This window comes from Anopheles bellator, chromosome X (genome assembly GCF_943735745.2).
Source record: "Anopheles bellator chromosome X, idAnoBellAS_SP24_06.2, whole genome shotgun sequence".
In the NCBI taxonomy this organism is placed as follows: Eukaryota; Metazoa; Arthropoda; class Insecta; order Diptera; family Culicidae; genus Anopheles; species Anopheles bellator.
The window spans coordinates 395,665-467,470 of NC_071287.1; the positions used below are offsets into that span (position 1 = coordinate 395,665).

A 71,806-nucleotide genomic window follows, 5' to 3' on the forward strand; every position below is an offset into this window, starting at 1 on the left:
AAATTTATATCCGTCACTTCAACAATGAGCTACAATATTTAAATCTTATATTAATAATGTTACAGTTTTTTTTTCTTGTTTTATAACTTCTTCGACGCCAGCCATGACGAGATAGATATTTTTTGATTTAAACAAAATATAATTTCGAAACATATTACGTCTGCGCTTCTTTTTTGCGACCTTATGATATACTTTGGCGTGAGCAGCGCAGGTGAGAGCTACTTTCACAACGCTGTCGGTTCATTTACAGCATGTTATACTGCACGACACTAAGCGCTTACAACAAATAATGAGAAAAGTTGTAGCGTATTTTCTTTCGTTTCTTATCATGGTTTGTAACAACTTATATGTACATACATAGCATAAATATTGATTGGTATATTGTTCATCATCACTGATCCAAATCTCATGGTTCCTATGATACGTTTTATCGATCAAGCAACGCTTGAAGTTTAGTTCACTCCGTTCGGAGCTACTCACTCTGCTGCGAGTGAGGTGCTGTGAGCTGAAGGTGCGAGCATATTCAGCCCCGCGGGAGGGGATGCTTGACAGTGTAAATAGACAATCGCACTGCTTCGTGTGTTTCCCCGCTGGGGTGTAGTGGTAAGTCGCGTACACTATAGCCAGCAGTAGTGACAGCACCGTTGCCAGCACTACCGTCTAAACCTCTTTCTCACTCACTTTTGCCCATTTAGTCGCTCATCAGCCATCGTGGCAGAGGGTTGTTGTACGTGTTGTACCGTGTTGCGTCCGACGATGCAAAGATGCTCTAATCTCGACGTGCGTGCGTTTTCTATAAATTACGTTCGTTTGCTTTCCTGTTACTCTATCGCCTCAAAAGAGGACGTTTGTTGCACATCTAGTCATGATACGAAAACCATTTTCCCTTTTGAGTTTTCGGTGGGTGCTCAGTGGTGGGAAATGGAGAAGGCAGTCAATATGAACACACGTAAAGTTGTTGCGTATGTCTGTATGCAGCTGAAACGTGTGAAACTCGATGAAAGTGACAATAAAAAGTTAAAACGGAAGAAGCATGCAACGGTGGAAATAGTGCGAGGAAAACGCAAACCGACGATGCATGCGGGGTTTTGGAAAAAGGTGCTTCCATTTCACAGAAGTGAAGGAAAATTAACTACCAACACGGTGACACTCAACAGTACTCAGCACCTAAGTAACCTTCAACAACTCGATCGTCCAAAAAGTTTTCAAGAAATTAAGGCGTTCCAAAAAGAGTCAATCGAGTCACCTTCAGGGGAACTAAACTACCCCTTCTCAATCACACCGCACTGTCCCTTTAAACGGTCCATTGTCACTGGTCACCAGGCAATGGAGAACTGTAGTGCGGTGCTAATAGCAAGGGTAGCTGAGCAAGGGAAAATGTTTGCTTTTCCTGCTCCTCGTCTCTCTGCCACCTTGGTACATGCTCAACTCTCACATCTTTGCTTGGAATTATAATGTGTCGGCAGTGAGCAGTGTAATGGTGTTGCTGTTTGCGCGATTATACCCACGGCTACTTCAAGTTTTCGAAATTCGATTTGAAAATCGTTTTTTTCGAGATTTGTACCGATAAAAGATTTGTAAGATCTTGTTAAAAACTTACTGAGAGTAAATCGAAGTCGAAAGAAGAAAAGAAAAATTCTCGTAAAGGGCATTGTCTTGCACTTTAGGAATGTCGCAAGTAATGATTTTTGTACGAGAAATTAGGTTGGGAAAGCGATCAAATAAGTTCCCAAGCCAGCAACACAACACGCGCCAACAGTCGACGGCAAATGGCAACACCACCACAATCAACGAAAATTCAACATTGAACACAGTATCTTTCGCTTCGTCTAAAGTAACGACACAGCACTCAACACCACCACGATCGTGGTTTAGATAATGTATGAAGAAAATGCTCAGTTTTCGCGAATTTTCGGACAAAACAACACACCAATGATGCCAAAACCAGCGTATTCCCCAGATCTGACCGCCTGTAACTTTTTCGTGTGTTTTCCAAAATTCAAATTACCTCTTGGTGATCAATTACTTCTGGAGTAGACAAAAATAGCCATTGAGTCGAGTTGACATTGACAACCGTCGAGTAGTGTTGGCCTGTAACAGAGACAATGTTGATCTCTGTTGCTTGTTGTAACGTTGTGTTTTTACGGGCGGGTTTATTGGCCCCACACAAACAAATATATGATATATTATACACAATGCCAAAGAAAGAAAGTGATATAATTACACACTATATCTGTATATAATAACATATATACACGCTCACACTGATGCATACGGCCTATGTTTCTATCCACGTTTTCTCGGACACATGAATAGCATGTTTTCCCTCAATGTTCCGTCCACTTCACTCCATATATCTCACTCACCCTCTTTCGTGATCTTCATAAAACGCTGTTGCTATAGCCGTTGTTTCTTCAGCGATGCTCCTTTCTAGCTCTTCCGCGTTTTTCCATTTGCACACATTTTTCCATTTTGTGTTTCATTTTCTGTTCTTCTCTTGTCTGTTGAATTTTTTCTCTTTTGCACACTGCAAAGAGACTTTCGTTTTTTGTCGGTTTTATATTTTCTTTCGTATCTATTGTTTCGTTGCACACGTCATGCTACATTGTTCAAGGGCGGTTTTGGCCAACATCTACTTCAGACGATATTGAAAGGTTTCTCTTATGCCTGCCAATCTTACAATGAATCTGCGATTTACGCCCATCAAGAGATAACGATTGTTTGAAGCAAACCCCGTAATGATCATCATAACTGAGTATCAGTCACCTATTTATAGTATTTTATTCTATATTGTCATCTACACCGATTCACGACCGTCCAGGCACCACTCACCTTGTTGCGAAATGATTTATAGCACTCGACAATTTTTACATCAATGAGCTGTATTTCCTCTTGTAGCGAAACCGAATAGTACCACGGCTAAGGTTACTAAGGGACGACGAAGTAAATTTGGCGACCTGAACTGTGGATTTGGTATTTGGCGAAAGACTTAACTGTAGATAAGCGACGAGCCTTTCAAAAACCAGGGCTCAATTCTGACGCTGTTTGGTCATGTACACTGTGTGCTCAGCACTCATTGTACTGACCTCTCAACCCCTTAAACACATTACATTACATGTGTTACATTAGTCCTTAAACCCAGTCCGCGAGGACTCATGAACGATCCAATTTCGAAAGATGTGTGCTGAATAACAAATGCGAATGATTTGGAGAAGTGCGTTAGTATTATGTTGTGAACCCGCGGTCTAAACTAAAACGTGTAGGTTGAGACAGATTCAGCCCAACGCCGATTGTGTGGGTGTAGTGAACAATGAAGAAGAAAAACGCTGCCTTGTTCGTGTTACCACCTAAGTGCCCAGCACTAGCTGATAAGATCAGTGGTATCTTCGGTTGGCGGCACACTTATCAGGTGCACCAGCGCCAGAAGGGAATACCTCATGGCAATCAGTACCTATGCAAGAGCTACTCGCTTAATCTGCCCCGGAAGGTTGGGGTCAGTGCTGATGGCGGTGGTAGGCAGATGTCAGAGATGACGGTTTTTGCCACATTACCTTCAGGTATGGTAAGAAGCAGCAGCAGCGACCGAAGGCAGATATACACAAAATCGGACCCATCTACTTCAGAAAGAGTAAGCGTCACTTTTCTACGCCTTTAGGAAAAGAGCCTCCCTCTCTAAATTAGCATCTTTTAGGATTGTCTTTTTCAACTGAGTTTATCTTTACTGTCGGTTGTCTAAAGATGTCTCGTTCTTGTTTGCTTGTCATCTTATCTAGGGGATGGGATATACTATACGTTCCCGAAGACTTCGGCATGAAAGTTGATAAATCTATGAAAATAATTACTTATAATTGCTTGCTTTGAGCGCACACTGTTGTTTATTGAAGTTTAATATTAAATGAATTAAATGAAATTAAGTATTAAATGAATGTGATTGCGAAGATGATATAGTTTATTCCCATATAGTATGATTAATAGTTTAACGTCTCTAACTTGGTACAAGCAACTATTCTATTGGTTGCTAGCTCTGTTGGTATAAGATGTTACTGAGTTAAGCCAAAGTCATGAGAATGAAAAGGCAGGCGATATGTGAAATTATGAATGAGCAACGAACGTGCATTTTTTTTAAATATATTTTTTTTAGAATCCAGACTCATGGGTTGTGGTGCACCATTTGCAGTCACAGTCGGGAATCCTGGACCCAGAAGACTATATCAGAGACGTGGCGGATGATCGTGAGGAAATCATTGCCAGCTATGAGGACGCCGCTGGTCCCGACCCTGGCGTGCAACAAGGAGGTGGCGATGGAGCTAGTGGTAGCTCTGTTGGCACAGGAAGTCCAGACATTTTTCAAGTCGGTGGTGGAAGCGGCGACCCAATTATTGCTGTAGGAGGATCTGGAGTAACAGGAGTTGGTGAAGGAGTGGATAGAGGAGGAAGACTGGCGGTATGCAATAGTAGTGTGGGAGGAACGAATGGTGTTGGTGGTGCAGAAAAGCAAGCCGTCAATGTGACTGATGCGTCTCAATCAAATTGCGCTACCAGTGTTGGTTTGGCGGTGACCTCAAGCTCATCTGGAACGCACATTTCCACGATCAACTGCTCGTCTGGTGTTTCCTCGAGTGCTTGTGGTGGTGCTGGATCATGCATCGAGGTATCTGCCAATGAGACCACTCTCTTGGGGCTCGGTTTGCAGGTTCGGCGGGGTAGTGAACCATCATTACACCAGATTAGTGTCACCGATCAGCGAAGTCCGCTGTACAACTTGAACTCCAACGGGCACGATCAAGAAACCACCAAGCGGTGGTCAGCGGCTCCTGTGTGTCGCAGTGACGATGCGTCATCCCACCTGTCAGCCACCGTTGGGTCGTATTTAGTGTCTCCTGAGTGGAACGTGCCTGAGGAAGATCCATCAAACTCTTCGCCACCACCACCACAACCATCTTTCAATCGATCTGGCCGACTGTCGATGCAGTTTCTCGGGACGGAGGCAACCGCCAGTGGCTACCGGTGGATAGAGGCGGCCGAAAAAGCGGCAAACAATCACTACCAGCATCACCAGCTTCAGTCATCTCCATCCCATCATTATCAGCAAACGCAGCAACATTATCATCATCAGCACCAACAATCCTACAATCATCCAACGCTTGACAATTGCAATGGTGGCAGCAGTGTGAATAACTGTTTTAGTTCCAAATCGTTGCCACGCGAGTCAACGCGGAAGGAGCCGCTTGGGCAAGCGAAAGCATCCGTCTACGATTCAATGCGAGAAAAGGAAAGGTGAGTGGAAAACACAGGAAAAAGAGAAAAATAGAATAAAAACTAATAATGTTGGAACTTCGACTGTCTATTTTCTTTCGATAGTGAAATGCTACTGGTAGTGAATGAAGCGGGTGGCCCGCTTGGTTTGACGGCGATTCCGGACACGGAGCGCGGAGGACTACTGGTACAGAGTGTGGAGCCAGGTAGCCGGGCAGAACGCGGACGGTTGCGACGCGGAGATCGCATACTGGAAATCAATAGTACCAAACTTGTCGGGCTTCCCGAAGGTTCTGTGCAAGAGCATCTTCGAAAGAGCCTTGCCTCGACTGAGCTACGCTTGCGGGTGGTGCGAAACCAGATCGGCAAAGGAGAAGGATCTGATAGAAGTGGTGGTGGTGAAATTGGTTCGTTTGGAACATTTGGCCGGCTGGTGACCGGTAGCAGTGGATCACGGTATCAACGACGAATGAATAGCAGCAGCGAGAAAGAGGCTGCTAAATCACAAATGATCGACGCAACTGACGAGCCAGTGGCAACAAAGGTAGCAACAGTATCGCCAAACAGAAAAACACCGGGTAGTGGACAGTCCACTGCTACAGTTAGCTTACTACAAGCCGCGAATACCCGCAAGCTTGGCAAACGTATCGAAATTACGCTTACCAAGGGGGACCACGGGCTGGGTTTCTCGGTAACAACACGTGATAATCCGGCCGGTGGTCACTGTCCGATCTATATCAAAAACATCCTGCCAAAGGGGGCGGCCGTTGAGGATGGACGCCTCAAACCCGGCGATCGCCTGCTCGAGGTTGAAGGCGTCCCGATGACGGGCAAATCTCAGACGGAAGTCGTATCGATACTTCGTGGCATACCGCACGGAGCCACTCTTACGTTCGTTGTATCTCGCCAACAAGAGTTGGCAGTTGATTGTAAGGAGCGTGAAATAGTAAGTTTTTTCATTTGATTTTTTGTGGTTCATTTTGTATAAATGCTTTTCTATTTTTCGTTTTTACTTGATTCCAGGGCTTCAGCATTGAAACTGAACCAAAGAATTCACCACCAAAACCGCCAGCGCCGGTGATGCCGAAATCGTCGCTCAAACAACATTCAACCTCTGTGGCACGAGTTGCAGAAGTAAACGGTGCTAGTAGAGGCAGTACCAACAGCGTCTCCAACTCTTTCGACGCTACCGCAGAGCGAAGCACTCGAGGAGGCAATTATCGATCGCTACCGAAGCTTGGCGCCGGAGCTAGTGCAGCGTCTTCTACGGCGTCACCAAAAACACCGACCGTACAGAAAAGACCATTGGCCTCTATTCTCAAATCGGCCTCCACCAATCAGGTAGCCGAGCTACTACAGCAACAACAAGAATCGCTACTTGGCGATAATGGAGATAATGGAAACGCCAGTGGTAAAGGAAATATGACAGCCTGCCCTACCAGTAATGGGTATTTTGGCAATGGGTCATTGGTTGGAGCGGCGTGGAAAAACCGTGAAATTCTAACGCTTCATATCCCTGTGCACGACACAGAGAAAGCGGGACTAGGTGTGAGCGTTAAAGGCAAGACAGGCTCGTCTGGAAGTGGCAGCGTGGGTAACAGCAGTAACAGCAATAGTTCAACAACGAACGGCAGCAACCGAACAGACGGTGATCTTGGAATCTTTGTAAAGAGTGTCCTGCACGGGGGAGCTGCCAGCCGAGATGGTCGTCTCAAGATGAACGATCAGTTGATGAGCGTGAATGGTGTTTCTCTTCTTGGCCAATCAAACGCCGAAGCAATGGATACGCTTCGGCGTGCAATGCTGCAATCAGGTATGCATTCGATACCTTGAAGTGTTAACAATGCTCATTTGTTTGATGTATTTTTCTGTTATTGTTCATTTTCCATAGATCAATTATATTAAATAAGAATAATCGCTTATTTTTTATTTAAACATTTATTAAAGACATTAAGCCAAAATAGTAACTATTTTTCATGGTTGTTTAATACTATTCGGTTCTATTTTTGTATTTCTTATGCCTGCCTTGGTATAGGTGGTAGCTATCCAGGAAAGATTATTTTGACTGTAGCGCGACGCATCGGGCGTCCAGTAAGCACTGGTGAACTTCTCGATGCGATGGAGTTTCGAACGATGGTCGGCAACAACGAGCAACTAGAATCTGGCAATGGGGGTACTACAGTTATCTACCTTAGCCAGGACAAGCAGCATCAGCCTCAAAAGAACTCGTCTGATGAGAAGCAACAAGCAAAACGCTACAGTAATCCAGTGCTCGATAGGTTGACGGGCGGTGTTGGCTCTGGAGTTGGCGTAGGAGTCGACAGCACCAACCAAAGTTTGATGCATAAACAGAACTATCAAGCGTTGCATTCGGGCAGCTTAAATAGTGTCAATGGTAGTCACAATACTCCGTATCATCATTCTTCGCTGAACCAAAGAGTGCTGCCACATAGAGGTGCAAGCGCAGGCGCAGGAGCACTTCGAAACGAAAGCTACTACATGGCGACCAACGACCATTGGAGTACAACCTCTTCTGCTACCAGTCTCAATGGAAGTAACGCAGTGGTACTTATTGAAGAAGACCCGGAACCCAATTCGCCGTAAGCTAATAGAAAAGTGTAGAGAAAAACGAAATTGCAGGATTTGTTTTGACTTTTGCTATCCTGTTTCTTTCTTAAATTTCGTAGCACCTTCCAATTGATGACCGGTCGGGCAAATGTGGAAGCTGGTGGAAAAGCTCCTGCTGGCGACGGAAGTACTTCCACACCAATCGGTAGTAATGCTGGAACGAGGGGAGATGCAACTTATGCCAGCCAATTATCTCTTGAGACAAACCCGCCGACGTCCGATGCTTTTAGTCGCGATGCGATTGGCCGTCGTTCAATGTCGGAGAAGCATCACGCGGCGATGGATGCACGCGAAACTGGAACCTATCAACGTAATAAGAAATTACGAGAGGAGCGTGAAAGAGACAGCCAGTTGCTCCTGATCGGCAACGGTACCGGTGGAAGTGGATCGATGGAATCAATCTCTCATGTGGCACGTTTGAAATATGGTGGCAACGGTGGAGGAACAGTCGGTTTGAATTCGGTACTTGCGACTTTAACATCCGGTGCACATCAACAACAACAGCATCAGGCCCTATATGCCGAGGCGCAGGATCGGCTAGGTGATCTTGGTCCATCGCTCGGTATGAAGAAATCCTCTAGTCTCGAGTCCCTGCAGACCATGGTGCAGGAGATACAGATGGCAGACGAACCACGAGGACCAAATGCGTTGCGTACACCGCGAGGCCGTGGACGCGAGGAGATTTTACGGGCTGTAGTCGAGCAACCCCCCGAAACGCGTGAGTTTTGTTTTGTTCTATTTGTGCTGCAATTGGTGATCGAGAAAAGCTGACACCAACGATCATTGTTATATGTAACAGAATCTTAATCTTTTATTTCTTTTATGGGGTATCTTTTGTTTCTCAGAAGCCAAGAAGCACTGGCTACTGGAAGACGCACCGGTGGCCATTTCCACCGTCGGTGTCGAGCATCCAGACGGTGGGTTTGCGGTTACGCGCAACAGTCCCTTCCAATCGTCGTTGAACGATGGCAAAGGGGCGAAACTGCGAACGAAAAAGGGTGGTGGTTTGCTCCGCGGTATCGGCCACATGTTCCGCTTTGGCAAACATCGCAAGGATGGCATCGTGCCCAGCAGCACTACCAACGGTGTAATTGTGGTCGATTACACAGGCTCCACGTCTAAGTCGACATCAGCTGCTTGGATGAACGAGAATGGAGCAGGAAAAAGTGGATGTGCTGCAAGTAACAACATTCCCATTAATGTAGCGGATGTGGGTAGCAATGGTGGATCAAAGGGAACAAACGGTGCGAATGTCGGAAATAATGGAAGCAACAATGGTACGGATACCGGAAACTCCAGTACTGCGCCAGTTGCTGTTACTTCCCGGTACATTGTGTACGAGCCAAATTCGGTGGAACGGTCTGCTTCCTCCGGAATCATGTATGGTCATCAGCCACCACACTACCAACCTCCTCCCCCGCCACCCGTAGGGACCACAACTTCTATCCATCACACGGACGTATTTAATCATCGCTATTCGCACTACGTAAATTATGAGGAACTTCAACAACAGATCAGGTAGTGTTACATGTTTTAATACCGGATGTAATAATTGACATGACACCATTCCTGTCCAAGACCGCATTCCTTTTACTAACAGCGGTTTTGGAATTACTTCTTTGGAGAAAAAGTGCTTTTGGGATATAATCATATTACACAAACAATTGTGCTTTTATCGTTATGGCTTAGCCTCGTTGTATATACTACCTGCCCAAAATATATTTCTCCCTCTCTCATCTATTTTCATATATGCGTAATGGATGCACGGAATGGACGGTTTGGTGATAAAGTTTCCACGTTAATAAGACACTTGCCCCGCTAAATTTTTAACCTATTCTCTTGCTTTGCGATGGGTTAAGTGGTAATGCACAGTAAAACGTAAGCAAACTGTATTACATGTGCTGCTGTATTACAAATACAACAACACGTGCTTTCTCATGCACAACATGCTATCCCATACGCGAAAATGCTATAAATTTTGTATCTATATATTATGTTTTTATGAAGTATGTTTTATAATCTATAATTCAGCTATTTTATTTGTGTTTCTTAGATTGAAGTAGGACCCATATAGTCTTTTTTTGCTTTTAAAGTTTTTATAACTAATCATATTTCATAGTAACTGTGGTGTAGTGAGGGTGGAAAATGCTTTGTGTAATATTGTCATGTAATTATTCCGAAACAGTCACATGCATAGACTTAAGTTATGGTGGTTTGCTAGGTTTAGTTTTGTGTTTGACAAATAGTTATAGTGTGGTAGTGAATAAAAGCTGCGTATAAAATGGATAACTATAGTTTCCGTGTTCCTCTTCTCATAATTCATGACAATTTTCGTTTGGATAGTCGACGACATCATCACTACCACTCGCAGCGTTCGGCTCGCAACAACCCGCTTTTTGATGACCAACAACTGCAATCTCTTCATCATCACCATGTCGCCAACGTTGCCAGCGCACCGCAGAACCAGAGCCTACCACAACAAAAGTATAAGAATACCCGTCCCGTTTCGAGCTACTACGATGGTCTTGGTGGCGGCTATGAAACAATTCCTCACAGTGGTTCTTTAGCTAACTCTAATGGCACCAACAATAATAGTTGCAGCTCACATCGTAAAGGAGGATCGTCTACCAGTAACAATGCTGCACTCACAGTATCGTCTACCAGTAATGGCGGTAAACAACAAGAAGGGACAACAAGTAACAATAACCACCGTCAGCACCACCACCAAAAACAGCATCATACTAGCGACTGGCGTCCTGGGGCGTCTGTAGCTTCAACGGCCACTGCTGCACCTGGTGGTACCGGTGGTGGATCCATGCGCAATCCACGTGGACCATTCGTGACACAGGTGCAAATACAGAACCAGATATCTTACGAATAAAGAAGAGTCATCCGAAAACAACTCCTAGACTACCTGAGCTAACGACAAAAACAAAACTCTCAGGCATGTTCTTCATACGATTATTTTCGGCGCGGCTACTTTTCGATTCGGACAACGTGTTTACGAGCAAAGGAAGCATTTTCGGTGTATGATTCGTATTTTAAAACTAGCTAACAAAAAAGAGCTCAATTATAAGAAATGTAATAAGGTTAATCCGAAACATTTTTAAACTTCAAAATCAAATTGTTTTCTTCTATACTTCAACATGCCCATTGACGGGAGCATTATATCATTCTTCTGTGAATTTAGTACTTTATTGATATTTCCAAGTTTATCAGAACATGTCTCACTATTTTAGTGCAGTTAAATGCATTAGTTAGAAAAAAATACATAGCCCGTGGAGTTGCTGTTAAAGCCTCATTTCGAATATATATGTCAAAATACATACGGTATTGTTAAGATGTAAAAAACTGTACTTAACATCTTGTATCTTGTAACAACTTGTAATGAAGCAAATAATATAGCGAAATACGACAAATAGTGTCGAAGCAAGCAAGATTGCCCAATGTGTTATTCGGAAAATGCCACTTTTACGTATTGTTCCGAGTATGAACAAATTTACAATATACATTCATAAATCATAAATTCATAAATTTTCGAACAATTTTTCAACCAGATTAAGCCGTCTGTTGAGAAAGACGTAAATATAACTGCACCTTCGTTATTTCCGTTTCATTAACGATCAAACGCAGTTAATTTTTTTTGGCAGGTCTTGTTTATGCTAGCGATTGTATTATTAATTTCTAATACGAGTAATTTTGAAAAAAAAAATGTCACGATAATATCAGATCGGGCGTTTTCGACAAAGTGTACAGAGATGTAACGCATCAATAGAACTCTGATATTGATCCGTAAAACGTATTCAACGTCCCAGTAGCTGGTAAATATATGGGAGGATTCCGAAGAAGAACGTCTACCACTGATCTGATGTTTACCATGCGGCAGATTCGTAAAAAGATGATTAAGTATCGTAACAGCACGTACCTCATCTTCATCGATTTCAAGGCCGCAAATGATAGTATAGCTAGAGTAAAATTGTTTGAGACCATGGCTACTTTCGGAATAGCATCCAAACTTACCAAGGTAATATGCCACTTTGCTTTGTTTTCACCGATAAACAGCTGTAGTTGTATACTGTTGAAAATGGCAAACTACCCAATATGACTATAAAGGTCATAATTAATAACAGCCAATATGTTCTTGATTAAAGTTGATTTCGACAAATAAAGTTCCAAAAAGTACATAATACTTTGATACTTTTTTAGTCAGCAAGCACTCCCTCGATCGTAGTTTTTTATAATAAAAATTGAAGGACGATGGGACTGCAACTATTTTATAAAAAGACATCTGTTCGTCAAAGACAGCCAACTAGAGCCCAGCGTAGTTAACAAACAATTCGCGTTAACAGCCTGCTCCATTACGAACAAACTGCATGTCGATGGCTGTCAATAATAACTTTACACAAAAAAGACATCACGCAAAATAACAGCGTTTTCATATTTTCTTGTGCATATGACGGTATTTATCATCAGTAACCTGAACAAAAAAACGAACGATGAATAAAATCTTTCTCATTCTCATTTCTCATTTCGAATATATAACTGGAAACGCAGAATGTGGCCAGGTAAAAGTTCGGACAATTCCTGCAAAGTGGGAGATCCTGTAGTTTGTACCATACAACTTATAACACCATACATACGGCACGGTCAATTCTAGATTTAAGAAAATCTTATAACACCACTTCGTTGTGACTACATGTTGAAATCCAATTCAAGAAAGTGAAACGCTCCCGTATATTTTTAAATATCAGTTGTTTTAATACTGTAAATTTAACTTTATTATTCGTTTTATTTCGCAACCTCGTAACGTACTTTCGGCAAATTGCAATCTGTCTGTCCAGTAGTATTTTAGTTATCCGAACTATCACATCGATGTCCTCCTTCTCTTATACGCTTTGAGAATACGATGAGAGAAAGAGAATCGAAAATGAAAGTAGGGAAGACCTAAAGAAGAAAGACAAGCAACGATGTTTATTTTGAGAACACTCGTTATGTGAGATGAGCAGTTTGCGAACTGTTTCTATAGTGGTAGTTTAATTCCTTTTTCTTCATGAGTTGCCGATGGTAGCACATTGGTCAATTAGAAGTTTAAAAGTTGACAACACTTTGATTGTCACCTCGTCGTCTAGTTTTCGCATTTGTTCTTCCATAACGGTTCCAATACAAACTGCGTTGCGTAATTATACATTCTTATAAAACAAAACGTATTGTAACTGCATGAACAAGTCATTCAAATTCGTTGCATTATTCGTATCGCTGTAACGATGCAAGTATATGAATCACATTTCACTACCGTGTTGGTTAAGAATTGAGAATGTTGCCATCGTGACTATGGCTAAAAGTTTAGCGAAAGATGCAAGAGCCGGTTTCAACAGTCATACTTACCGTTGAGTTTCTATAATGATTTATAATGATTATAATGATTTTCGAATTGGCCCGCTTGTGGTAAAGTGCTTTTTAATTGTGGTAGAAGTACACAGAGTGGATCAGAAAGTGTAAATTGTAAAAAGTGTAATTTTGGAAGTGGCTGAAAATTGTTCGTTACTTGAATTTGGAAATAACAACATTAAGAATGGATTTGTATGTTTTTGTTATAAAATTTAAATTGACAAATTTTTAGATTTAGCGAAAAAGGCAGAGAATTTGTATATTATTATGCTGTTTTTCACACAGTAACTAGTTAAGCGGTTTGTGACTCGTCCATAGATCATCCGTCTGCGCTGCACCAATTCATCGATTTCTATGCGAAAGACTTAAGTTTGAATTCTGACAGTGCATCAACTCTAGTGTAAAATTTTAAGTTGGTGCTTTATACGGCTCTGTCCGTTCTATAACAATAATAAAAAAATAATAATTAGATAAGCAAGAAGATGATTTCAGTTTTTGTTCTATTTGTTGTCCCAGAGCGTTGGTACTTGTTGATTTTGCTAATATAATTTGTGCCCGTACAGTTCGTAGTCTCCCCGTTTTCCCGTGGAGGTTCCGTTTCCATTTTGAAGTTTATTGGCCGTGGATGAACGCTAATGTAACACAGAATTGGTTTATACTGTGGCTAGTGGTGTAGCAGCTGTAGGAAGCTCTACTAGAAAATGTCGCTTGTATCCGACAGACCTGCTGAAATCGAGAAACAGACACACACAGCAAAAACAACATAGCGAAGGATACGGAAGGGGTTGTTTAAAAACCAAAGATAGGACAATATTACATATCCAAGGTTTATTGGATGTTATAAGCGGAATAGAATGGAAGGGAGGGGGGTGGGTGGGTTGGGTGTAATGGAGTGGGCCGGGGGAGTATCGGGAATAAATAACAAATAGGAAAAAAAACAATATCACAACACCGCATTAACAAAACCGTTCGACTCAAGAAACAAGTTACAAATGTGTAAAGAATGTGCCAAGTATATCATACATAGTAGAATGAGATACGAGAGGAGCGAAATGCATTGAATGGTTTGAGACAAACGTATTATGGAAAAGAGCAAAGAGCAAGATTGAAAAAGAGCGAAACGAAATCGAGAAGAAAGAGAAAAGAGGAAGTCTTAGTAGAAAGATAATTTGTTATTTTTGAAATCGCAGTTGCAATACTTTTTAAAATCCGGGAACAGTTGATAAAAGCAGAACAACATAATAGAATGTCCAAATATAAGTCTCGATACTCGGTTGAACAGTAATACATTTAAAAATGTTACAAAACTCGATGCAGTTCATTCGTATCAGGGTGCAAGTAGTAGTAGTGATACAGTCGGCGTGTGCATTGGAGGAGCGTGATGATAATATCTCGGCAGAAGATCGATCAAACAGTCGATCCTTTGAACACGACAGTATTCTTCTAAAAAAATATGTGTTTTGATCCGTGCACAGAATTGCCATCGACTAGAAGTGGAAAAAGCGGAAACGAAAAGGACATCCGTTTCACACACATACCCACAGGCACACGCATACAAGCTGCAACTACTTTGTTTTTCAATTGTCAACATTATCTTGAGTTAGTTTTTAGACACTGATATGTGGCCTACTATTTGTTTTATTCGTTTTCCGTTGTTAGCAACATTTATTGGTAGTAATATAACATACATACATATTCAGCTTCGTCATACTTCTTGTACTTTTTTATTTTGTGCCCTGTTGCGCACTAGGACGTTATTTTCTTTATCTCTTGTCGACCACTACATTAAGACTTCACTGGTCAGTAAGTGTTTGTTGATGGTCCAACAAGGTCAAGTGTGGCAAGGCGGCACACTCCCCTACTTTTCTTAGAGGGGCAAATCTTTAATTAAGCGAGACAATGGGGATAAGTACACCAAGGGCCTTGAATGAAGGCTTTACCTTGACGTTAAGAGTAACCCATAATTCCTGATATGAACTGGTGGCGTTTTTATTTGTTTGATTTCAATTTTCTTTTCTGTTCGAGACAAAATACGCGAAAATATTCTACCGAATTCTCCATCGATCAGAACTAAGTAGTTTGACAGCTGTTATGATTCGTCGGCTTTGCGAGTCGGCAATACCACGTTTGTATTGCGAGGCCAAATGTAGCAAAACCAATACCCACAACCAACATATGCGAGTATCAGAGTTCGATATGAACAAAAACCTCTCATGAAGGAGCTTCAACAACGGCATAATAGTAATATATCGCCCACATTTTTTAATATAAAAAACGGCGATCTACATGAGTGATTACTTCCGAGATATGGTAATTTAATAAATTCTTCCTTCGGTTTCTAGCTTTAAGTCTTTCATGCACCAACAAATCTTCGCGTAAGCTCCTTTTCCTATTTGATTACATTGTTGGATGTTGTTTGCGCATTGTTGGAACCTTATCGTGGCACAGGAAGGACCATACTGTTTAGTTTAATTGATGCTTATAATTAACGTCGTACGAAATTGATCGATTCATACCGCCCTGAGTGGTGGGGCTTTCTGAAGAATAAGTTGTCATTACAGTTCAGATCGGTGGCCTCACACTTAGTCATCTCGTGGGCGAACAAGATGAGCAAATTTGGCGGATAATATAGCTTCAGTAGAATTTACTAAATGGGAACTATTTGTTCTCTAGTATTCTGCTTTCAGTAACGCAAGGAGTAGTAAGTAGTTCACCTTACCAATATCAAAACAGATGAACATTTTCAGCAACCCCCAAAAAACTCCTTCAAAAAAGCATTTAGCCTTCTAGTATAGCATGTTTACTGTTTTCAGGACAAACAGGAATTGTTCTGCACACTCACAAAGTGATTAAATGCACCAAATCATATTCCACTGCGATTGATAAGGGAATGGTTAGTATGCGCACGATTGTGCGTATTATCTTTCCCCAGGATTTCAAAGAACACTTTTCCACTTTGTTAAACAGGTCAAAGCTAGACCTATTCACTTGTTTCCACTTAACTTTAGTTTTTGCCTTATGATTTGGCGTAGTCCCGCACCTCCAAAGCAACAAAAGCGAGAAAGGTAGTTATAGCTTATAGATAGATTATAAAATCTTTCCCTTTCTCACTGCTTGAATTCTTAATAGAAACGAGGCAATTTAACGAAACCTTCTAACCGAACCGAAACCGAAACCGTGCTAATACATGTAGCAATCGATCCAAGAAAGCGGCTAGTAACAATAGTTATATTGTTTTATGCTTTTATTGTGTCAACGTCAATTGTTGATCAACGTTTTCCCGTTCCTAGATTAAGGTGTTTTGATTTTTATCTATTGCGTATTGTTGTATTTAAATAGTTACCTAATATAGCACTGGCTACCGTCTATACTCTGCTCGATTCTCACTCGATTTAGGTTGCGGCGAAGTTGCTGTATAAGATTGCAACATTAACCAGCTTCCGTTATATCCGCCATGCATACGATGTACCCGTACACCGTACATAATGCTCAATAAAGTGTTGTTTTCTATTTTGTTAATTTTCTTACTCTTGCATCATGTATATTACTAATGCCGACGCCTTTTTAAATACCTTTATTTGTTGTTTTGCGGTTACCTAACATGTGACATAATGGTGATGTGTCTTTTTGGGTTGCAACAATGTCCACGATAAAACAGCTCCCCTTTCATTTCACTCGCTTTTGTTGAACGTCATTTCATGTTCTCATGAATGGAAATGTTGGTTTTATGTGTGTCTGTGATATTAGTTTTCGATATTTTGTATTTTCTGTTATTTTATTTCTGCTTCTCCAAGCTCAATGGTTCTGAGTAGCTCAACAATTACGGCCAACTTTATTTGTGATTGGTGTAGCCGGTGTTGCGAGTACATTATTTTGAGTTGCTTTGCGCGTGGTCGCTGCGAGTTTACGAATATTCTTTCTTTGGATTCAAGCCAAGCGTTCATAAAGCAAAGCATGTTGAACCTGTCAATTGTACAACATTTCAACAACAATACGAAGAAGAGCAATCAATGTTAAAAACCTTTTGGGCGCTCTTTCATCTTTATTAGTGTTCGAAAATCATGTCATTGTTGTAACCATTGTGTTCAGGGTTGGTATTATTTCCAATGCAAACTAATAATTCACTTTCGCCACAAACCGGTAGTTTTCTTATTGTACAACAACAAAAGTGAAAGAAAGCAGCTATGTATAATCTGCGGCACGGCGTTTTCAGCACGAAAACGCCATCCTGCTCCTTATCACATTTAAAGGTAAATTGTAAGTTCAACGGGGTTTGTTTCTTTTCATTTACATTCTTTTTTCTTTTTCATTTTATTGTTATCGAAGTATCCATTGTCATTAAAATTGTGACTATCGGACACATGTTTTTGCATAACCATATTGATCCTTTCACCATTTTTCAATATGTTCGCCTGTCTGTTTATTTTACAACTTCTTCTATGCAAACATGATTCTTTTTTTCAGCCGATGCTCAAGTAGAAAATAAGGAAAAACGATGAAAAATAATCACGTCGGACGTCCGAAAAGGAACTTTCACATCGCCCTTTTTTATATGGAACACATATTTGTTATTAAAAAATGATAATAGGTATTGTTGTTGGTGATGCAAGCAAATGCAGAGTACAGCAAAGTTGCTGTGATAAGAGCATAGGACACCGGACCGTTATATGCGGTTCAAGAAAAAACAGAAAAATATATTTCCCAAAAAATGGTAGCTGTAATCAATAAGTCGAACTGTTAACAGTATGGTGCATCTCCATGTAAAACATGTCTCTCTCTCCACTCTTCCACACACGGCCTGTTACATTTTATCCAACCTTTAAAAATCTACAATTCATCAGCACATGGGGAAACCCTATCCTATGAAAGCGAGGGGGGAAGTGGGAGCGGAGACAAAGCAAGGCACATCTCGCAAAAACGGAGCCATTACAAAACCGGGACAAGTTTCACCATTTTCACAGCCAGAACGAGCGAATGAGTGATAGAGAAAGGAAGAGTTAGAGAAGCTTTAAAGTAGATGCTTGAAGGTTAAGCTTGGGAAAAAGTTGAAGCAAGGATCCCCCAATGTGGTCAGCGTACTTAGCCATGGTACACTGTCCACCAAAAAATCTTTCATTCAAATCCGCTTGATAGTGTTTCCGGTGAAGAAGATCGACATCCGGCGGCTGAATGTCATAGGCTCGTCATCGCCTTCGTCATCGTCGTCGGCATCACAGGCATCCGGACGAGTACCTCGATTCGCAATGGTGCCGTTACTAAGGGTGGACGAACCGCAACCCAGCGGGTGGCTTCTTCCTTCTCCCCCCCGACCGCCCACGAGGTAACGCTGTGGACTGTAGTGATGGTGCGGTGGAGTGTGAGGCATAGGCGGAGAGAGCGGCTGCTGACCCTGGTCGTCCGAGTCACAGAAGCCCGGATTCAGGATGATGTTCGGCACCAGCTCCAGGCTGTCCAATTCTTCCTCTTTGTCTGCCACTGCAAACAAACGCACACCCGGACATACCAACACACATAACGAGTCCATCCGTATCCCAAGTCCCCGGCCCGAACCGCCCCATCAACCACACCCAGCCAGCAGCACCGTGGATAACATTTTGGGTCCGTTTTAGGTTGATTTCGTTGTATCGTGTTGACGGTTGGGATTGTTGTAACAGTTGATGTTGTAAGTCGTCGAAGCGTAGCGCCAGAGGAAAATGGGTGAGAGCGAAAGGAAAAACCATGTTAGACAGCGACAGAGTGAAAGAGGTAGAAGGATAAAGAGAGATAGAGAGTGAGAAATACGAGAAACAAAGAGAAGAAGAGAGCACACCGATTTTAAAGTCTGGAGCGAGAGTCAAATAGGATGATCCACATACGGAGTAGTTGTAAGCTGCCGTGAACTATTCAAGGAATTTAATTCGTAATAATGGTGATGGTAACATAGCAATGGTGCTGAAGTATTTGCAGAAGGAACGAATAAGATATGTAATGCGCATGTTTTTAACACTTTAACACAGTTCTATAAACGAACGCCGACGTGGACCACAGTACGGAGCAATCGTTAAATGAAACGTATGATCTGCTCCCATAAACGTGTTTGGTTGTATTTTGGGCATCCTACGTCATCAAATGCTTTTTGCAGACAGTGGCTGATATATTAGTCTTTCATCTTTCACTTTCGTGCTCTCTCTCCCTCTCTCTCTCCCTTCCTCTTACACATATGCACACACAGACACACACACACGGTTTTTTTTCTCTATTTTTTGTCACATAGAATCATAGGGAAAAAGAACAACACCGGATGTAAGTTAGTGAGCCAAACTACACGGTAGGCCGCCTGGCGTCTTGTTCTACAAGAACTTTTCTGCGTAAAGTAACGCACCAAATAATACATTGTCCTGTCTTCGATATAGATTTTCGTGGGGTTTGATCTACGCCCCGGACCAAACAAAAATTATTTATAGAAGATGGGGAAGGTAGACAGGGAGTAACGACGGGGGGACGTTCTAGGTTCCGCGAAACAACACAAAAACTGATTCCTAGATTTCAATTAACGATTAAATACAGGTTTTTACATATTATGCACACATACAATACAACTGCTACTTTGAAGCAAGCATCACGAATATCGAAATGGTATAAAAAGATGGTAATAAGAGAAGCGAAAATAATTTAATGGTTATTTTTATACATATTAATGGTGTTTATGTATAAAAGAGCATGTTTTTGAATGTGTTTCGTTTGCTCAATATTAGACGAAAAGACAGAACTATTGATCATAATCGCAATGAAAGCGGATTACTGCAGTTTGGTGTACACGACAGGCACTTTTCAGTCTTTCTTCGTTGCTAAGCTCTACAATGATTCAATTCTAAAGGTACAAGGTTTCAATTCCAAAGCAAAGCATCTGAACAGTAGCCAAGAAACAATCAAATGTATACGAAGTCCAGAACCTGAAAAGGAGCGTGAGTAGATAATCAAATTAAAAATAATGATACAGAGTGCAACAGTGGATGAAAACCTTGAAACCAACCTAATCTATAATCAAGGCAAAGCATTTGAAAAAGTAGAAGCAAAATGAAAATAAAACCGCGAAATTAGAAAACAACGCACCAAACAATACAGAAACACATAAAAACAAATGGTAGGTAACAAAAAAACATAGTTTATCTATTTTTCTAACAGCGGTGTGAAAGATCGTTTATATTACTACCGGCTGGCTCGTGGCACTCCTTGTACAGCACAATGCAGGTCCCGAGTGACAAGATAAAGAGCGTGCCCATCACGATGCCAACCGCGGCTATCCAAACACGAGTATCAAAATTCTTGGCGTCGATCATAATACGCCGGACGAGATCTGCAGTTGATATGAGAAGAGAATTTCTATCAAAGTGTATCCTCAGGCCAGCAAGAAAGCTGTTTCCATTAGCGATCTGTTACCTTTTTCTTCCATGCGCGGTTGTGTCGTAGCCAAGATAGTGACAACCTCGCCGGCTCCAAGCTGATTATTACCCCAGATACGAAATTCATACGTCGTGTTGGGTATCAGATGATAGATTTCTAGCTGACGCTGTAAGACACAGTGTTCAGAGTGAAGGTGAATTTAATATAAAAAAAACAAGACTGAAAATGTGGGACACGCCACATGTTTAGTTATAATTTTTTTTTTAAATGATATTTGATAATGGTGATGCTGCCGAAGTTCATGCGTCACCCCCGCTGATAGAGCAGTCGGTAACGCAGGTCGCTGTCACGCAGTGGACCATGGTTTCGATTCCCGATACCGGCGTGACTGACAAAGGAGAGTTGGCGCGAGGTCAACAACCCCGATCGCAAAAGGAAACCGTTACCGTTACAGAGAGCAATTTTTAAAGACTAACATTGTCTCTGGTGTAGGCTAAGATCGCTCAGCGGTTGTCGCCGACTAAGAAGAAGATGATGCTGGATAGCAAACATTAACTCTGCCATGGTATTTCTTCTTACGATTAAAAAATCTTTCCGAGAACCCGAAACCTTGACTCCCAGAACTTTCCGAGAACCCGAAACCGTGACGCCCAAATCTTGTCTTATGAGTTAGTGGGAAGCTAAGAGTGCAGAAGCAACAATTAAAGTGATGCGACCTACCGCGTTCGGACTGATGTGGCGCGGATCGATCGTCTCCCAAGGCAGCTCAGGTATGTCTTCATCTGTGTCCCTAGCATCATCAGCATCGTACATTCGGCGCATCTCGGCGGTGAAGTCACGTATGGCATAGCCTCCCGTCCTGTTCGGCAACACTTCCCACACCAGCACCGCGATGATGGTGGAAGCCCGTACGTAAAAATTTGAAACCGCCAACGGTGGTGTCCGCACTTTTACGTTCACCTTCAACAACTCGACAAAGTTCTCCATCTGGTGAGACGAAGCTTCCCGGTTGCCTTTTAGACGCTCTTCTTCCTGGTGCTTTACCCTATCTACGCCGTTTTCCTCTTCTAGTTGTGTTATCTCGCTGCCAGTTGTGTTTTCGTAGCTGGCGAATGATTCGACACGACTCAATCCGTCCTGAGTAATGGCCTGACTTGTGCTAATATTGGCGTGAGTGGTATTGTCGTCCCTGGAATCCTCGTTCTCGGCGACAGTGGTGAGGGTAGTCACGGCAGCCGCACACGTATACTGCCCACTGTCCTGGGCACTTAAATTTGTCAACACCAGCGACCCGTCCATCTGAAAAATAGTGAAAACAAGAATGAAGGAAGTTAAAACCCAAAGCTAATCTTCTTCTATATATATAAAAAATGATGTTTGTCTGTGTGTCTGTATCACTTTTTCTCCAAAACTACTGAACCAATCCCCCTAAAATCTTGCACAGCGTACTTTTGTGAAACCGGATTGGGAATAGGAAAGTTTGATCGAAACGTAACATAACGTTCAGCATAATTCGTGTTGTTATCGAGTAAATCGAACCAAATTCTGCAAGTGAGAGTTTTGGGGAAGGGGAAATGTTCTGGCGAGTGTTTGAAACACCTCTCCTCTTTACAAAGGAGGGCTCCCATACAAAATCCAGAATAATTTTAGCAAAACTCGCATAGTTTTTAAACGATTTGAGCCAAATTCAGCTGGTACGAGTTTTGACATGTACCCGACGGGAAGCGGGAAAGGAAAGCGATAGCCGTCACGCGGAAAGCCCGATCGTCCGAAGGGGAGGAGCAACGGGAAGCGGGAACAGTAGCCGATCGGATTCGTCACCAGAAAGCCCGATCGTTTGGAACGGAGAAGCAACGGGAAGGGAAAAGGGAAGCCGATCGGATACGTCACCGGGAAGCGGAGGAGTAACGGAAGGCGGGAAGGGAAACTGAACGAATACGTCACCGGGAAGCGTGATCATCTAAAAAGTAAGAGTAATGGGAAATGAGAAGGGAAGCTGATCGGATACGTCACGAAGAAGTCCTCCGAAACGCCCCCAATCGAGAAATAAGAATGAAATGAGGCACCCCCGCTGATGGAGCAGTCGGTAATCCAAGCAGTCTGGGTTAGAATCCAGGGACCGGTTGTCACTAAACCGGCCATGGTTTCGATTCCCAATACCGGCGTGATAGGGGGGTTGGCGCGGGGCTAACAACCCCGCCCGTAAAAACGAACTGTTACGAATAGCACCAGAGATATAAACAATGCCTCTGGTACAGGCCAAGACCGCACAGCGGTTGTAGCGCCATAGAAGAAGAAGAAGAAGAAGAGTGACGCGCACCGTGAATTGCTAGTTAACTATAAAACTAATAAAACAATAAAAGCCCTGCAAAAGGTAAAAGTTAATCATCTAATGTTGGCATAAGGATATTAATAGTGGTCTAGTAGATGAAAGGTTGCAGTAGCATTGAGGAATACCAGGCGTCTCCATCATATGTGTACCAAAATGTCTAAAAACAGCTACTTCCTAAATCTTAAGTGGAACAGCTTAAGTGGAACGCCGATCCACACTCCTTAAGAACGGCAGATGGGATATTATCCGGGCACGGGATGTAAGAACTGATCGCTGCTGATGATAATAGCAGTTATCGCTATACTATTTTTCAACAAGAAGACAGCAACAAGAATACGATACAGTAACGCGTCGGATCGCGGCGATCGCGACTACGACCAGCGTACGCCTCTTACGCTCGCAGTGCAATATTGGGTAGCAGCGTGGACAAGATTTACGAGCAGTTTTTTTAGAAGTGCAGCAACAAAAATGAGTTCACATCTAAAAACCAAACGGTGTGGATAATCCTTTCACAAAGAGTGAGAAAATTGCCTGAATTCCACTTTAAGGAAAAACGCAATTCAATCTTAAACATTTTTCCCAGTTTCCAATGGGATGTATTCCGACGGCTTAACTAGAGTTCTGTTCTGTGTATAGAGAGGAAATTGCCCAGAAAAACAATGGAACCCCAACCGTTGACGTCTCGACGAACTGGCATTAGTGAAACTATGATTTGAGTAGCAGAGTCTAGGCTGAAGCTCCAAATTCTATAACTCTATAATTCTAATCCTAAAATTGCTCAAATTGTAAAATTCTGTTCTTATTCGTTGTTTGATAATATTATGTTATTTAGGTAAGAGTAGCATACGTTGTATGCCATTGTTCCTGCTGAATGCTGAATGACGACCTTACCTGAAGCTGCCTCACGTCTTCTCGTCGCCCTTCGCGAACCCATTTCACCGGATGGCTAGAATCGCAACGAAGCGTCAGGTTGCGTCCCTGGTCCACAACGTATTCTTCGAGGATCACACCAAACGAACGGGTAACGTAGATCACTGTGAATGTTACAATGAAAAAATGCTTATACACAACGGTACAATTCTGGATGAAGGTTGATTAAAGGAAATTGCTTGAATCTTCTTAACCCGGTAACACCCGCTGAGTGGTCTTGGCCTGCAACAGAGACAATGTAAATCTCCTGTTGCTTCCTATGTCACCAACCAAATTGGGTTGTTTGATCAGGCCCTCTCGGGAATCAAAACAAATGGCTAGCTGCGTGACAACGACCGTCACCGACTACTCTATCAACGGGAAGAAATTACTTGAATCATAAGTGATAATCCCTGTGAGAAATGTATGCATGGGATGATAAGTACCGGCCCTAAAGAACGTAAATTCGGTTTTTGTTTGAAATTGGCTTTATTCTTCATCGTTATGTCCATCAGGAGTCACACAATCATTCCAGCGCTGCTTTAACATTTCAATACCACTTTTATAAAACGATTTGTAAATATCCTTTGCCTCAAAACAGGCCTCAGTTTCAGCGATAACATTTTCATTCAAGCGAAATTTCTTACCGATCAGAATTTGTTTGCGATCTGTGAACAGCCAGTAGTGCCAAATCTGGTGAGTACGTGGTGCACGTGGGAGCAATTCGAAGTTCAATTCATGTAGTTTCGACATGTTTGTCTTGATGAAACAGTTTGGTTTTCTTTGCCATTTGCCATTTCTGTTGATGGTATTTTCCCTCTCAAGATAGTCGACGCACATCCCAAAATACCGAGACCATAACCATTCCATCATTGTGCTTTCGGGCACTTTGGACGAGGTTCACTAGTTGCTCTCCACTCAGATGACGATCGTTTTGATTCCTCTTTGACCATGTTTCACCCGTTTTCACATATCGACGAAAACATTCCGGTTTTTTACGTTCAAACATGGCCAAACGCTGCTCAGAATCATTAACACGTTCTTGCGTCAAAATTGTTTTCAATCCATTGTATTGAAAATAACAAAAGTACAATCGCAATAACTCACAAACCTATGAGTGGAATATCATGAAATGTTGACTGCTTTAAGCTTTAACATTATAACCGCAGAATTTTTTCAGAATAGAAAACATGTGCTCAGGTAGTCTGCCCGGCTTCTCCATAGGGTAAATACTATTAGAAACATAAGCCACTAGGACTCTCTATGCAATCTCATATTATTTATTTATTTGTATAAATAATCGCAATCCGCAGGCTTTTGGAATCACAGTGTCCAAGCCAACGCCCACCAACGAGTGAAGTTGTTGTTGGCAGATTAATTAGGTTCAATCAATTCACTTGAGCGCTGTTGAATAACTTGCAACTACCGTGGCCTCGACGTATAAGCCTTGACACGGGATTCTGATTGTTGCTGGTCGTTTTACTTAACATTATCGCCTTCAACTAATCCCCATAAGTCTTTCTCTTTCCATCATACACATCACTCTAAATTTACGGCGCTCCGACGGCCAATACCTCGTCCTTGTGTCGTTGTAGTTGCTATGTTCTTTTCTTTGCCATGCTGATCGATATACAATGCGGGAATGAAGGAAGTTGTAACTTTCCTCATCTTCGGTCATTGTCGTCACTTACTATATGGATAATAGTTCGGATTGTTTGATTGAGCCATAGCGAAACCAGTGGCCTTTTGACGATATCAAATAAAATTTGGATATTTGTTTGTGAAGTAACCGTAATCTCGGTGCTAATGTGTGCGCATGTAAGAAAATTTATTTTACTTCTTTTTTGCCGTTGACTTTTTTGTGTCAGACTTTATATCTCCTTACCACTGCTAAATATGGCAAGCACAGCAAAGTTTTTTTTTCCCCTTTGGAAGGATTGCCAAAGGTATTTGGAAATTTTGCTATGTAATAGTATTTTTTGGTATACAATAGTGACCCATATAATTGCACGCATCAACTGAGCCACGGTCATGGAATATTTTAAAAAATTTAAGAGGTTTTTTCTACTTACGGTACATAAAAATTAAAGTATTATAAAAACGATACAGGATACTCCGTTCGGTGCACATGCTGCCATGCTAGTGTGGCATTGGGCGCGCCGATTGGTGGGAATGTTGGAATTGGCGAGTAGTTGATTGGAGTTGCTGTTGATGATGATGATGCCACGCTGGCATGTACTGTCCAGCACCGGTTGTGTGGTGCTCGGGATTCTCTTTCACGCATACACTGACACACACAAAGGGACAGAATACTTTTCTCTGATTAACGAACAAAGTTGGAGCAAAAGAAGGTATAAGATGAACATAACAACAAAACCATAAACCAACAAGAAGAAAATGTGTGATCACCAAAAACCTAACCGAACAAAATAAAGAGTTAACCGAAGAGAAACGAGCACCACAGTTTCTGTCGTCAGTTCACAGCTTACCGACACTCGTCGACGGACAGTACACGCATTTCTTGTTGCACTTTGCTTATGTTTGTGTGAGTTTTATGTAGCTGGTTTCCTCTATTCAGTTTACTGCTTTATTTTTTGTCGATTGTGCACAGCCATTTTTGTGTTGTTGACGGTGTTGTTGATGTTGATGTGGCACACGTCGCTCGTAGGAGGGAACTAGGAACTTTTTGTGGAATCCACAACTAAATGGAAACTAAGCCACTGTGGCTCGCATGTTTGTGTGAGTATGCCACGTTGCGTAATATCGAACACAATACACTATAGAAAAAGAGCTTTCCGCTTCCAGATTAGGATTTGCATAAAAACCCAAACCGGGTTTCCGTGCTGGGTTGCATTCTCCCGGACTGTGATGAGTTGTAATGTAGTGTATTGTATTTATACTTTTAACTCTTTTCCGTTATTGTCTTGTTGCTGTCAATTTCCTCTCGGGCGTTCCACCTAGCACAAAACTGTGGGTACACGCCACGTCTTACAGCCGCTCCAATTTGTTATCCAGTCGACGGTTCGCTCTGGAGTGATGTGTGGTTGTTTTACGTTTTGACTACTGCCGTGATTATACAACCACGTTTCGTCATCACCGGCGGCTGCGCTTGACTCCTGAGCGCCCCGAGTGGAGTAGAATAAAAGAGAGTAGAGCAAAGATGTTTCCGCCAGACCCCCGACAAAAATGGAAGGCTCCATGTATATTATAGTGCGTTTCGCCTTTCTTGTCCACTAATACCATCATGGCTGCCTGACATTTAATGTTTATGCTGTCGCAATACTCCTATGAAACGTCGTCTTGGGTGTAACATATTTTCGTGTACAAAAGAAACAATTATTTATAAAGGGACACATAGAATGATTATCAAAGTTTATTCTAGAAATGGCAACACACAAATGAGCATTACTACCAAAACAAACGAGTGAATTAAATACATTCTCGGTGAGCCTTACAGCTAATTTAGATAATTTTTTTAAATACTTGCTCCCTCGCATTCATTAAACCTCGAACTATGCGAGTACAAGTATGTTTAAAACATCGTGCGTCTTAACGAATCGTTTGCTTTTTCGTTTCAATTACTTCCGTTTTAGTTCGAATGTTACTTATTGTTTTCATACATGGGCATTGAGACTCCCTCTACAATATTTTAACACAAGGTTAGTCCCAACTCACACATATCGGTTGGAACGGTTTACGCGCACGCCCGAGCGCCAACCTGCCTGACGATGTGAGCGCCAGCAAGTCTTCTCTCTCCTTGGCTCTGCTAGACTTGACATCGCACTTCATTCGTATGACAGTTATCGAGATTTTAGAATGTGTCAGATTCGATTTATCCCATGAAAGGAAAACCACGTAGGTCTTAGTACTCAATTTTAGTACAGAATCTGCATCTTTTGGGCCGTTAACATTTGTTTGAAATTGAGGAAGCAAGTAATAGGATTTTTTCGAGTGTAGCAGACTTTCGCTATCAAACTAGCAATGCATTCATATCGCAACAAGGACACGCGCATCATCATACGAAATTTCGCGTTTATTGCAGCACTGCCGTTCATTCTGAATTGTTAAGCTCTAACTGTTATCTACTTATCAACACCAACAGTTCTAGGCTCTTCCATACCATGCTGCTCTTTCTGGTTCATTCTGTTCGTGGTTTCTGTGAAGTATCTACAATGGTGACTGGCAAATGCATCATCGAGGTATACTGTACACTTCATGCTTAAACATCCAACTTGTCAAAGGTGTACTACAGATATCGAATAAAATAAACCACAGGCGGTAAGGTATGCACTCTAAAAAAACGTATTCATTCGTAATTGTCTTCTTATCCGGCACGGCAAACACGGAGCAGTTTTGGCCTGCGACAGAAGACGATGTTATGTTTATAGTCTATTGCTAACCCCCTCTCACGTCGGTCTCGGGAATCGAATCCAGACCAGCTGCGTGACAACGACGAGTGTTACCGACCACTCCATCAACGGAAGCCATTCGTAATTGTCAATCGGCGTTTCATTGGCTTATCCATTCACTTTTTCATTTCTGCAGAAAAGATTGTGGAATTCTATGCCAATATGGATAACATTGTTCATAAAGTGCCTCTTAAAAGTGCGTTAATTAAAGGGTTAAAACTAACTATTGCAAACTTCAATGGCCCCAGAAAAGTGCAATCTTATGGCCATTTTCAAAAGCTTGAAATTCGCTTCATGGATGCTGACATTGCTGCATGAGCTAAAACTAACTAACTGGCAGGAACTAAAAGCCGTGGCTTATGTTATAACGGTAGCAGCGGTTGTGGGGCAGACACGAAAAGTTACGTTTCTGAAACATTACGCACAAACTTAAAAAAAAACAAATGAAAAATTAATCAATGGGAACAGTCGGTTCTGATCAAATAATTTTCAATGACATTTTTGTATATTTCGGGTGTTACCTCGGCCATAACTTAGCACATGTTACTTTTTAAATGCTCCTAAGTTCAGCAGCTCCAGGCTTGCCAGGATAAATGCGATCTTTTGCGTAGCCGCACAAGAAAAAGTCCAACTGCCACATGGCATGATCTTGGTGGCCAATTGACAATACCAAAACGAGCAATTATACGCCCATCAAAGTTCTTCCGCAGTAGATCGAAAACCGCTCGTGCTGTGTGGCTCGTTGCCCCGCCTTGCTGAAACCATATATCTTCTAAGTCCATATCTTCAATTTCAGGCAAAAACAATTTTATCATCTGGATCCGAATCATCGAGAAATGAAAGTGAAATGAGGCGACGCACTCTGGGAACAGCTAGTTATTAATACATTGTACTCATCTCTATAATATTTTCCAATATCAACATTTCGACAGATATTTATTAACGGCATGTAATGATTGAACAATATTAGAAGAAGGCATTCTTTTTACGAAGAAAGACTAGGTAACTAATGTAAACAAAGTGCAAAGTGGTGTACTACGCAGATTTGACATGCTCAGTATAATTCATTTTCATTCTCATTTGCGTTGCGAGTCGAACACTGTTATAATTACCTCTACTATCTCTTGATTGCTTCCGTTAACATCCTTCTGATCCTTCATTTCCATTCGCTTAGCATTTCTGAAGCATATTCAAATTATTGATTCACTACTCCTCGAGTTTTCCTTCTTTTTCTGTTGTTAGTTCATCTCTTGTTCCACATAAATGTTTTCATACTTTTTTGCTTAACGTTCGCCATTTCGCCACACCCTTGACGTTACTCCAAAAGTGGTCAAAAGAGTCACATGTTTTATTTTGAAATGTTTTCAACTTTTGTTGTCCTAAACTGTAGTTTTTGATTGTTGGTGCATATTCGAATACTCCTATATGAGTTAGCTAGTATTTTTTCTTGATTTTATGATTTTTTGATAACATATTCAGTCTTCTTTGGTAACGGAAAGGAAAGTATCGTCGATCGTTCATTGTCGCGGTACAGCCCCGATACACATACTTGTATTGCTTTTCTCATACATAGTGCGTTCCCACAATGGCTAGCGTCCCATTCTAGTTTGTCCACCTTTCGTCGTCGTTATGCCTTTTTCGCATAATGGTATCTCTCAACATTGTGGTTCAAAAAATAAAATTACGATATGTTTTTTGTTCGTAACTTATATTACAACGTTTCACTATCGCTAAGTTTAGCGGAGAGTCTGTGAATGTGTCCCCTATGTGAGAAAGAGAAAAATTACCCAGGGCACAGTTGAAAGCAAATACGGAGTAAAATAAGATAGCAGTGATAAACTCAAAAGATCTCTTCTTCTCCCTCCTCTCTCTAACCTTTCACCCTGGCGATACATAATTATGCTTTTATCTACCAAACGATATTGAATCAAAATGTTGATGCTAGTAATGAAAGCAATCACCGAGTACCGCAACTGTACGAGTTAGTTCAAATCACACTTGTTACGTTAGTTCTTAAACGTGGTCGGCACAATTGTCCTTCTTCTAGGAGCAGAACTTGCTATTGCTATTGCAAAAAAATACTTATGTCTCAATGTGTGTTGCTGAAGAGGTAAAGTATGTGTAACAGCATTTGTATCAATATATTTCAATATTGTGGCTCGAAAAATAGAACAACAATATGCTTTTTGTTTGTAACTTCTACTAAACCGATTTACTCTACTTACGCTAAGTTAAGCGTCTGCGAATGCGTCCCCTAGGTGAGAAAAGGGGAAAAGTAGCCACGGTAGAGTTGGAAGAAAATATGGAGCAAAATAAAATAGCAGTGCTAAACAATGTAAGCAACTCCGATATGATTTACGGGTCCTCGCGATGTAAACTTCTAAAAGATACATTCACGACACACAGAGTTCATAGTATGAAATAGTTCAAAAGATTTTCCTTTTATCCTGTCCTTTCCAACATTTCTGTTTAACCTGGCGTCAGATAAATTTTCCTCTTGTCGCGTTGGCTAAACAAATTATTTAAACAGATTTTTAACAACAACATTCACAAAGGCGACAACTTGCATATGATGGAGCCAATCCTACTTGTTACCTGGTTCTTGAACGTAGGCCCTTTTATAGGAGTAGACTATTCTTACGCTATTGCAACATTTCTTATGCGCTAATGTGTGTTACTGAAGTGGTAATGCAATGGCATTCTCTCTGTGCAACAGTGGGAATAACAATAGTTGATTCTTTTGTTTAAACTAATGACCATTTTATACATCGTATAGTAAGGGGAGAGTTTACGAATGCGTCCCCTAGGTGGCAAAGGGAAAAAGTGGAGGAAAATACTGAGCAATATAAGATAGCTGTGATTAACGATGTAACGAACCCCTATATATAAGATATATGCCATATCTCAAAAGATCTTCTCTTCCCCCTCGCCACTTCAATCTTTTTGTTCACCATGAAAAAAGATAATTTTTTTATTGTCGCGAACTCTAATCAACAATATTAAGAGAATTTTGATAGAACAAAATGTAGGCAAGAAAAACAATCATCTAGGGTAGACCTTTTCTGCATAGGAAATCTGTCCCAATGTGTGTTGCTGGAGAGATAATATGTATGTGCAACAGTGAGAATAATGATAATCGATGCTTTCTTAAAATTAATGGTAGACTTATTAATCGTTGAAGACTGATGACAATTGCAAAGCTCATCTTTTGCAGTGGTATGAAAAGAGGAAATCCTTAACATCTTCTCCATAGCTTATAACTGAAGGTATTTAACACTGAAATTTACACTAATTTAATTGTACATAGGTATCCTTGTTGATCTTATTCTATATGCTAATGTTGTAATAACATTAATTTGCATTCTCGGGTTGTGTCTGATCCTCTAACTGTTGTGCTTTAATTGTTCTTTTTACCACCAACCTTTTTACCACCACTTTTTCACCATCTTCTAATTTTGCAGGGGATTTCAGGTTTTCCTCTTAATTTTTCATATCATTTTCAATCATTATGCAATGCAGAAAAAAAACGCGAAATCAGTGAAAAGCCGACAGTGACAATTATATTGCATAATTGATAGTTACAACTTTTCACATTTAATTCGGTTGATCATGGGCTGATGGTACGAGAAGGATCATCTTTATGATTCTTGTCCTTATGACAATTTTATGACACTTCGACGCCTGACTAGAGTTCGCTTCCATCGTCTGTAAATTTGGATTATTGTTTCTTATGATCAAACTGATAATGAGATAATGAAACAAACAAAAAAAACATGACCAGCATTCGCGAGGATAGGATTTTCATTTCACATATTTTTACCTAACACGCGAATCGTGCGTGCTGAAATAACATTCGTTTCTTTTTCATCGTGAGTTTTGTTTTCCACCAAACCAAATTTTTCGCCTACCAAATCATACGGCTATCAGCATGATTTAAATTGATTTTATCATACTGATAGGGTATGCTCTTAAACAACGTTGAAAGAAAATAAAAACGGGGTCAAAGGTAATGATCAAGGAAGGGAGCTGTTGCTATTGCTACATGAACAGTATAGCCTATAAGCTATGCCGACAAACAAACTCGTGGAAAGGGTTTTCCTGTGTTCCAGTTCTTGATATTCTTAGATCGTTTTCATCTTCTACGTGGATATGGCCTATTCGGTTCGGTTCTAACATAAACATGTTTGTGATATTAAGGAACGACCTTGGCCGTATTTATTAAATCTATGTTCACAAATTATTGATCAAACTATCTTTTGAAATGTGCATCATGCGAGATGCATGACGCAGAGGCATTTTCTTCACTGCCAGCGTTCATCAGGCTTACTTGTTTGTAGGGTTCTAACATGCTCAACCCTTTGAATAGAAGTTCACAGTGCGACGGTTCCGTTAACCTGGATCGCAAAACCACATAGAGAACACAACAAATTAATTGAATGCCTTTGCAACGACAGTGCTTTTATTCCTTTCCACTGTGCTTATTTTGTTCTTCCATTTCGTCATTTTTATCACTATTTCTCGTTCTTTTGTCTTATATCATTGTTGTTTACTCTATCGATCTATGTATCTATCACGTTTTCTCTAGAAAACGAAAAGCTCGTGTTAAATAAATGCGAATATGCGAAAAATTTGTTTTAGAGTAGCATACATTTCTACAAATACCAAAACATGGATTTCTTTAAATTACCCCTCGCATTAACTTTTAGCACACAAATTCTAACAACGTAGCAGGAATTGATTTGATGGCACCGCAGTGTCCTCGGTATTTACCACGTCACAAAACAGGGGTTAGCATTCCAAAGTTAAGCCATTTTTGGATCATTTTGTGTGTTTTCACTTTCATTCATTTGCGTTCAAAATAAATATTTGTCCTTACGCTATGTTTTATAGGCTAGTTAGTATAGATTAGAAAAAAATCAAGCCTATAAGCTTGCATGTACAGTAAGACCATACCTAGAATATGATATACCTATAATAGGTATACACAAACATGTTGTAAGTATCATTGTTGTAATTAAAAATATACATAAATAGTTCTTCTTTAATACCATTCCACTTCCACTTTTAACCTTCAAAATCTGCTTTCTTGCTCTCTTTCTTTCTCTCGTTCTTTCTTTTTATTTAACTATCCCAAGATAATACCAAAAAACAGGGCCAGTTTGTTTACTTCTCTTAAGGTTCTGCTGCTTTTATGTGTTTTCTTCCGTCTTTACCCTTTTTCAAAATCTTAACCCAACACCACGCAGAGTTAGGTGTGCGAATTTTGAAGGTTGCAAAATGGAAAAATCGCGATACCTTTGTAACAAGGATGGATTTCAACAGCAGATATATCTAACTGGAATTTACTTTTCAAATTATCTTGAATTTATGCTTTTCATTGAAGTACGTTTTACATCTGCCTTTAACCTTTAAGCCGTATCTAAACTAACTGAGTTTTCATTTTAAATATTGGATGCACTGTCTGTGTGATATAGCAGCATATTAAGTGAAAAGGATTGTCACTACATTGAGTTCAGAGAAGGACCTCCCTCACCAAGCGGTAAAACGGGAAACAATATACATTGACAGAGGCAATGGTTACCAATAAACATGCCACGAATTCAAAGCTCGTATCGCGGTTCCACTAATATAGGATATATAAAAATAACAAAAGAAGTAAAGTGACACAGAATGCCACAGAAACATTATGGGAGTGTCTATTCCCTGCAAACTTCTGAATGAAAACTGAAAAAGTTTCTAGAACTCAAGAAATATCTTCTTGGAAACCGTGTGATGAGAAAGAGTTAGCGAATAAGGAAACTTGAGTTTCTTCAACTCCCTTTCCATTGACGATATGTTTCGGAAAATGGATGAATAGCTTCGTATGAATGTTAGAATAGAACAGGTGAAGAGAGTTAACCAGCAAAGAGTGGGGCTCGACGAAAGCTATGGCACAGAAGAGTCCGCCTCTCCATCTTGGACACAAAGTAGATCCGTTCATCTTTCAACAGCCAACAATGAGCTAATGATGTTGCTGCTGTTGCTGTCGTTTCCGCTGATGACGTGCTGGTCGACAAGGACAGCACTCGTCTAATGATTGTTGTTGTTGGCTAAGGCGCTTCGCAAACTGTCGATGACACTTGGCCTGGCTGCACCGTTTACGGTTACAGTTGAGTTTTCCGTCCTGAAACGAAAAATGGTAACTGGTTTGAGCACGCTATAGTCGGGCAACATTAGTTTGCAGCGTTATTACCTTGCAACGGCATTTGATACATTTTTCCTCACCATGAGTAGCCAGTATAGGGTGGTACTCTTGCCCGTTTTCGTAGATGTTTTCGTCGTAGCGACAGCCACCGGCGGCAAGAATGGTTTGCACCGATCGCAGCGTGCCAATCATACTTCCTGCCTCATCCTGCGGCTCATCCTTGTTGCTCTCCCGATTATTCGGTAGGCCCTTTTTCGAAGCCTTTGGCTCCTTCACCTGGAACACAGTATGTAGATTAATTTCAGTCGTGTCTCCCATTCTCGTCGCGTCCCCAATTTCTTTTTGTCCCATTCGCTTTCACTCCGATTGTTTCTATAGGTACCTGGGGGCAAACCTTGCAGCAAGCTTTCTTGTCGGGCCGGTAGGCTACCTTTTCGCTACAAGTGAGCGGTTGGCAGTGAGCCCGAGAACACTTGACTTGCAGCGTGAACAGGTCGCAACTGCAGATGGTGCAGACTTCGAAGCCACTCGGGTGCAGATACGGGTGCCACGTAGAGCCGGCTGTGTGAAACTCGTCGCCGAGGTTGCAACCACGCTCGGTAGCACTCGGTCCTAGAACTACATCCACCGCGGAATCGGTGTTGCTTGGCTGCCCTGCGTATTTAGATGCTGAAAGCAAACAAGGACGGAGCACATCAGAAGACATCGTAGGGAAGTAGCAGAGCAGTGTAAAAACATACTGTTGCATGTCGGGCAGCAGTCGCCGTGTTGCTGCACGATGTCTTCGTTGCGGCATTGTAACGGCGGGCAACGAATTGCTTCGCATTTTACTTGCCGGTGATCGCACGAGCACATAGTGCACGTCTCGAGTGCACTACGCCACGTCACACCTTCATCGTAGAAGCGGTTAGCGTGGAAACATTTGGAGCTTTCAACGCTTACTAGTCCCGTAGGAAGATCGTTTGCGAGAAACGGATAGTGATGCTGCTGAACCTCATTATCCTGGCCGCCAGTGCTCGCAATGGAAACGCCTGTACTGCAGTGATGCGGCACGCGCGTCACCGAGCGGACTTTTGATCGAAGCAATGACTCGCGAGTAGCGTTCGAGCGAACTTCTAGGTAAATTACGCTCGTTTCGAGCTTGGCGAGTTCTCGGGTCGGCAGCTCAAGGGCGAATCCTTCCAGATGGTTACCGCTAAACTCTTGTAGCAATCGTCGGTGGACTGGAGCATTTGGAGCTTCTAGCGGAAGTTCCTCGATGAATAGTGACAATGGATGCATTGAGCTCGGTACGCCCACCAGTGAGAGGTCGTAGTGAAGGTTGCACTCGTTATCCACAGCCAGCCACGCCATGCCAAGCGCATGCCCTCCAAGGCTGGTTGGTTCCGCAGAGATGGCTCCGCTCGGTCGAAGCAACAGTACTGGAGCACCTGCATCCCGTGCATCCGCCACGTGACGTATCACGAATTTACCATGTAACATCGTGAGATTCTGGTCGCTAGCAGCCACGCTGACCGCCAACTCGGCGGCGTACAGCGGCTCGAGCAGCCGTGGTCCCATCCTTTCGACGGTGCCACTGACGATTAATTCCGTGGCAGCCCCTTGTCCCTCAGTGTGGTGCTGGTGCCGATGGTGTACAGTCAGCGTTTCAACTTCCGGCTTGCGCTTCGCACTATCATCAAGAAGTGTGATAATGGGCTCAGCGAAGCTGCCACCGGTAATGGCATGTGTTTGAACCTGGTACACTAGTGTCCCTTCACGGTTTAGGTACATCCAAGCCATTCCGGCGGCGTCGGCTGCGGTTGACTCCACCCCAGCGGGAGTGAGCAGGGTCTGGAAGATTTCACAGGCAACGCGTGCTCGTACCGCGCCGTGCAGACGCAATGCATCGGGGTTGCGCTTTGATTCAACGGTTAGCACCAGTTTGCCACGAGTTAGAAGGCGCAGATCATTTATTGACACTGGTGACGATAACTCGAGCACGTTCAGCTCATGTGATGGCTTCCGGATGCGCTGCACATCCTCCAGGATCAGCTGGCGTCGATCGGCCGTCTCAAGCCGCACCAGTAATGGCACGTCGCTAATTTCATCTGGCGCAAATAACCCATTAAGCACGAGCGTCAAGTGGATCGATGAGGTGACGCCACTGCTCGTCGAAACAATCGCGGTACCACCCGCTCCACCCATTTTCGGGTCACTATTGGGTGCAATATCAGTGGTAGCCGGCTCAAGGAGTGAGCTAAATAGTTCATGCGCAAGGGCAGGATAGCGTGCTATGAGCCCGCCGATCGCCAACTCGGCCTGGTTCTTGCTGCCCCACAGCAAAACCACGCTCACTAACTCATCGCGCAGCAAACGGCGATACTCGCGTGGCACACGGCGCCACACGCCGCACACCTTCCCCGTTGCGTTTTGGTACACGCTGAAACGAGCGGCATCCGTTGCAATCGCTAATGTATGCTCCTCAAGGATGTTTCCGTTGGCGTGCACGAACTGAATCGAGCGAGGACGACTCGCACGTGGCGACACATAGAAGCTGTAGTACAGGTTTTTCTTGTGGAACGAAAAACGACCGGTCGCGATCACGTTCTGAGGATTGGACGTACTATACTGGGCGTCTTCTTCGTCCTGACGTAGAAACGACGACGTGCGACCGGTTAGCAGGGCGGCGAAATCTATGAACCAATAATGTTCGAAATATACGTAAATATCATAAGCAATCTTGAGTCTCTCATTATTACAAAACAAATGTTTGGACCGTTGGACTTACGTTTGCTACGTTCCTCTTCTTCCGGCATCGTCGCCTGGGGAAGATCTTGCGGTATGTCAGGACCTGAATAAAACCACAACGTTCCATCAAGGTGAGCGCCAAGAAAAACAAGAAAAATGATTAGAATCAGAGATAAGAATATGTGGGGTTGTATATGTGTCTCAGATCGTAGCTGCGTACTCCAAGATATGAATTCAAGCATTAGAAGCTGTCTTTAACGGGCGAAAGATAGCCTATGTACAACCGAAATTCTTTATCTGCAGTCGCCCTGATGTTGATGATAATGACAATGGTGATGATGATGATGACGACGACGACGACGACGACGACGTTGGTGATGGTGATGATTATGATGATGTAGAGGGTTCTGATAGTAAGATCGATGGGGATGATGATAATGGCGCCTCCGCGAAGCGGCGCACACACATGGCCCACATGGAACATGTAATCGATTTGCTTAAAAACCTTCCTGCCGTCTTCTACATGCATGGCTACTCAATGAACTTAGTGTAGCGTTAGTGCGTTGGAAGAAGGTGTTGAAGGTAATGTGTGTGTGTGTGTGTGTGTGTGTGTGAGTTTTAAACACAGGAACAACAGTTACAAGATTCGGGCACGCCTGCAAGTGGCATCGCCTCTTATCAGGGTGGAAACAACTAGAAGAAAGGCGCAAAACCCTACAAATGCTTCCTCACAACACGAAAACAATCCACCATATATCTGCCCTGGGGTGAGGTTGGTGTAGACTAGGAGGTGGATAGTGACAACGACAGCGGCGTCTCTGAAAACGCAACTCAACGATCGAGTCAACGAGATAGTGAGAGCAACTAAATAGAGCATACTGCGGGGGTGTTAAGCATAAGCAACCACGAGGAGTGATGTAACGCTGAAGTACAGCTAAAGTCAGGTCGAGACTAGTAAGGGGGCGAAGGGAGGGGAAGCGGGAGAGGCTTAAGGAAGGGATAAAATTTTTATGGATTTGTGCAATTAACATTTGGTTTTCATTATGTTCAAACGGAATAATGTGATGACGGATGTCAGTAAGGACAAATCAAACGATTGAGTTAGTTTGATTTAAATTCATTTCTTTTTAATCCACTTAACAACAAATACATATATCACGTCATCGTGCAAGTTCGACACAACACGAAGCGAGGACAAAATAATTGTGACATGCGTTCCCAAGCAAATAAATTAAACAATTGAACAATACACAAATGGGTACTGGGGAGCACAAAAGTACGCGAAAAAAACGTCAGGTTGTGTTGTTCAGCAGACGACAACGGAACAAACACACGTAGACAGTTGCTACATGAAGATGATTCGCTATAGAGGTGAAAAAAGAAGAAACCCAAAGTTTGACCCAGGAAAAAGAACAGTGTGGAAGTTGAAGTTGGGAGAAGAGTTTTGAAGAGAAGTCACCGTTCTCTATACATTAATTCATTCGTTCTTTCTCTCTATCTCTCTCTATCTCTCACACACACGCACAGACGCACTCTCTCTCTCTCTCTCTTTCTGACACATAAACTCTTCTTGCACCTTGTTTCTCTCTCTCTCTCTCTCCATCACTCGATCTTTCAATCTTAGCAAACCAGAGTCACATAAGAAGATAGAGAGAGCGAGATATGTTCAGCGAAAAACGAGAGAGATGATGGAGCTCTTGGCATGCATTGGAAAATTTGCATAGATCTGTGCGTTCTTTCCCTATTTTTACGCTTTACTTTTCGAATAGCGCCTGCAGAATACTCTGAGCTGAAGTGGGTACCCTATCGTCTGATGTTGAGAAAAGAGCACAACAAAGACAAAACAACACCAGAAAAAAATAACACAAACAATAACACACCGGACCTACATATGCAGCAACAATGGCGAACTTAGCTGATGGATGAGTGGGAGAGTAATTTGTTACGCAACAGTCGGAGCGGTCGAAGTCGAAAGATCTAGGGTAGCGCTAACCAAACAGATGGCTGTGACAGATGCAAACTAATCCTTTACCAAGAACGTGAAGAAATCACGGGCCCTGTAGAATTCGGGGCATACAGTTCAACCGTCATAGCTTGGAGCAATGCAATTTACACGTCTTATTTGCAAACCTTAGAAATACGTCAGTGTAAAACTGTTGGAGTCCTTTCACTTCAGAAGAAGGTCGAAAATCTCCATAGTCTGCGGTGGGCTACTACTCGACCTCATCTGTGCTCGTACATCCAAAAGCGAACCTAACTTACTTTGCGTATCTCCCGGACAGGCCTTGCAACATCTTCCTGGAAAGAGTACTGGATCCTCGCAGGTCACCTTCGGACACTCGTTCTTGATGTTGCGGCACTGAACACGGCCAACAACACGGCGCTTTTTGGGAAACTACAAACGACACAAGAGCAGGATATATATTTTAAAAAAATGTTAAAGGGGTGAGTTTTGGTCAGCCCAACGCTTACCGGTACACATTCGCACATGATGCAATACATCACTCCAAACGGTGGCCCCAGATCCGCAAACCAGGTCGAATGCAGTTCACGTATGGTCTTTCCAAATTGACACTCTGCGAAGATAAGTCGAAAGCGAGAAAAAAAAAATAAGTATCCTTAAATACGTTAAGCATGCGTTCATTACCTACATACGGACCCAAAGAGAGAGAGAAAGAGAGAGAGAGGGGTGGGGAGGACGAGAAGGAGAGGGAGAGAGTAGAGAGAAATAAAAGAAGCGTGGGGAGCTACTACACCTACATTCAAATTTCCATAGAATGAGAAAAGCTAGGAAGGTGTAAACAGCACAAAGAAGAAATCCGTACGCGCACAAGGCGACCAAAACGCGCGTAAAATAAAAATCACCCGAACGATTAGTTAACAACTGGCGCCGTCCAATTTGCGGCTTTCGGCTTTTGCGTTTTTTTTTGTGTTGTGCTTCGCTTGTCTCGTCGTCTATATGCTCGTGAGTTTGACGGAGTTGGTGGGTTGGTGTCGGGTGGGAGGGTGGTGCGGGGGGTTACTTTTTATTGGCTCCAAACTGCTCTCTTCCCCTCCTCGTACTACTAACAGGCCCTCGCTGTTTTATAATTCCGTGTTTCGCTACATCTTATCTTCAGCAGAAACACCGCGCGCGGGCGCTACTGCTTCGACCACTCTACTACACAAACACGTTAAAAACACATTATAACGCGCATTAACCCAACCAAAGCTTCACGCGCAGATAGATACTTTTTCTGTTCAATAGTTCGCTCTGCTTCAGCTGTTTTTCGTTGCCCAATTACAACTCCTATTAGCGACATGCGCCGTGCGGTTTGGGGACAAATAATGGGTTTTATCAAACAGATGTAAACATATTTAAACAAAAATCGTTCAGAACAGACTATTCGAGACTAAACAAGCAAACTCTAGTCAAACTCATAAACTATTGAATATCACACGTCTGTCAACGTTTTGTGTTTGAGTTTGGAAATAATAGGGAAAATCCGACAAAATGTCGCGTAACATATTGTATCGGTGCAGCTGAAGAAAGCGAAAGATAAAGAGGAAAGGAGGGAAAGAGAGAGAGAGAGAGAGAGAGAGAGAGACGGATGGAGGACTAGAGTGAGAAACAACACAGCCTTTTCCATTTACATCGACACTTAATGCTGCTCTACTGATGTGACTTTTGATAGCCGTTAAATATCATTGAATTGGAACCATTTGCTGCGGCTGCCTGCTTCAGTTGCTCGGTGATTCTATCGAATGATGAATTCTAATTGATTGTGCCTTTGGCTGTTGTGTTTCCTGCTCGTGTATAGCATATGTCAATAATTGTAAACTATTTTGAGTGTTGGGCAGAGTATCGGACAACTTCTGGCAGCGAAGATCAGTGATACTTCCAACGATGCAAATGTAGCATGAAAACAGCAGATTTGGTGCGATGAACCGATGACCTAACATCAATTTACCGTCCTTGCTCTATCCCAGACGGTCTAACAACGACGCCAACGACAACGGCGACGACGACGGCGACGATGTGACAATTTGCTCTGGTCCAACACCCTCGTTTCTTTTCTTTCCCGCAGTCTTCCTCCACCTCTCACTTCTTCTGCGAAAGGGAGGGAATGTTATGCAAGCCGCATTTCGGATCGCTAACGTCACACCCACTGAAGTCACCTGTTTCCGAAAAGATATTTTACCCAATGTGTCCACCAAATGTGGCAGTCACGACAGTATCGCGTGTATCGCGGACATTTTGTAAACATAATTCCAAAGTAGGTTTCCTCTAAAACTTATTTTTGTGATTTGACAGAACCTTTTCTGACGAGAACGAAGTCCAATTGATTTGCTAATAAAACTTCCTGCTCAGGCAAACTACCTAGTCACTATCCCCAAGTGATTTCTACACAACGAGTTGTTTGATGAGTGGCCACGGATGAGTTAGAATTGCTTGAACATATGTGTAGAGAGAGCACGGATGATAAGTTTGTGGTTTTTACTTGCTGGCAGTTTTCAATTTCAGTTCAGTGTGGTGTACTACGTATGCGATGTTGAAGATCGAAGTTCACTAACCGCCATTGCGCAATCTCACCAATGTCGAACCGATCATGGGAGGGTGTGTAGGTTGTTCTTCTACGTTAACCAAATCGCCGGTTCACCCTTTACCAGCCTGGATTGATACTTCTTGTATGACATGACGACAACACGTAACATATGGTTTAGTCCTCATGAACATATGGTTAAGTCACACACAATCGCCGCCTTTCAATAACCTCTGAGAATGTGTAAGGGAATATCGCTGTGAGGGTGGTTTTTGAGATAACTGAGAGGTACACACCCAAATAATTACGTATCGATTCTCCAATAGAATGTCCTTTATGGATGGATGTATCGGATTGGGATTCCTAACAGTTTTTTCGCCACTCAGAAACGTGCGCCTGGTAATGGTTCAATTCGGAATATACACCTAATCGTGACTTCATGTATGGAGGATGACAGGAGTTAAACGTTAAACAGGCTTCAATCAGTTAGGAATTAAACGTCCCTCAAGTTAAGGTGTGGGTTCCAAGTAAGTTGATTTTGAAGCATCGGAGATAATTTCACATCAAACCTATTTTAATGTGTTTTCTGTTAAATAATTAACTTAGACTAGTAAAAGTGAAAAAAAAAATATCTACACTACGAGTAGGGACACATTGTTGTAATGCTACTCAAAACATGACTTTGAAATGACAACGAACTTGTGTCGCAAAACTAGAATAGATCGATTGTTTTTTCTGATAATACTGGCCTCTAAAGCACCGGTAAAGATGTACCCTGCATTACACAGATGGGAAACTGTTCATTAGTCCTTCGCCGGGTCAGCAGAGCGCATAAAACACGCGCAGACGAAGCAACCCACCAACGAAGTTGCAGTCTCCATACAGTCTCGTTGGGCACTTATAATTCAATCAATAAGGGAAACCCTATCAATAGCACCGCCGTTTAAAGAACTGGCAGTGATCGATTTGATGTCTACCTTGTCATACAGACCGACCATCTCATAACGCGAGGATTTACGACTATGCAAACAGTCCTGATACTTGATAGGATCGCCGTGTCGTGCCACACCTAAGATTGCTGAGCAAGCTGGTGCTGTCAACAACCTACACTAGCAGGCACAAGTCGTACTGCTCCTAGGTCGTAAATCATGACTTTTTCCACATGGTGATGATATGCAACCCAGGAGGCATGAAAGTGAAATGTCGTTGGTACTTTCGTAAACAACTTCGTGGTGGCATTTTGTTTACAAACTTTGATGCCAATAATAATGGGAAAGAAGTTACACGAGAGGTAGTGTATGTGTTAAGGGGACTGCTATGAGGCGGCATCATCGTTTAGAAAATGAGAGCAGCCGTTCCTCAAACATTATGCATTTCTCTGCTTTTGGAAGAAATATAACCGTGTTGCCATGATGATACTTCAATACAATCTGTAAAATCTGAATCTTTTCTAGGCAAAATGCAATGGGACAAGCACAGACATTGTCTGCCTAACTGTTCATGGGATTGTATACCCAAAAAACTGATAAAGATATAGCGCAAGCAACTTGTGAAAGTGTTTTGGAGAAGTTATCCAACATACAATAACAGTTGCGTTTTATAAAAAAGAAAGACGGTAAATCCGCTTTTTCACGAAATGTTATAACTACATTTTATTAAGAAGTTTGCTAAAATCAGTTAAAAATAAGATATTGGAAGATCGCATTGTAGCGAAACCATCTCATTAAGCCTTCTGTTCTAATCTGCTATCGTTTTTCAACCCAAACAGCTGAACGGACGAACTACACTTTAGCTAATATCAAATTACACCTTTCGTAATTTGGTATAACACCTTTAACTTATCGTGACTATATTCATTTTTATCGCTAAAAATAGATAAGTGATGGTGTGCACAGATAGGTTGTCCAAATCAACCAACTCTAAGCGGAGAACATCCTATACAAAAACAAGAAACTGACTAACCTAAAAAACTGAAATCTTTGAAATGATAACCTAGCGAGCTCAGCGATTTTATTGAACCAACAACAAACATTTATATTGTTTACAAATATATAAATAAATATCTTGATATCTCCATAACGGAATAGGCATTAAAGGCGTTACGAGCTTTTACATGTTTGTAGATCTAACGAAATTCTCAAGAAATGCATCACAGTGGAAGTACATCGAATACATAGATTTATTTATCGTTTCAGAAAATCATACATGTGTGCATAATACCATACTATGTGGTTTGAATGTTGCCATGTGCATGTCGGCTCAGATTTGGTTTGCATAATTTAAATTTCAATGCACTGTGATCTTAAAGGGAAACACTTGACCTTCTGCTTTTTTATGCACATATATCCAGTAAAAAAGGAAGTGCATGAGCATGATAAACAATAGTCTAAAACCAGGAAGAAGGAAAAGGACTAATGTGATACGCTAAAACATTGCTTGTGATCAGAGAGAGAGGGCACACAACATGGCCTCGATGATCGAACCCGATAGACACAGTGGCGACGACAAAGTCAAGACTTTGTCAGATTTGAACATTTCTTTTCGAACCCTCGTCTCACATTGTTTATCGCTATTTTATTTTGGTTTATCTTTTCGCCTTCCTTGAACATTGTATGTCGATCACACATTTCTACTTACCTTACACCTTATTCCTCACTTACTTTCCTGTCCCTTCCAACAACCTTGATTCGCTTATCGCGTAGTTTTCTTTTCTCGCATTCCGATTATTCAGAAAGCCGTCTTCTTTCGCTGTCAGCAACGATCTCACCCGTATATGACGACTCCGTTCAACCCCTAGCCCCTTCCCTCCTTGAATACATTCTTGTAAGCCAGACCTCAAGTCGCCATACCACCTCTAGGAAGATACCATACCGCGCGTCTGGTAGGCGATAGTGATCTTCCTGAGCAATCAAGCGGAAAGAAGACCTTCGTGTTAATACATACGATTTCGGCCACACCATTTGTGATCATTCCATATCCATTTATGACCAAGGCGATGGTTTCAAAGAAATAGTTTGTTGATATAAGCTTGATATAACTTGGATAAAACTCTCTGTTTCTCTTTCTCTGTCGATCTTTTTTCCTTGTGTTGTTTCTATACAAACTATCCCCTCTAAATACATACACATAAATATAAATAGTTATAGATAATATAGATGTAATACATATAGATATTGTCCAAAGCCACGGCAGCCCCGTTTAGACACTTTTATCAATTGTGAATATGTTAGGAATGTAAAACTTTTGCAGAAAAACAATGATGTTGTTTGGCGAATTGTCAGCAGGAGCCGGTGTGATAACGTAAAAATTGTTAATTGTTAAGGATGATTATGATGATGAGGTAAAGGACACGAGTGCAAAAGAGAAACAGAATGTATGTATGAGGGAAAGAAAAAGAGAGGAAGAAAAACGGTTAAGGTGGTTGTAGAAGGCACAATCGGCTAATATATCAAGTGGAGCTGCGGTACACTAAAAATAGTCATTCGTGAGAAAGCGAGAGAAAGGGCTGAGGAGCGAAGGAGATAGCAAAGCTGAAAAGGGGGAGAGATAGAGTAAGAAGGAGAAGCACAATCATAGCGGTGGCAGGTCAATGAACCAATCCTTCATCTCACTTTTAAATTTACGCAATCCGTAGTACGTCATACATTCGTGGGTGCATAGAGAGGACTCCCTGGTCCAATTCACTGACTCCTTAGTGCTTGGCACAACTTTTAAGTGCAACAGGAAAGCTGCGATGCCGGACTCCATATAAAAACTCCGTAACATGACACATATACAACAAACCATGTACATGTATCATGGCAGAATGCCTTCAATACAATTAATTTTTTTGACGCATAAAAATAACGACAAAAAAGCACAATAATGAATGGAAGACAAAAAGTTAATATTCTCATCCCGTGTACCTTGAAACATACGACAGTGGAAATAGGAAAAAACTTATAGGAATTTTCATTATCTAACTATCCAACCGAACCGTGCTGAGAAAAGGCATTTTAGTAGGAAGTAGATAAAAGACTTCGTTTAGAAAGAAGCCACAAGAACAACCGATAGATCTCTTCCTTTTGCTGCCAACTTTGAGGATTTTCGTGAAACGTCTCATGCAATCGCTGATGCACCAAAGTACACAAACACAGAAGTTATCAGCATTTAGCAGGCAATCAAAAGCACACCGGAAGTATAGTGTTTAACGTCTATTGGTGTCAAATTTTTTTTTCCGTTCGCTTCTTCAAAGCGTACATGTCTAGATATACCCTTGCTTAGTACACGTTGGCAAGTTTTACTCCACTACCATCATGCGCACATTGTCAAGCCCTTCACTATATACCAGCGGTATTGCTAACATAAAATAAACATGAATCAAGAAAAACAGATCCTTCCTAGGAAGGCCTTCCACCTCTTCTACCTTCCTACGATGTGCGTGCAACAGGAGAGCGAATTACGAGAATAGTGTGGCATTGTTGTATATGGATGTGCTTAAGCGTACCCATAGCACCAAATGGAATCATCGGAGGGAAGAAGAAAGGAAAAGGAAAAATGACCAAAATGAAAGCTCAACTAAGAGGAGGTCCTCTTTTCAGGATTCCCAACGAGAGGATGTGCGTGATGACAAATGAGCCAGAGCCACAACGCACCGCTACGCGATGGAAGCGCAAATAACAATCAGGAGGTGACGAACGAAACACCGCCAGACAGAAAGGGATATAATAAAAATGAAACGAGAAACAGAAGGATCGTTTTTCAAAGGAAATCGTACACCGCACTGAACGGAAGTGGTATTGTTAGCGTCGTCGGGGGGTAACAGCAGCGGTCACCAAAAAGAATTTATATTCTTCCTCTTCTCTTTGTTCCTGTTTTTCCGTTTTGGTTCGTCCTTCACCAGTAAAACGATTTGCTGCGCACACCAGCAATTCTAGAAACATTCTCTATGGAAGGATGTTAAAATGACAAGCCCACAGAAATGGGGGTGAAAACAAGAACCCGGAAATCATGTGTATCCTTTTTCTTTATGTTTTGTGTACTTTCCTAATAACGCCCCGTACTCCTATTTTCAGCGAGACTCTCTTTGAAAGAGTGTGTTATTCTGTGATTATAATATTATTTCTGTGGCTCCATGATATTGCTCCATTGATAATCTTTGTACTTCCGCTGTAACAGCCATACAGGCGTAATCCTACTGTAGAAAGCTGCGAGGTTGAATTCTTCTGTCCAATTACGCACAATAAGCGGCAGCGTGGGTAAAATTTGACTCGCATTTTTCCGGTTTGTTACGAGTTGGATTAATTTTCTTTTACGAGATACTAGTTTGAAGATAAACCTTATTTTTTCGATTGAACGACACCAGCGGCTTGTTTTAATTTCCTTTTGCAAAAACACCTATGAAAAGTTCTTACGGTAAAGGCATTCCACAACTAAAATTTCGTTCCACGTGACCTCCTGATATTGTTTTTCGTTAGTTCCACATCTAGCATTTCAGATAGTGTGTGGGGAAAAAAAAAAACATTTCATAGGGTAGCCTACATACAGGTTGTCACTGCGAGACTCAATCGAAACGGACAAGCCAGTTGCACCAACCGCACTAACTATGAGATGATTATGTCCGACTATCACCCGATCAACAGTGTGTTTTCCCTTTTCGCCGCGATTAAGTGAATGTGAATGACTTCAGTTTTTGCCAATTAGAAAAACAACTGGTACGGACGATGGTGTAGAGGTGCCCTGTTTCTATGATACGAAGAGAGCGAAAATAGATATCTCGTGATTGGCAACTGACGTGAAGCAGAGAGAAAGCAGTGGTAGAAATTGAGGGAAAAGTAAAGGCAAAAAAAGCAGAACTATTCTCGCGATCTGTAGATTACCAGCATCCCCTGCCTCGAGATCATGATTTAGTCACCCGTTCAGAACGCTGTAGTTTCTAGGGAATATACTTACGTACCTAGAAAGCGGCACTAGAGGCCCCTAGTGCGTCAGACACTTTACTGCCAAAAGCCACGGGATAAAAGCGTAAAATAACAAAATCATATCTATTTCGACGAGCGAAGTAGAAGGAAACAGTGAGGAGAGAGAGGGAGAGAGCTTCGGTAGGAGATGAGCGATGTCTGATAAATCAGAATGAAGTGAAAATACAGTTTGAATTGGATATGAATATAAGTAAAATATCAAACTGTAGTTCACAGGTGGCTTTTGATTAGGGAGCAATAAAGAAAAACAACAAAACGAAAAAGTGTATAGTCTCGTACGCACACTCCGCGATTAATCATTTGCAATGCGGAAGACGCTAGTTCATGACATTCTGATACAGTGCATCAATTGAGCGAAATATACAACACTTTAGTTGATGAAAATATGGTGAAAATATGGAAAATGAAACATAAAAACAGGGGACAGTGGTAATGGTTCAGTCATAGTGCATAACATCATGCACAGCGTAGCTACATACCTGCTGGCCGGTTACGACGGGTCCCTTCATCCTCGATAAGCAGCGGATGACGGCGAGCGGTTGCAGTTCGCACCCCGAACCCGATCATCAAAAGAAGCACTACCGTCATCAACCACGGCACCAGACATAGTGTGGGGATAAATTTAGCCATTGTTTCTTCGTGTCTTGCGGCTCCTCTCCTTCTTCTAAGCGCCTAGACACTCTTTTCGTCTAGTGTAGCGCTCTATTCTGTCCTTAGAATCACAAACAAATACACATGAACACACACTCACTACGTATCGATATCGCAACTTCAAAAAGAGTAGTGTACAATAATTATGCGGTGCCGCGCACCACACCTAGGCGCACTGAAACGCGCAGATGGGCGGCTGTAAACTAATTCACCATGAAAACCGAAACATACGAAAACATTGAGATCACCGACACGACTGCACTTTACCAAGTTCAGCTCTACTAAGCCGGACACTGGATGCTAGAGCGCACACGAGGTATCCTGTGATCTTCGGTTGGTTGTTGACTGCTTGTTGGTTGATGATCGTTCCTGGCTCGGCATTAGAAACGTGGGGTGTCTATAACTGTTGATTGGCTGGCATCTGCCTTTTAACGAAACTATGAGAGTTTGCAAATTTCTTGTCACTTCTCGCTTTGCTGTGGATGAAGAGTAGCAAACCATAAATAATGATTTCCGAAAAACCAAACACCTATCACTTCGAGTTTCAATTTGCGACTGATCGAGCGCCTACAAGATGTAAGTTGCTTTTGTACGTGGTTGAGCAAATAAACTAGCTATGATTCTGGCAAGCTGAGAGCAGAGATCCGTTTGCCTCCACACTGGGCTGCTTCTGACAAACGACTGTGCGGTCCTGGTGAGCCCTCTTGCAGGGGTCACCTGCGTATGGCTACGCGTGCTACATCACCTCCATCGCACGCACACACGGGCCCAACTCCACAAGTGTAGGCACGTTCCTACACACAGGTACATCTGGAAGCGTGCCTGGTAATGTGACATGAGTCCTGGTAGATTCCCGCTCGTGTGCGCAGCATATCGCACTAACTAAAAGGCAAAAGTGCGCAGGGAAAAGCCCAGCGCAAAGGACTTTCAGAGGCTAAGGTTTCCCCGCTGCGTGTGTATAGGTTACTTGTTCTCTCTCTCTCTCTCTCTCTGCCTTTTTCTGCACACACGATTTACATACATATAATATATAATATATATATATATATATAATTGAAAATATGTTAATGATATTGTATATATTTAACACGTATATATAAGTCGCGATTTATCGTATCGATTTCGAGCACGCATGTGGGCTTGCGGCTGTTACAAGGCACGATCAGAGAAGACCATATTCGCCCTCAAAATGATGATGCTAAGAGCATTATATTGAATGGTAAGCGGATCAAAGGCATGATTTGTTATTGTTGATTGCCATTCTTGTTGCAAGTAACACATTTCAATATTATAGCCCAAAATCATTTGATATAGACGAGCAATTGATTCCATAATAGATGAATGGGTAAATAGATCAATGGATGAATTGCTGCCCTTGTTCGAGTTATTCCGCGCAGTTCGATAGGTTTTGAGTGCGGTTATGTAAAGTTGGTGTATGAACGGAACGAGGTCTACGTGCTACCGACATCACTGACATGCTCAACTTCATATTATTCCATAAAAGCTAAGCAATTTTCTTTAAACCTCTTTCCCATGAATTTACATGCTACCTGTGGTTTCTTACTATTTGCAGTTCTCTAGCTCATGAAAAACACCGTATAGTAGACTGCGCTCGCTGCCAAACAAGTTTAATTAAATCACTTGCATCGGAAGTTGGCTCTAAACTCTTCAATGGCTATCGTCAAGCCCCCGTTTCTCCCAATAGTGAATCACGCCACCACGATCACTCCTCTACTCCTTAAACAATCTGTGTCTGTGTGAATTATGTTTCGCTTTGAATCGAATGCTTCCATTAGAAAAAGTTAATCAATGTAATCCCGATTTCTACCGCTTTACCAATGCTGACATGCTGAACGTTTATCCCTAGTTCTCTCTATCGTAATCAGATGATGATGATGGTGAAAAGATTAAGCGAAAATTGCTTAACGTACCTCTATGTTAGGCGATTATAAGGTTAGGTGAGGTTGTGGCGAGGGCGATGTATTCAGATAGATAGGAGGACGTTTATAGTTCATTCAAAACGGGCTCGCAACTTGCGTTGCGTTACAAGGATGGGAGGGATTCTCCCAAATATTACGAGTTGATAGCAAAGTTGATGGCGATATCGTGTTTTTCCTAGAGAACTCCTCTTGCAGAGCTAGGTTGGCAGTTGATTGTGTTGCAAACGTAGCACACGACCCTACAGCTTACATCACGTTTGCTCCTACCGATACCTAGGTTCATTATATATTAGACAGAGTACCGAGCAACCGCTAATATCCATATTCCGCGACATCGGGACATGTTTCGGACTTTTGCCAACGACTCTGTTTGCTGATCATTCCCCGCCTCCCCTAGCTCAATCAAGCATCGCATCGCATCGCATCGCATCGAACACAACTGCGTCTCTTTATGGCATTAAACTACAGCCTCTTGAAATTGCAAAATTCATTTTTAACACTGTCACACGCCTTTTGCGCCTTTTGACCCTTTGGGCGCGCATACTAACACATAGACTAGCGGCTAGCGACAGCCAAGCGTCCAGGTGATGTCCTCACATCATCCCACCTTGAGCCGATGCCCGTGCGCTGACTGAATCAACCTTTAAGGTGCCATCTCGCTACTTGTTTTTCTGCACTCTACACTCACGCACGCACGCACGCACTTACTAACTCTGACTCGCTGGCTCGCTGCGTTGATCTGATTAATTTTCATGCGTGCGATATCTGGTATTTTGGTTCAGTTCTATCGATTTTTTCAATTCTCCATCGTCCTGCTGCCTGTGTGTATGTTTCGAGAATTGCGATTGCACGACACAAACGTGTCGAGGCGCTGTGCTGTGAAGAATCACCTTACAGTGGGACTGCGCCACAGGGTTTCGCTCCCGCCTGCCACCGACAAACAAACCACCATGATGAACATGGTCGGGGTATGTCTCTTGCGCTGGCAACCGAACGCTACGTTTGTGCTCGGCCCGCGCCAATAGAAGGTATTTTATTTTATTTTTTCACTACGCGCGCATAGGCCGGTCAACCGGTGGATGGCACCTCGCTCGTCTACGTATGTTGTTCGCGGTTGCCTTCTTTTTCGATCGAACAATACCGAGGCGAAGAGAATTCAACAACCGCACGGCACGACGAGCGCCCTGCCGAACATAGCTGCTTGCGCGCGCTGATGCAAGCGTCAATTGCGGGCGCGTACATACGGCGAGCACTGAATGACTACTGTTCGAGGTTTGTTGGGGCACCCGATTGGATGACGGCCGCCCGGTGGCTTAGCACATACACGCGCACTTCGCCACCCGTGACAGTGTGGCGGAAAAGGAATAAACGAACAATTGCTAAAAGGCCCCGCTGCCTTACACGCGTTTTTCTCTGGGTGGTGGTGGTGGTCGTGGTGATGGTGGTGGTGGTGGTGCTACTGCCGTGTGTGTCCCCCTGTTCAACAGCACGCACTGTCGCTGAATAATGTCGCCGCAATTATCGCACACACTAAATTGTTCTGACTCTTTCGAGCAACCGCACGGTTGTGCGTGATTCCCTTGACGGGGAATCGGACCTTTGCGCTAAGTTAGGTGGCGCGCGCAACGCGAGTTCACTCTCGGGCGGGTTGTAACGAACGAAGCAGCAAGATGGTGGCCACCGAGCTGCGAGAGAGAAAGAGAAATCTGGTTTGCGCCGTGAGCGCGGCGATGGCACTCGTATCGCTCAGAAAACAAGAGCAGCACCGCCGAAAGCCGAGTGAATTCGTGTCTTGCTGGCGAGAGCTCACGCTGGTTCTCTCGCGATCACTTCCGTTCTCTCTCGCTCTACTCGCTCTCTCTAGTCGACGGGTGATTCTCCTTCCGCCGGCCGCGAATGGGCAGCGCGAACACGGTTCGCACACCACTCTCGCGGTTTTGCCGTCATTCTCAATCTCGCTGCCTGGCTGCCGTGCTCTGCCCGTTTCATTCTTTCGATGTAGATGCGAATGTAACGACGCGCGCTCTCGTTGCGCGCGATTCGCCGGTTCGAAGCATCGAAAGATTGCGGGCATCCTGAACCACCACCCCATTCACCCCGTCACCCCTTCAACCCGACAACCCGTTGTTAAGCCTATGGCGCAGGCAGGCATACCCACGTTGCACTAGTGTAGACACAAGTGTGGGTTTGAGGACCTAGGACCTTTTCAGGCCTTTTTGGTGCTGCCTGCCATCGCTGAGCTCATTGTACGCATAGCTCGCGAATGCAAGGCGTGGTGGTTGGCGAACGACTTTTGAAAAGTGATGCTAAGCGTGTCGCACCATGTACATACGATCGTCTCGGATTGTCGAAGCTTGACCGGCACCACACGAAACTGGTTAGCGCAACAGAGCCCCACACCGACGGGGACGGCTTGACAACTTCGTTCTTTTGTTTCGCTTACCGCTACGACAGCACTGGCACTGTAGCCGTGTAGCAAAGGACACGCAAGAACCGGATTAAATGACGTTCCAAAAACGATAGAATCTCTGCGCTATACTCGCTAATCGTTTTTTAATAGATTATTCAAGCCGATGCTCTCTTTGCCCGGAAGGCGCCTTGATAACATCACGCTAACACACTACACAGCTTTCCTATTCCAGTCCAGTCCAGCCAGCGTTTATTAATCATCTATCATAAAATCGCGAATCTGTCACTCTAGGTATGGGATGGCAAAAGCGTGTATTGTAAACAAGACTAACTTAATGGGTTAAGGGGATAGGCGGCCGTTTATACTATAGCCAGTACGCAGCATTAGAAAAATTACCTCATTTCAGTCAAAGGTGGCCCTATTGTTGTAAAGAAAATAGGATCCAAAAGTAACCAGTGGCTTAATCGATAGAAATTTTACTGCTTGATATGGGTTTTAACTACAAAGAACCATTGGGCACCTCGGTAACCGTCAACATGAACCAAGACATTTTGGGGGCGCGGCTGTCTAGTGATAAGACCATTGTCTTTCGCCTCGACCTGAGCTGGTCTCCGCGCGCACGCGATCGCGATCTTTAATCAGGAGAGCAATTCGGTAATTAGCTCAGCCGATGAACTCTTGTCTTCGTGCATGTACCTGTATGAATACACGAATGAATCTGAATTTACTTTGTTCTCTAATTTTTATTCTAATTTGGTTGCGAAAACTATTTATAGATTAGAAGAATGCCGCGATCGTTTTCAAGAAGAGTGTTGTAGAAAAACGTCTGGATTGTATTTTCGAGCCGAGCGAATTTTACAAATACCTTCAGAAGAATTAGAACACAGATTTGTCAGATGAATTATTTTAGTTTTTTGTAGTTTTGTCACAGCAGGCATAGTAGCTCATCTTTGTACAATAGGACGATCAAAGATGCGTTTTGATCTTTTATTTTCGTTAATGTAGGTGTTGGGTTTTCGGCATAACCCTCGGAACTGGAATGCATAGTCAATTTATGTTTTTTCATAAATGCTGTACTCTTCCTTCATGTTATTATTCTTGCTTTTACACAGAAAAAAGATTTCCTAACGAGAAACGGTATTGAGAACACGTTAATTCTATAAGATATTTGATGCATTATGTAAATTATTTTTTAATACCGTTTACGTTAATAGAGTTTAATCATACGAATAATAATGAGGCGTGGCACAAAACCGCTATTGTCAAAAAACACCGTTTTAGTAAGAATTAATTGTAAAATTTAACATTCCCTACCCTAACAATGGTCATCGAATTTGCTTGGAATCTGGGACAAGGACTTTTAAGTTTCAAGCGGGCGTTTGGCTGTAGAAGTGTACCCAACCATAAACACACACCCAACTTGCAGCTCCTAGTTTATGCCTAGCAAATACCAAAATGCCCACACCGTAACCAGATAATCCGATAGATGGGACGGCGATAGTGCCGGCCAAAACCAACTACCAAAGAGAAAAAATAATTATGCTTCAAACGAAGACGACACCCGGTCTAAGGTGTTGAAGACTCATAAGTGCAATAACAATGCAAACAGAGCGTTGTATGTAAATTGCTGGAAAAAACCAACAAAAACTTACACGACCCGTTCAAATGCGTTTCTTCTTTATCGACCAAGTGTCTTCTACCTTGAACCACGGAAGACTTTTAGGCACGCACCGCCCGAACAGTAGCAATGGTTACTCAGGGTACATTAAAGTATGGCGATTCTCTTTGTAATCTCCGATTTCTACAATTTTGCAATATCGGTGTCCTTGGGTCCCTCTTGCGATAGACAAAACTCTATCGCAAACTGCGAAATGTTGATACTATCAAGATGGTACACAAGATGGAAAAAGAATCGTAATCTACTCTCTAAGGCAAGTATGATCATTTGCATAAGAAGTTAAATAAACATTTACAAACTACCTATCTATCTTTCGGAGAGCGTCTAGTTGTCGGCAGTCAAGGCAGTAGCCAGTTTCACACCCATAGGCGGTATTTAAAAGTTTATTTTTCATTTAGGTTTTCGTTTTCTGTTTGGATAAGTACGACAGGGAATATGATCTCAGCCAGGGACAGCTACGTACGATTTCCCTAATATATGCCAAAAGGTGCAGATGAAGTGAGGATTAAAAAAGACAGGACCGAAAGAATGCGAAGGCAAGCCAAAACACACAGTAAATTTAGTCAAAGATGCTGGATTGGGCGAGAGGTAGCACAAGAAACAGTTGTTCCGGAATTCCCGGATTGTCTGTTAGGTTCCCGGTGAGGAAATGAGGTAGTTTGTAGGTAGGGCCAATTTGTGGGAAACTCCCAGCATGATCGAACTATAGAATTTTCTTCTTTTTTTGCACGACCGGCACTAGCCAACCTCTCTTTGATTCTTCCATGACCTTCTTCAGACTAGCCGTGCGGATTGGCTTTGTCTACCTGCCACAATAGTTCGTCGAGATGTCTCTCTGACGCCGTGTAGGTTTACAAGTTTATTTGATAAATTGTTTTCCCTAAGTAAATGTTAAACTCTTCCCTATGGTATTTGACACCTCGAGCGTTGATTCTACAAAACTATATGGATTAATCTATCGTAAAGCTCTTACCAAAACATCGAGATGTCCACTTCAAAAAATCATTTTGTGCGATCTTGCTCAGTTACTTCTTCGACTATCGGTGCTCAATCGTAGCTTAGCGCAGTCCTTTCATGGGCCCCTTCAGTTTCTGGAACAACAAATAGTCAGAGGGGGGAAGATCTGGGTCACAGGGGGCCAGATCTGGGACTCCGTCGTTTTATGTCCAAAACATCTGGGCCACTGCCATCACCACCAACGCCGTGGCACGACTTTTATAGCGTATTAATTTGACTGCTTTTCTGCCAGACGCCTACTGCTATGTGAACTGAAAAACGAGCAACCTGGCAAGCAAAACATATATCTTTTCATCTTAAGCCTCTTTTATCTCAATTTTCATATTTTCTCGGTCCAACTGAAAAGAGTATGTTCAAACTTTCAACTCATTAGGTTTACGTGCGTTGATTATTTCTTCATGGTCCCCATGAATTTTATTTTATTTCTTCGTGGTCACCTTCTTTGATACTGCAATATAGTGTAATGCGTTCTACCGACTAGCTTAAAATTCTTTTTAAAACGGTTATTCATAACAGATTAAATACACTTTGCAAGTTGTAGGTTAGTTGTCATTTAAGGAAGAATGTGTTTAATGAAAACAAAGCAGCAAAGCTGTTAAACATATAGTTTACACAAATGATTTTTTTATATGTGTGTGTGTGAAGTTCTTTACTTTACTTAAGTTAATATACTATACATTTTGGGAGAATGTATTTCGTATTTAGTAGATATTTCGTCGCTGCTTCACTGATATTGGGCTCTCACATATTCGCATGCCATGGCAAACCATGGCGGTTGATTTAAACGAAAATGATGACAAAATGAAAAATGGAAAACCACGCCGCCATTGCCTGTCCTTTCGCCCTCCACTCATCTTGATATGCGTGATGATCGTCGCATTCTGCATGATTCATCACCTGTTGCGTACGCCCTTTGTGCTATCGCAATGAAGCACTGAAATGCTGAACCAGAAGCGAGCAAAACTTTGATATTACCGGCAGACGTGAAGGGATAAGGATACTACTGCCTGTCGTGGGTACTATAGGCGAGGAGATGATTGCGTAGATAGTAAGATGCAAGACTAGGAAAAGAATGCTGCCGTCGGTTTATCAAAGTTGATTATTTATTGTTCCGTTCAAGTAGTGGCTCGTCTGTAGATCATCCGTCTCGCGTGATGATTATTCGAGCGATCGATCGTCCGACCGATAAAATCGGTTTCTATGCGAAAGTTCGTACAATTCGACAGTGCATCAACGAGAGTGCAAAATTTTAAGGTTTGTTAGTTGGCAAATCTTAAGCTATTTAGCACGGCTCTGTGCGTGATAATAATAATAAATAATAATATACAATAAGCCGTAAACGTAGTCCTCGTAAAAGTCGAACAAAACGCATAAAGCCTGACATCCCGTCCTCATAGAGTCCACCTTTTTCTTTTTCTACTTTTGCAATGCCTGTCGGTTTCCAGTGGCGAAAAATAATCAATTTTGTTTGTTCAATGTCCAATTCGTGTTGATTCGTTTTGATTGAATGACTACATTGGATTGTACATAAATAAATCTCAGCTGTGCTAAATCGTTGGAATAGTGATTGGAAGAGGTTAGAGCCGAAAATTCTCACACATTCAACACGTAGTGGGTCTATTTTGCTAAGAAAACCATGTTAAAGCGCTCATTCGACATTATGTACTCATTATGTACGACATGACGCTAGGCACTCATTAGGTGAGATATATATTTTAACACAGTATTCCATCCATAGCTGGTGATTTTTGGATTCTGTTGGACTTACTGCACAACTACTGTGCATATACTGGTCTGCACCTCTATTATGTAGGAACCTTTTTGTTCGATATGTGGTCCAGTTGAGCAACAATGTTTTGGGATAGAAGAAATAGAAATATAACTGCAATTCATCAAACATAAAAGTATGATTTTATCGAATATTTCAGAATGGAACGAGCCGTGTTCTCATAAACTTATACCTTTGCTGAAAATTTACGGACGAACCATATGAATCCATGTTTTTGGTAGTAAAATATAAACGGTGTTTACCTCTTGAAAATTGCAAAATACATAGGATGAACAGTTTCCAATTTTTTAACGATTCTTTATTGTATAGGGTTCCGGATTCCGTTATGTGTACAAGTTGAATTGTAAAATATTATACTATTCTTTCTTCAAGTTGCTAATGAAGGAAACTCATTATCAATGCGCAAATATTTTTTTACTTTATTAGTTACTTTACTTTATGGTATGCCTTTCTCAATTGTAGATGCATTCGTGCACATTTTCACTATACCTATAGCATACGGAATCCGAAATATTGATAATCTTGAGGTTGAGGTGTTGTGTTTGTGGAAGCAAAAGGAATAGTGGAAAGAATAGCAAAATATCAGAAAAAGCCACTTCATTCGATATAGCAGCATGCTATATTTCAACTCAACACAGCACTATCTGCCATACGTGGAGACGCATGGTGGTACCACTTTGCGAAAACGATAGGGAGCGAGAGAAAAAGAAACAGAAGAGAGAAAGCGAGAGAGAAAGAGATAGAATGAGAGAAAGAGAGAGAAAAAGAAAAAGAGAGAAAATGAAAAAAGTAAAAAGAGAAGGAGAGAGACAAAGAGAGACGTAGGGATCACAACAGAGAGATATTAAGAGAGAGTGAGCCAGATGTAGCATAATTTAAACGGAGTTAGTTCAAGTAAAGTATTCGATGCGAAAAGAAGCTGCGTCGTTGAAACGATGTCGTCGAACAGCTTTCGTACAGCTGTCGTCGTTCTGTCTTCGTTTATCTAAAATATCAAAAGTTACAGTTCACAGTTTCCTCGATTTTTGTTTGTTCTGTTTTGTACAACGCAGTCTGTCATTAAAAAAAAAGAAACTGGCGCTAGACTATCCTTTCAATACCAAAGAACTTACCCAATCGAGGACATAACTAACCGAATGGACAATTGTTGACCAGTTTGATGTCCCGGAACATTTCAGACTAGGATGAACCTGAAATGTGCTTAGAAGAATATTTTTTTCCGAGTTTTTCTTTTCCGAGGGCAAAAGATACAATTTTACACAGAACTGATCCACAAACACATCTCGAACACATGCAACAACACAACAGAGCAGCAAAGTTGAGCACTACTTTGGTCGATCATCGTTTGTGATTTTTCTCAACAAGTGTGGTATTGCGTGGTTCTATTTTCGAAATCGAAAATGAAACTCTTGGCTACACAACGCTGGCTAGAGAAAAGTGGAGATGGGTGGTGTGCACTCTGTTGGACAGTTTCACATAGGTTGGGTGGATGATGGTGAAACTCGGAAGTATTATGTGCAAAGTGTAAGCCAAATACGCGAAGAAATAGAAACCGTTAGCTGGATCCGTTTGAAGAATTTGAATCCAGCTCATTAAACATTTGCAAAACTTCATGACTATACCATACCGCCAAATTACTATTTCACCATCCAACGCTTTGCCAGATGAACAACCATGTCACCGTTTTGGGTATTCAACTTCATTGTTTCCATCGTCATTCTGTCCCCATTTCTGAGGCACAATAGAGAGAACTTTTTCTAGCTACAAGTAATTTTAACTAGTATTCGATCATGACGTCGTAAAGGATGTAGAGTGAGCAATCTATCAAACGAACATTGCAGCTTGGACCATTACACGAGTTCGTCAAGAAGAAAGGTAGCAAATGGTAGCCTGATAGGGAAGCATGATTGTTGGGGGGTTGAGGACAAAATCAATCGTCCCTATGGACCATAGCATCGAGAAATGTGCTCGAAGAGTTGCTTCTGCACGCTGCAATTATGATATCATACTCTCTTTATGTCTGTAGTACGTACACGAAACTCATACATCCTCCACCAAGAGTTATTATTGGAGGGGCTATGAAACATAGGTAGAATGTCTCTGCAAGCAATTTTCATGAAAAGAGAGGCCCCAGACAAGCACATTTCAACATCGTCACCATCATCACCATCCCGTTTTAAGAAATGTCGAATGGCCCGAGGGGAAGGTAGAAGAAAGAGCTATCATTGATCTGGTGATTTTCGTGGGAGGAGGCGTGCCACATTAATGGAAAGAGAAAGCATAACATAACTGAGCGTTCTGCGTGGTGGTTTTATAACCAGACAACCCTGAGATGCTCTGCATCTTTTCTCACATTAATCCTCCTAGATCCTCGTTCGTTTTGTCTTTGACACTCTCGCAGATGAAGTCTCGGTATACTCGATTACAAAGTATGTTCGAATGAATCACAATTTCCCACTGGCTACCGATGCCGCCGTTGCGGCAGTCAGAAAAAGGATAAAGCTGGTTGTTGTCAAAATAATGCATCACAACGAAGAAAGTGACGCACTGCAACAGTCGTCTGTCCAGCTTCAAGACACCTTAGAAACTTGGGTCGGTTGCTTTGATCAAATTAAAAATTTTGAGATCGATCGATCGAATGATCGAAATCGAAAATTACCTCAGGAAGCTATTCTCTCTCGCCTCATGCGGCATACAATCTTCTATCTCGCCGAAATTTCAGCCAATAAATAATATTATATTTAGGCCGATGCGTGCTCTGCGTTCGTAGGCCAGAGCGACAACCTCTGATGTCTAACCGACGTTCTCCCTTTAACGTATGTGTCCGCGTTTTATTAGCCTTCTTACTTGAACGCAACCACACTGCCCCACCTTTCCTCGTACAGCACCATCGACGGAATTTGTGCTGAATCGGAATTGTGTAGACCTATAGGGGGCGCGTGGACAGAATTCGTAATTGAACCTGTTTCTGCGCAACGGACGGATGAGATCATTATTCATTGACAATATACTGCATTGCGTGCATCGTAGAAGACATTAGGGGGAAGGAAAAGGAGTTGATAGATTGTGTGTGTAAGGGAAGAAGTGGTTTGGCGGCTGCCACTTTTGATGTCATCCTTGAGCAAAAATGCAATGCGAAAGCTCTCTAGATACCGTATTGTGGATTGATTCGCAAGTCAAGTAACGTGGTAAATAATTTGGGTAAATGATTAGTTGATTTGTTGTAAATCAGTTGTTGAAAACTGTTGATACTTCGCCGATTCCAACCAAGTATTCGTGAGCTAAGGTGTGAATATTCCAGAATATCATTTAACCATTTGTAAACTTTGTTACCTCGTTTCATATACAAAAGGCAACTTCTTTTTTCTCCAACTTGCCATATATAAAAGGCAGATTGCGACCGAACGACAATGCGACAATCGTTCATCGATCAAATAAGTATGTAAGTAAGTAAATAAGTAAGTAAGTAAGTAAGTAAGTAACTAAGTAAGTAAGTAAGTAAGTAAGTAAGTAGGTAAGTCAACAGACAGCAGCCACTCCAGACGTTTTTTCATGTTTCACGTGTATTTCAAAATCAACGTTTAGGAAATAAGCTTTTTTTATAAACCTTAAAAGAACGGACCGGGCCGTATGTATTGAAAAATGCTTTGATCCAAAATAATTTGTGTAATCTTCTACTGCACGTTGCTAATATTTGTGGAAAATATCGTTTTATTGCGAATCAGATTCATCAACACTATGATCAATGGCTACTAGAGCTAAAGCGCTTCCGCGCACGTCCGCGTCACAGCAGTACTATCCAACTATATTTCTAGATTTGCCGTACAGGCTTATAGACTACCTAGCTCACCGGGGCCCCCCTCGAGTATGACCGCCAGGCTCTTGACGGTGCCGAAGAAAAAGCCTGTCGCGCCGAATACGATTATCAGGGAATTCTTCAAAACAATCCACCGGTGGCCAGGTCGGTCAGCGTTGGGCCACGATGTGACCAATTCAATCAGCGGTGGAAAAATGAGGGCTAGGGTCGAAGTTGAAACGGCCCCGACTAGTGAGATGAAAGTACCGAGGTTTGGGATGATAGCGGCCAGAACGAATGTCAGTAGAACGGTCACTAGTCTTAGCACAGTTTCGGCACAACGTGGATGGGCGGTGTGGCACGCGACAACCGGAGCCAAAATGGTCATAGGAACGTAGAACTGGAGTGCATAGGAAGCGAGAACAGCAACAGCCATGAACAGTCTTACCAGCTGTGCTAGCCTAGGAAGGAGTAAGAAAAAAGTGAGATAGCACTGAGTCCCTAGTCTGAAGTCTGTGGTGAATTGTTTTAGGGCTTACAGATGATCGTTGGGTAAGTTGAGCGTGACGCTGCCCTGGGCCTGATCACCGTATTTTAAATATCCAAAAAAACCAACTGCCGAGTAGAGGCAAACGACGAGTGTCATGCCGGTGTTGAGGACGCCGTTCCAGGCAATGAAGTCGCGTGGCCGGGCGAGGTTGTTCTCCAACGGCAGTACGACACCGATGCCTTCGAATGCGTACATAACGGTGCCGAAGTAAAGCGGTAGTGTCGACCAGCTGGAAATTGGGGGCACGGATGCACTGTGGGGCAGATCTTGGAGTAGGAAAAGAAAGGCAATTGCCAGGCCGGCCACTGCAAATATCGACGCAACCAGGGACATCGGCGTCAGCAGCTTCAAGCTGCGTACAAGATTCAACAGGGCGAGCGGGGCTAGTAACCATACCAGCACTGTTAATACTGTCGCGTGGATGTTGGCATAAGCAAGCAATTCGCGCACATTAACCGCTACGAACAGCAAGTACACGCAGCACAGTCCAAGCTGCATCACAACTAAGAACGTGTTGATGAGGCGTCGAAATCCGCCAGCTAATGGCTGCATCCAGATGGGGCCTGAATCGAGGGCGCAAAATCCTACGTCAGCGTAGGAGAGTGAGGGCCGACCGTATCGACGACATAGCTCGTGCGAACAGCGCACTAGCAGGTGCATACAGTGGGTACAGATCACACCCATCACCAATGTGCCGAAGAAGCCAACGTAGAGGCCCGCGTTCTTGAATGCGTCCGGCATGGCGAGGATGCCCGTACCGAGGTTCCCGTTCAGCACGTGCATCAGCGTGTCAAAGTTGGTGGAAGGATTTTCGAGCTTCCGGTTGGTGATGGGATCGTGGTGGTCTATGCACGAACCGGTCCAGCAAGATGGAGGAACTTGCACACCCTCAATCGCTATCAGCGCCCCGTTACATTTGCCGTAGTTTTGGTGGCTTTCGTGGTCAAGTTGATCGTTTTGCTTGTTGTAGTTGTGCTGGTTTCTGTTGTCAGCATTGTTGTTGCAGTCCTGCAACAACGGAGTCCTCTGGTCCGGTTCTCGAATTTTGGGAGCCATCGTCGGCGTTTCCAAAAACTAACAGATGGCTTACAAAACAGGACACACAGCGTGGTGAGGTGCAGTAGCAAAACGTACGTGAGAAACTTTCACTTATCCCTTGTCTAGGATCTCTAGCCACGATAATCCAGTTTCGACGACTATATCGCACCGATGAAACAGCAGAAAGTAGGCGTTATGCATTTATGTAAACCGTGGCTTTGATCGTAGTCTGTCAGAGGCTGCTTGGAGCTCAGGTAATTCAATGTTTGGCTGACAGTTTCAGCAGTTAGCTACTTTGACTGAACACGGACAATGCTGATCGATGATACCGTTCGTTTGATGGGGTTTATTGTAACTGAACTACGCCTGCGAGTCAAACCCACTTATTTAAGCATCATCTCGAACTACGTCAAAGTCCATCACTGTTCTTATCTCTGTTTTCTACGCTCCTTCTTCCTTTCCCGATGGAAGGAGAAATGCACTATCGTTCCGGACCAGAGATTGCTTCTTAAATCTTCTGAAAGACGACGGTGACGTGCCAACGGAACTGGAAAATTCCAACCTAATCGGTGCTCTGCTAAAACCTCGGTATTTACGATTGCTGCCCGTCTAACGTCACGCTTCAGAGCGAGATAGTAGAAAAACAGAAAATGCAAGAATGTGAGTGAATTGAAAGGATGAGGATTAAAAGAGGAAGTTTCTTGCCGGCCTTAGCCACGCCAAGTTCGATGGTCGGCCTTGTTGATTAGCCATATCGCCACCGCGGTTCAGCATCAGTTTACCGTAATAAAGACAAACAGAAGAGCGATCATACGCACACACACATACACACTCCAGCTTGCTTTGCTCCAATTTTGGAAGGTCCAAATATCAACACTGCGCCAACAACACAACACCAAATCACAGACGATGGTGCATAATTTAACGTTTGGTCGGGGTTTCTTAATTTCCGTGTTTATTCCCAGTTCTCTGGAGTTTCAAGCTTTTTAATAAGAACTAAACCATCATCATCGAGCTTATGTTGACAACTCGATCGACGCATTGATCGCTTCTATTGTTGACAAATTACGCTTGATTACTCGATCAGGCTTCAAAAACGTAGGCATTCAAAGCCAGTGGATAAGCATATGGCTATCGTTCAAACTGCTCTAGATAATCCTTTCTTATCCCGAGAAATAACGATTGCAATTATTGAATGTAATTCTTTTGTTTCTCAAAGAACCATCTCGGGCGCATTTATTATTTTAAAAGCTGGTGCTGTAGCAAAAAGTATTGGTGTACAAAAAGTACACACCTGATTATTTTAGGGTATTGATATGACTCGTATGGACCGAGAGAGATATTGGAAGGCTTTCAAACACTAAACACCCGTAAGCGTGTGCAGCAAAAACTGACATGACATTTCATGACACCACTATAAAGGTGAATAAATAATACAAATGCAAAGTCGATCGAACCGCTGACGCCAATTTAATGTAAGCTATAGGGATGTTTCACTAACTATTCTGTTGTATCTTTTTACTTCGTTGAGCTGTTGGATAGCCCGCGCAGACGAATAATAAAACTGAAAGGTTTTGCTTTTTATCGCAATCATTAAACATAAAGGATACAGTCCCCACGTTGCCCCTCTACTTTTCAGGTGATGAGCCTTGGTATTATCATCATGAAAGAGCAGTAAAAATGCAACTTGCGTCTTGATGACACAGGTTTTTTTTTGGGGAGGGGACGAGGAAGAAGAGACATTTACTTCGTTAGTATTTCGCGGTTGGTTTTCTTTATGTTTCCATATTTTTACGTTTTATGGCTTTGCCGACCCTTCGTTTGCAAAACAAGCTACGGAGTTTACCAACGAGAGGAATTAATTTCACAAAAACCCATCAAAACGTGGTCGTTAAATACCGTCGCCGCTGTCGAGTAGTAATACCTTGCCCTAGAGTGCATGGTTGCCAATTGGTTGACGCCGCCAGTCACCTGGCTTTATGGGCCGTTTAATATTGATAGCCGCAAAAGCAAGAAAGCCTGCCTTACGCAATAGAAACAACGGATAGATCGTGACCAGAACTCAGGTCAAGGGAGAAAAATCCATGTGATTTTCTTAGTAATTATAGATGTTATCCTGGACCTAATGTTAAACTTGTGCTATTTGAAAGTCGTTAATTTGCATTCGTATATACGAGGTGTGTTAAAAAAGTTCTGACAATTTGGTATTTATGCAGGCTACGTATGTACGATTTTCGATATTTTTTTTGTGGCGATAGGTTGCTACTCATGTCACTCACTTATGGGGACTTACGACACAGACCCTTCGGCCATTTCGAGTCATCAGTCAATTTTAGGCAGCTGCTTTGCTTTGAAAAACTTTGGCTCATCGTCGATTTTTGTCTACTCCAAAAGTAATTAACCACGAAGCGGTAATTTGAGTCACAGGGAGCCAGATCTGGGGAATGGCTTTGACAGTGGCATCATTTGGCGGCCAAAATTTCGCGCAAAAATTCTCACAGGATCCTCGATGTGTGAACAGGGTCACGGCAGCCACTTTGGTTTTGGTTTCCCTCAAATCCGGGCGTTTGGAACGGATTGCTTCGGGCAAATTACGTATAACTTGCAGGTAATATTTGTTATTGACCGTTCTTTTGGCAACAGCTTATGATGCACCACGACCCTGCAATCAAAGAAAACTGTAGGCAAAAATGTGCACATTCGAACAAACTTGGCTTCTTGACGATCATGTCTTCAAAAATCGAAAATCGAACATACGTAGACCGCGTAAATACAAAATTTGCATAACTTTTTGAACACACCTCGTATGAGCAGCGTATGCAGATTTCTCCGTCCCTGAAATCCCCGAAGCTAAAGGAAAGCCGGTCCCGGTCAGAAAGTTAAACCGGTCAGATTTTAAGCAAATGTTGCGAATTTTATTCCAACAAACGGCGTACTCAGAATGTTGCACTGCAATGAAAAGTAATTTAAGCAATAATGTCTAATGTTTACGCAAACCCGTCATGCCATACAAATTATCGTACTGCATTATCCGATAATTTCAATTTTAAGATAAAAAGAAAATTCTTCAATTTTAAGGAATGAGAAAATTAGTAATCATCTCATTGTTCAAAGAAACAAAATCACTCAAAAATCACTTGTGTCTTTAATTAAATTCAATTCACTCAAAATATGTTGCCTTTCGGCTAGTAATTGAGCCATATTGATAGAGGTATTATAGTAAACATGCTTGTATCAATACGATGTTTATTACATAGCAAAATATTAGGACAAAAAAAACTTTTTAATTACATAAAGAGTGCGTACTTTAGGAGCGATCTGTAGTAACTGTGACAGGGCATGAAGCGGATGTGGTCGGCGTGAACGATTGGGAGGCTATAAAATCTAAACCGAAGGCTTACGTCTGGTCGATAAAATGCGAAAACATCGTAAAACTCCAAATTGCCTCCATGCGTCTCTGATTTTAACGGGCTGGAGTAGAGCGGTGGAAAGAAGGAGGTTGTTTAATAGCCTCCTGCATCGCAAAATAACTGAATATTTACTGCGGCAAGTGTCCATTCCACATCGTCCGGATCGGATACGATCACGGTTATGGTTGTTAACTTTCTGTATGACATGTCTTAGCAGCAGCAATCGAGCTATTCTAGGAATCAGGACGGACGTTTTGTAATGCACCTTGTCCATTTTACGATTATTGTCTATCTGCACCGGACTCCGGCCACTTATTGACGTTATAGTACCATTTGCGTTAATGCATAATAAACAGGGACTAGAATTTTCTTTATGGTCTGGTCTGGGCAGCTACGCAACTGGGGGTTAAACCGGTCAGCAGTACTTTCACGTACATAGAAACTATAAAAGTTTAAAAAAAACATGATAAAAATCCTTTTAGCAAATAGAAAGCTTGACCGGTATGCGAACGCGATCGATCCTTGCGACCATTCATTTTCATCGATCCCTCAGCAACTGAGTGCGACACAGTGCCACTCTTATAATATTCTCTAGTTGTGTTTAAGTTACAGTTAGTTACAAAGCAAACTGTGAACGTCTATCATCAAATCGTGCATCGATTATTAACAAAAAAAATCATCGACAACCCCACGAATTTCGAGCAGGGGTCATATGTTGCGATACCCCAAGTTACCAACTATATGTATTGCAACGAAATTCAGCAGTAGGAGCATAATTTATATCTACCTGGTTGTTTGTCAACCGCATTACGGAAAAATGAGACGATCGACTGCCAATAAGATACTAATAATTTTATCAATCTCTTATACCACCAATGGAAAAGCTGGATCATTATATTCGCCGGAAAAGCTGGATCATCGCCCACAGTGTGCATAAGTTTCAGTTGCACTTTTAGCGATGCTCGTAATCTGGGTGTTGTTTCCTATCTATCTGTGCTCTATAAACGTATTTCTCTGCATAATTCTATCACAAATTAAGACCTGATACGGAATGTGTAAACAAGAGTATGAAAAATCGTCGTGTTATTGACACTGTTAACTCAAAACTGCGATCTCCTCCGGTGCACATCAGCTCTAGAGTGCGTAATGACCCTTATATTTTTTTCCATATGGAGAAAAAGGAAATCAAAACAAAACCAGTTCCAATTTTCAATTCATTCATCTGCGAATCGCTTCGTGGTTGTTTTGGTTTCTGGGCCAGGAGACGAATAGGCCTACAGAATAGGGAATTTAATGAGATGCAATCGCTTAAACAAAATGACACATCTCTCCGTATGTGTATAACATGTAGCCGCCGTGTGGTGGTTTGCTCTCAAGGGGATTTAGCGATTCGCTTTTGGCATTTTTGATGTTGTCGTCGTCGCTGGTGTCGTTCGTTTAGGTGGAATACGCTGCTAAAAATAAAATCGCCTCGAGAACCAGTGAACCGTTCTCATTTTTCTATTTTATGTGTGTGTGTCGATTGGGTGTTTACAGCCAGGCGCCAATTTCAGCGGCTTTCATTAATGATTCCAGATTAAAGTATAGTCCCCATTTCTTCCCTGCCTTGCTATTCCTACAGACAGTGAACCCAGCAAACCTTTTAATATGTGAGTAAAGAGGAAGCGAGGATGGATTTTGCCAATGCATTGAATATAGTAGAAACAGGAATGCTAGCTAGGTAGATAAAGATGCTAGGAAGAAGGTGGAAGAAGTTTGTCAAGCGATGTAAACCAGTGAACCGTTGCAACATCTATTAGGCATCGCAGCATTGAAGCTATAAAATCCTACATCGCTACAACTACCATCACCAACATCTTGCTATAAATCTGCTCTTTATTCACTGCTGGAAAATATTGAGAGCAACTAATAGGAAATATGTACAACAATAATCATTTAAAAACTGTGAAGAATCATCTGAATGCATCGTTAGTTCGCAGCTTCTTGACATTGCATCGAAATTGCTAATAGGAAATTTAAAATGAAGTTTTCAAAACTTCAAATTTCAGAATTTCAAAAAATGCCACAAGTTAGTAGTTAAAACCGGAGGAAATAATTTTGTTATGACACATGGCTTGTTGTTGATTGTGTTACTTTTGATCATTTAATAACACCATATTTTGCAAGAACAATATAGTTCCTAGGGACCTGTAACATTGGCGGTTTTATTCAATACTTGCACCTTGCACCGCCATCCGCTTTATACTTTAAAAACACATTAAGCGTAAAACAAAAATTTAAACCTACCAAAGAATGCTTCGAGGACACATTGACATATTATTGCTGACGTAGCGTAAGCATAGTTAATATTGGTTAGAAGAGTGGATTTTGAAAAGGATGGAAAATAGAGTGGAAAATAGATGGAGTATTAAACAAATATTGCTTCGGTGTTCTCTCCCCTATGCAACGAAAACCTTCTGCAGCAACACCTCTATACACATTGTGCACTCTGTGCGCACACCAAGTAGTTATTTACGAGTCGGTAAATTTTGAGTTTACGAACAATGAAACCACGTTAATGAGAACTGGTTGAATGCACTTCGCTAAATGCAGGGTACCGAACTGTTACTAGTTTTATGTATTTGTCCTTGATCCAAGCCTGTAGTAGACTGTAGATAAGGATAGAAGTTGTGAAATGGATACCTATAGCGTTTATTAAGAGGTAGACAAATTTACCAATCACTAAAGTCATCTGTCTCTCATCTAAATGTGAATGAAGAATTGTGTAGTTCGTCGATAACATCTATGTTTGCATTGTCGTCCGTTACTGGCCGTTATCCTAACGATGCCACAATAAAACAGGCAATTTAGCGATCGATCGGTTTTACAAATAAAGATAATTTGCAAGATTTCGCACACCGTGTGTGAACAATACGTATTTGAAAAGCGTAACACTAACACGTTCGCACGTTTTCCATCTTCGTACATATCACCACCACGAAATAGCTTTTTATTCAAATGGGAACCATAGCTCTGTAAGGTATATGGATAAAAAAATGTCTTCTGCATTGTTTTATAATTGGAACAACCCACAAAGAGAAAACTAATGCGACACGGGAATAGCTTACGGCGAAAGATACAAACAAAATCGAATGATCGTTGGCCCGAAACGCATATAAAATGAACAGCGACCCTACCCCTAACATCATGATACGAGAGGAATTCATCGATACTTTTGTCTGAAATATAAGACATACGGGCGAATATGCTATTATTGGATTATTGGATTACATTTAAAAAATATAATGTTACATAAACGAATTTTTGCAACCTTATAATTTTCAATAATATATATTGTCTACACAATATTAGATATGTTCAACTATGGTGTCCTTTCTCAATTCTAGGTGCCTCAAAAACACTGAGAATCAACTTAAAATTCTTTTCGTATGGTTAACACCAACCTCGAATATAAAATGGAATAATAATGGAATAATGGAACCTCGAATATAAAATTAGGTTCGCTTGCAATCGGTGTAAGTGTTGCACAATAGAAGTTGTCCGAAATCGTTTCGAAGAATTTAACACATTAAAATGGATGGTACCAAAAAACTTTTAACAATTATCTCCTTGTATACGAGTGTGTTTGCAAATAATGCTGACATCGTCCTATACTTAATAACTTTATTTTATTTTAGAGGAACGGAGCCGTTTTTATTATTCAAGGTTACATGTTACCCTTTTGAATGCTACTATATTATTGAATAAGTGTAAAAAAACAAGGGTCCCATATACATGGCTACGCAGTCCATTAGAAAGAGTAAATTTCACTGATCACAAAGCTGTATAGGAAACAAACAAACCACGCAACTTGTACTTAGGACAACATTAAAACACTTTCCAACCGTTCACGAACAAAGGGTCTCACTGCTCGACCGAAGTTTGCGTTCGTAGGTTCCCAGCCAGTGTATCCGCATTCTGTTGCTTCTTAAACTCAGTGTTCTGCATGAGCACCCCGTGAGGTGATCCATAGCCCCTTTCCCGATATGCGACACCCGCTACGCAGCGTTGGATTTCGAATGCATTCGCTCAGTCAAGCTAAACAACAGACACGAGCGCAGTGAATAAGTCGAGTGCTCAGAAATATTCGGAAACTACCGTCTTTGTGAACTACCTGTCCCACCAGCGACACGTCGTAGTGATTGGGAGCTAAGCGAGAAATCTCATGAAGGACTAAACTAAACGAGAAACCTCATGAAGATAATAGCAAACATTGCCTGTACTGATAAGTCTGCGTTTTGCACACGTGAAACACTGCCAGCAGTATTTCCAATGCTACCGTCATTCTTTCTTTTGTTCTTCGATATCTTAAACAGCAAACACAAGACTTGAATGGACGTGAAAGTGACGAATTTACGTGGGAGGTTTGTTGAAATAATTTCGTAGGTTTTTTGTTTGTATTTTTTTTTGTTTTACTCTGTTATAGTTGTTTGTATACGATTATGTACACTATACTTTTGTATTTGCTTGGAGTTTTTTTCTGTACGTAAAAGAATCAAGAGCTTAACCGGTTTGGTGAATGACAAACGTCGCTAGCGCTAGAGGAGTCTAACAATTTTTTTAACATAAGTTAAGGTTTAGTTAAGTTTATTTTCACTCAAAAATATATATTAGTTCTAATTGTTCGACTTACTAACTTATTTATCCGGCCACAACCGCCGGGGTTTATCGCAGACCAACTCGGTTTTCTGGTGTTGTGGGTTTGTTTTTCTATTGGTGGATGTTTGTACCATCGATGCTGTTCATTTTTGGCGAACGAACACAAACAGTACACGTGCACATAAACGACCCAACAGGTAACACTAAACGGGTTGCGATGAGTGACTTAGCGTGGTAGGAGGAGATCTGCTAGGAAAGGAAACCGGAACAAAGGGATACACGACGAATCCATTCTCCGACGCGAACCTGTGTATGATGCGCGTCGCATCTCGCCAGAATGCCCCGAACGAGAACCACACAAAGCTTTTATAAAGTATCATGTGTAAACAAACTACGCTTTTGGCTCGGTTACAGACGCAAAGCGCAGCTGGGGTGGCGCGCAGTGGGTTTATAAAACAGATAAAATCGCGAGGAAGAGGGTGTGAAGAAGTAGTTCAGAATGTGGTGAAGATGACAATGATAGCGAACAATAAATGAGAACAGCGTAGCAGGTCTGAATGAATAGTCGTGTTGATGTTTTTGTTTATTTATCTATTTAAACCATTACCGTTCAATGTAATGGTTATGATCATTGTGCGCAAAATGTATATAGCAAATAATGCGCACTTTGTTTGCTCTTCATAAAAAGCTAATGAAATAAGGAGCAGCAAAAAACCAACACACACACATACAAACCCATTGGATGTGCTCTTCCTCTGCACATCTGATGAACTCTGCCTGCGTGATGAATAAAAATCTCATAGGAAGCGATAATTTGGAAGCGTTTCAAAATACGCTTCCACAGTTGTTATAACGTCATCTTTTGATGGAAACGCTTTTCACGCATGGTTTTTTTGGGTCTGAAAATAGATGGAAGTCGCTAGGGGCCAAATTTGGTAAATACGGTACATATTCCAACAATTCGAACTTTGATTCATGGATTTTTGCCATTTTCGAATTGCTCTTGTGACCTGGTGCATTGTTCCATTTTTAGCGAATGCGGAACCCATTTTGCCAACAGCTTTCTGGAACCCAAAACTTCAGTCAAAATATTGGTTATACTGCTTAATGAGATGGCTAGGCCTTATACTAAATCTCTTTCAGTGATTCAACGATTTTCCAATACGGTATTCTGTTTTTTTTACGAT

At 42.0% G+C, this 71,806-nt stretch overlaps 4 protein-coding genes across 8 annotated transcripts; 1 reads left to right on the top strand and 3 right to left on the bottom strand.

Moving 5' to 3' along the window:
- Positions 1-3,310: 3,310 nt before the first annotated feature.
- On the top strand, positions 3,311-11,607 carry LOC131214064 (uncharacterized). Its single transcript, XM_058208418.1, has 11 exons — positions 3,311-3,493; positions 4,142-4,384; positions 4,652-5,058; positions 5,167-5,277; positions 5,362-5,645; positions 5,748-6,202; positions 6,280-7,069; positions 7,292-7,856; positions 7,944-8,602; positions 8,730-9,402; positions 10,228-11,607. Exons 1-11 carry the CDS (start codon positions 3,311-3,313, stop codon positions 10,763-10,765), a joined length of 4,908 nt encoding a protein of 1,635 aa, XP_058064401.1. The 3' UTR covers positions 10,766-11,607.
- Positions 11,608-15,030: 3,423 nt separating this feature from the next.
- LOC131214062 (uncharacterized) lies at positions 15,031-26,896 on the bottom strand. Of its 4 annotated transcripts, none has more exons than XM_058208415.1 (7): positions 26,797-26,896; positions 25,969-26,215; positions 23,879-24,021; positions 21,376-21,954; positions 20,692-20,821; positions 20,465-20,608; positions 15,031-18,747 (listed from the first exon to the last, which is right to left on the bottom strand). In XM_058208415.1, exons 2-7 carry the CDS (start codon positions 26,024-26,026, stop codon positions 18,389-18,391), a joined length of 1,413 nt encoding a protein of 470 aa, XP_058064398.1. In that variant the 5' UTR covers positions 26,027-26,215; positions 26,797-26,896; the 3' UTR covers positions 15,031-18,388. The 4 variants fall into 4 exon arrangements, with proteins under 4 accessions (XP_058064398.1, XP_058064397.1, XP_058064400.1 ...); XM_058208414.1 differs by having other exon boundaries at positions 25,969-26,312; positions 26,386-26,891; XM_058208417.1 differs by having other exon boundaries at positions 15,031-18,567; positions 18,607-18,747; positions 25,969-26,891.
- A 5,275-nt stretch (positions 26,897-32,171) lies between these two features.
- Positions 32,172-48,332, bottom strand: LOC131214038 (dorsal-ventral patterning protein Sog). The gene is made up of 8 exons (XM_058208375.1): positions 48,182-48,332; positions 39,692-39,795; positions 39,482-39,614; positions 37,260-37,322; positions 35,230-37,164; positions 34,872-35,158; positions 34,538-34,765; positions 32,172-34,468 (listed from the first exon to the last, which is right to left on the bottom strand). Exons 1-8 carry the CDS (start codon positions 48,330-48,332, stop codon positions 34,307-34,309), a joined length of 3,063 nt encoding a protein of 1,020 aa, XP_058064358.1. The 3' UTR covers positions 32,172-34,306.
- Positions 48,333-60,842: 12,510 nt separating this feature from the next.
- On the bottom strand, positions 60,843-63,015 carry LOC131213587 (proton-coupled amino acid transporter 2-like). 2 transcript variants are annotated; one of them, XM_058207657.1, is made up of 3 exons: positions 62,448-63,015; positions 61,523-62,378; positions 60,843-61,444 (listed from the first exon to the last, which is right to left on the bottom strand). In XM_058207657.1, exons 1-3 carry the CDS (start codon positions 62,587-62,589, stop codon positions 61,018-61,020), a joined length of 1,425 nt encoding a protein of 474 aa, XP_058063640.1. In that variant the 5' UTR covers positions 62,590-63,015; the 3' UTR covers positions 60,843-61,017. The 2 variants fall into 2 exon arrangements, with proteins under 2 accessions (XP_058063640.1, XP_058063639.1); XM_058207656.1 differs by having other exon boundaries at positions 61,523-63,015.
- Between the last annotated feature and the right edge of the window lie 8,791 nt (positions 63,016-71,806).

Coding starts and splice junctions, on each gene's coding strand:
- LOC131214064 (XM_058208418.1), top strand. CDS start 3,311: ATGAAGAAGAAAAACGCTGCCTTGTTCGTGTTACCACCTAAGTGCCCA. Junction 7,070..7,291: donor GCGTGCAATGCTGCAATCAG/GTATGCATTCGA, acceptor GCCTTGGTATAG/GTGGTAGCTATCCAGGAAAG. Junction 8,603..8,729: donor CGAGCAACCCCCCGAAACGC/GTGAGTTTTGTT, acceptor TTTGTTTCTCAG/AAGCCAAGAAGCACTGGCTA.
- LOC131214062 (XM_058208415.1), bottom strand. CDS start 26,026: ATGTGCACCGAACGGAGTATCCTGTATCGTTTTTATAATACTTTAATT. Junction 20,822..21,375: donor GCCACATCAGTCCGAACGCG/GTAGGTCGCATC, acceptor TGTGTCTTACAG/CGTCAGCTAGAAATCTATCA. Junction 18,748..20,464: donor GGAGTGCCACGAGCCAGCCG/GTAGTAATATAA, acceptor GTTTGTTTGCAG/TGGCAGACAAAGAGGAAGAA.
- LOC131214038 (XM_058208375.1), bottom strand. CDS start 48,332: ATGGCTAAATTTATCCCCACACTATGTCTGGTGCCGTGGTTGATGACG. Junction 35,159..35,229: donor CTGCTGCCCGACATGCAACA/GTATGTTTTTAC, acceptor GTTTGCTTTCAG/CATCTAAATACGCAGGGCAG. Junction 34,469..34,537: donor GTATCAAATGCCGTTGCAAG/GTAATAACGCTG, acceptor TTTTCGTTTCAG/GACGGAAAACTCAACTGTAA.
- LOC131213587 (XM_058207656.1), bottom strand. CDS start 62,589: ATGGCTCCCAAAATTCGAGAACCGGACCAGAGGACTCCGTTGTTGCAG. Junction 61,445..61,522: donor AACTTACCCAACGATCATCT/GTAAGCCCTAAA, acceptor ACTCCTTCCTAG/GCTAGCACAGCTGGTAAGAC.